Below are 69,658 nucleotides of genomic sequence, written 5' to 3'. Positions count from 1 at the left end.
AGGAACCAGCCCCGGGACCCTAAATGGTGCCTCATCCAGCTGGGAACCAGGAGAAAGTCCAGGTTGAGCATTAAGGCACCGGGCTAAGGCCGCCCCTGGAAGAACTGGAGGCCAGTGCGAGGGGGCGGGGCGGGGCTGGGCTGCTGAGCCTCCGGCTCTGCGGACGGACCTAAGTCAAAACGGTCGCCTGGCAACACGGGCGGCGCGGCGTTCGAACGGAAGCGAGGAACCAATCAGGATGTCCGGGGCAAACCATTTTCGTGACGGGGGTGGAGGGGAGAAGGCATGCTCACTTCCCCTTCCTCTGCGCACCAGGACCTTCGTTCCGGTGGGGGCCTTGCGACAGTCAGGCACCCCCCCGCTCGTCTCGGGTGCGGAGGACCGCTCCGAAGAGGTCCCTCTGCGGGTCATCGCGCGGGACTGGCCCCCCGAGCGGCGTTGGGCGTGGCCATTCCCGGCCCGGGTCCGAGCTGTCAGCCTCTCCGCGACCCGACCTGGAAGAGCCGGGACTCGCCAAGGGTGGGCTCCAGGTGAGGGCGCAGGTGGTCCGGGGCGCGAGCTCGGTCTGGGGGGCTCCGCTCACCGAAAGACTGCGTGGTGTGTCCTCCCCGCGTCATACCTGCGTGAGAGGGGCAACTGGTGGTCCTTTTTTCAGCCTCTTTGCAGCAGGGACCCGGCCCATGGGGTCCTGGCTGGGTCATCTCCCTTCTGTCCCTTCCCACACCACCTTTGGGTGCCTTTCCTGGGCGTCTGTCTTCTGCTGTGCGCCAGGGGTTGGACTTGGTTCTTCCGCCCACGAGGTTTTGAATTACAGCGCCGTTCCTCTCAGAGGCCCGCTCTGGGCGTCTCGGGCGGGACTGACATTGCTGCGCTAGAAGCGGCGTGGGCAACGGGTGCTCTGACCCCGGAGTCACTGTTGTACCCTTGGGAACCTGGGGGAAAGGATACAGGCAGCCCCCAACGGAAGCCATAGCCACCAAAGCCACTGGAGACTTTGGAGTTGGGGGTGGGGACAGGACTCTCCCTGGTGAGCTTCTGACCCAGACTGTGTCCTGCCTGCTGGCCACCCCCCCCTCAACCCCCACCCCCACCCTCAGCCCCCGCCCCCACCCTCAGCCCCCGCCCCTAGGTTGCTATTGTTGGTTTCCTTTCGCAGGTGGGGGAACTGAGATTCCCAGAAGATTAGCCCCTTGCCCCAAGTCACACAAGCAGACTGGGCGCCGCTGGAGTTGGCTCCCAGTCTGTCTGGCTTCGGCATTAGAATTCTAGGCACTCAGAATCATAGCGCCTGAGTCTTGGATTTCTTTAAGGGGAGTTCTCCTCTCTCCTCCTAACTCTCCTCCTGGCTCTGGGGACTCAGAAGAAAACAAGTCTTTCATTCATTCTTTCAACAAATATGTATTGACTTCCTATGCCCTGCCCTCCTCTTTGTCTATTTTGTAGCAGTGACCCCATTTGATGTCCTATATATTTCACTTTTTAGTGAGTTTTATTATCTTTCCTGACTGCCATGTGATGCAAGGAGGGGGTTTTAGGATGAGGTACGTGAGGTACTCGCCTCCAAAGCGAAACTGAGGGGGTTCCTCAAACCTCTGTAATCAAAGTAACTAAAGTTGACATTTATTGCTCTGTTTCTGACAGTTTTTGTTCTGATTTGGTGGGTGCCCAGGCCAGGACACCCCATCATTGTTAGCTATTGGTATGTTATTAGTCCCCTCCCCTGTGTACCCAAGGCATGTACACACACAGTAAGTGCTCAATCATTGGCAATCCAAGAATTTGGATTGTCCTGCTGGCTGAAGATAACTCGTATGGACTCTGTGCAACACAGTCCCTCCCATTTCTGCCACAATTACAAGCGCATCCCTGAGTCCCCCTGTCCTACTTGTAGGCAGAGTGATGTAGGTGTAGTTCTGCTGCAGTGTGGTGCGTCATAGGGAGAGACTGGACACAGACTACATTGCATCCATAGAGGCTGATGGGCTCTTTATGTACGGAGGTGGCACAACATATATTAGCAACAACATATACTATTAAGTGTATTAATAACATATTATAATTAATTTATTAATAACATATTATTAAGAACAACCTATATTATTGAGTAAAAAGAGCATGATGCAAACAGTACATATAGCATGTTGACATATGTGTAAAAAAAGAAAGAATACAGGGTGTCCCCCCAAAAAACAGTATACACACTTTAACAGCGGATAGCTCAGTTTCGAATATGGAATGTATTTAATAAACACTGCCTTTATAATTACTCAAAGTGTGTGTATACATTTTTGGGGGCCACCCTATATCTGTCCGCTGTTGCCTGTATCTGCCTAAAATCTCCCTGGAAGGACACAGGGTCTGGTTATAGTGGTGCCTGCAGGGAGGGGAACTGGGTGGCTGGGAACAGGAGTGGGAGGGAGCTTATTTGTACTTCCTTCCCTTTATAGCTCTTGAGTTGAGCCATGTGCATATATCACCTGGTTGAAACATTGTATCTCTATATCTATTCGATTATATATTTAATCAAAAGACCACGGCCCTGTTTGTGGTGTGTCACTGACTTGCTATGTGACTTTGGGCAAGTTTCTTTACATCTCTGGTCTAAGATAAGAAGCCATCATGGTGAGTTCAGGCCTGGAAGGGGGCAAGTCAGGCCAGGAAGTGGGCTTGGCTGTGGGTCTTCCCCAACCTTCCCCTTCCCCATCCTGTGTGCCAGGCCCTGCCGAAGGCTTTGCATGTGGTGTCTCTCATGTTGTCTCCCCTGCAAGCCCCTTTGTTCCCATTTTGCAACCTCAGGTACAAACGGAGGCTCAGAGGATTGAGTTGGCCTTCGCTGGGCCAAATAGTAGATTGCTGCCTTAGGTGACTGCCCCCGCATCCTTCCCACAGCCTGCTCACCTCTGCCTTCCTGAGGCTTGTGCAAGGCCGCCCTAGGCAGGACTGACTCTGGGCAAGGCTGACGCCAGGCAGGTCAGGGCACGAGCATCCAGGGAGACTCCAGAAATAGCGTGGGGCCTGGTGTGGCCCTGGGGGATGCCCAGCTAGCCGGGTGTCTCTGACCCTGACAGCTGGGCTGAAATTGAGCTGGGCTACCCTACTGGCCAGCCCCCTTCCTGCTGCTGGGAGCCCTCCTGATCCTCCTCTAAGGCAGGTGAGGGCCTCCCTGTCTCCACCCAAGTCTGGGCTTGGCTTCTGCTGATGAGGAGAGAAGCAGGTGGAAGGAAGGGGTGGGGGTGGGAGTGCAGAATGTCATGGAAATGATAAACATCAGTAACTATACCTCTGCCCCCTCAGCAAAGAATGAAAATCACTAATACCTCTTGAGCACTCACTGTGTGCTAAGTGCTTTATAAGTATGAACTAATTTAATTCCCTCAATAATGTAAGGTAGTTACCACTGTTATTATTTCCAACTTACAAAGCGAAACTGAGCACTAGAGAGATTTAGTAACTTGTACAAGGTCACCTAGAGCTGGAATTCAAAAGCATGAAGTTTGGCTCCAGACTCTATATTCTCTCTCTCTCTCTCTCTCTCTCTCTCTCTCTCTCTCTCTTTGTAAAATGTATTAAGGTAAAGTTGACCATTTTAACCATTTTTAAGTGTACAGTTCAGTGGCATTGAGCACCTTCACATTGTGCAAACATCACCACTATCCATCTCCAGAACTTTTTCATCTTCCCAAATGGAAATTCTATATTCATTAAACACTAACTCTCCATTCTCCTCCCTTCAAGTCCCTGGCAACCACATTCTAGTGTCTATGAATTTGACTACTGTAGGTACTCTGATCACTGGCATCACACAATATTTGTCTTTTTGTGTCTGTTTATTTAACTTAGCATGTCTTTAGGGTTTACTTAGGTTATAGCATGTAACAGAATTTCATTCCTTTTTAAGGCTAAATAATGTTCCATTGTATGTATATATAACATTTTGTTTAATCCATTAATAGTTACTTGGGTTGCTTCCACCTTTTGGCTGTTGTGACTAATGTGACTATGAAATGGTTGTACACATATGTGTTCAACTTCCTGATTTCAATTCCTTTAGGTATATACTGAGAAGTAGAATTGCTGGATCCTATGGTAGTTCTATTTAAAAATTTGTGCCTAACTGACATCTTTTTCCACATTGGCTGCACCATTTATATTCCCAATTGTGCACAAGGGTTCTAGTCTCTCCACATCCCCAATACTTGTTATTTTCAGTATATTTTTTTATGGTGGCCATCTTAATGGATGTGACATGGTATCTCATTGTGGTTTGGATTTACATTTTCCTAATGATTAGTGATATTGAGCACCTTGTCACATGCTTATTGTCTGTTTATTCACCTTCTTTGGAGAAATGTCTATTCAAGTGACTCTGCGTTCTTAGATGGACACCCTCTGACAGAGTGGTTACCATCCTGGACTGACGAAGGCCTCACCCAGGAGCACCTGGTTGGTGAATAGGTATCACAGTCACACGTTGGTGGCGTTTGCCACGCACAGGCCTCATGCTGGGAGAGGGCGCTGTGAGCAGTCCTGTCTTACAGTGGAGGAAATGGAGGCATGGGGAGCTGAATGGCTGGTCACTGGTGGAGCCGGGGTTTGACCCCGGGTAGGCTGGTCCCAGAGCCCATGCTACAGAGCTGGCCAGGGAGGTGGAGTGGAAAGGACACTGCTGGCAGCGGGCGCAGTGTGTGCAGAGGCTTGGACGTGGTGTCTGGAGGTTTGGAGACAGAACAGGGCTCAGTTAGAAGTGGCCAGAGCCCACCTTGAATGGGGGCGACTTGTGGCTGGAGGAGGAGTGGGACAGGTGGGGGACGGCCTGGGGCAGGTGGGGGAAGGCCTAGGGCAGGGCCAGGGGCTGGCAGGAAGCTTGGTGCTGAGGGGCCTTGGCCTTTGAGGTAGCCTGGTTCCGGTCCTGCCCCTGGTCAGTGTGGTCCCCTCTGGTGTTTGGTCCCTGGAGGAAGACAGCATGGAAGAGTGTGATGGAGTTCCCAGCCCAGTGGGGGAAAACATATTCCCAACAGTATACAAGGCTTCTAGTTTCTGTACATCACCAATACTAGTTATTTTCTGTTTTTGGCTCCACAGCCAAGCCCACTTCTGGGCCTGAATTGCCCTCTTAATACATTTTACAAATAGGAAACAGGACACAAGTGACAAATAAGTGAACATCTAAAATGACAGGGTGTAATGAATGCTTGGAAGGGAACAGACCAGGTGAGAGAGTTGGTGGGAGCCTCAGAGTGGTCAGGGAGTTCTCTCTGAGGAGGTGACATCTGAAGTGAGACCTGAAGGAGACGAGAGAAGAGGTTCCAGGCAGGAATGGATGGTACAAAGGCCCTGAGGCAGGAAAGAGCTTGGCGTGTTCAGGGACAGCTGGGAGGGCCTGAGGGCCCAGGGAGAGTTTGGACTTTATTTTCAGGTGATGGGGAGCCATAGCAGGTTTTAAGTAGAGCAGTGATGAGATCCAATCTCTGTTGGGAAAACATTGCTATTATTGTCCCTATTTTATAGTTGAGGAAACTGAGACCCAGAGCCATAGCCAGGAGGGTCCAGAGAGGGAGGCTGCAGATTCCTTAGGGGAGACCCTTGGTGAGTGGCCGAAGCCCAATCCTGGAGACCTGTTCTCCCTCCTCCCCCAAGACCCATATTTGGGTTCAAATCCTGGCTCTGCCAATTACCAGCTTTGTGACTTCAGGCAAGTGGTCCCACCTCCCTGTGCCTTAGTTTTCTCAACTGTGAAACAGGCACAATAGTAGTACCTATCACACGGGGTGGGTATGAGGATTAAATGAGTTAACATAGTAGAGTTTAGAAGTGTCAGGTACAAAGAAAGCTCTCAGAAAAATTCTTACTGATTTTATTCTGAAAAGTATTATTGTTGCTTTGCTTTCGCTACTCTTAGTGCCTAACTGAACCCTCCCCCACCTCATTGTTGCACCATGGAGGGCCAGGCAGGGACCCAGCAGGCTACTGTGGGGAATGATGGTCTTGTTCCATCATTCAGGCCCCAGGGCCTGGAGGGGGCGTCAGGGTTGACTCACTCTCAGTGTAGACAGCGGTTCCCTGAGTCACTTCCTATCTCCTCATGCCCTCCACTCCAATTCTGTCTTAGCCCTCTCCAGGCGCAGCCATGGACCTCTTCAGCCTTCCCAAGGTCTGGGCGGGGGAGGGAGACTTCCTTCTCTGGGCTTCAGGATCCCATGAAACTGGCCTAATCAAATGTGCCACCTGAAATGACTTAACAGGGCTTAGGCTGGCAGAGGAGACAATCAGCTCCCTCCCGGGATTCCTTCCTTCCAGCAGGGCTACTACCATCTCCTCAGAAAATGGGGATTAAATAGTTCCCGGTCTGGGGAGTGGGGAGATTGTCCAGAGATTTAAATAAGTACAGTGCCTGGCACTCAACAATTGTAGTTACCACTATTACTATTATTGCTGTTGTTACTAATGTTGGCAGCTTGCTCAAAGCTTCGACAGGCACTCTCAGACCCCAAGAACTCACACTGACGGGGCCTGGAAGGTGGGACCCCCCTCTCTGGAGGGTCAGAGAGGTTAAGCAACCGGATCAGGGACACACAGCTAGAAAGGGCTCGTCCAGAGGGAAAGTGCCCAGGTCGGACTCCTCCGGGTTACTTTGGGCAGCTGATTCAGCCTGTCTCAGCCTCAGAATTCTATTAGTCAAGTGGGGATAATAATAGAGCTCACCTCATAGGAGTTGTTGGGAAGGTTAACATGGGTTAATTGATAGCAGGAAAAGCACTTTCTCACGCCTGGCACAGTGACCATACGGTGGTCACTGTGGCCGTGGGGAGGAGGACTCCCGTGGACAGGGCCAGTGCAGCTCTGAGTGAGTGCCCGGCTCTCGGAGAGCTTCCTGGAGTGGGTCCCTGCGCCCCGCCCACTACCAGCGCGTCTGGACTCGGGTTCTGGCCGCTGCCTGGCGTTCGTTCACTCTTTTTTGGGTAATACCTGGGTCGACGGGTTCGCCAGCTCGCCGCCGGCCACCGGAAGTTGCGCAATGCTTGTTACCTGAGCCCCAGGTGGGCCGGGCAGAGGAGCGCAGGGTAGCGGCGCGGGTGCAGCCAGGTACGTGCCGGCCGGGGCCGGGGCCGTGGGCGCCTGGTCAGGGCCCGGGGCGCCCCGCACCCCTTACTCCTCGGGAAGGCGGGGACCGGGCAGGGGCTCACCTTCCGGCCTGGATGGATGCCGCAGAAATCGTGCCGTCAGGTCCCTCATTTAAGAGCCAGGCCAACCCGGGCTCAGAGAGGGGTGACCATCGGCCGGAGCCCACAGCGCGCGCGGGGCTCGCGGCCGCTTCCACGGCAGGGAGTTCCCAAGATTGCCCCGAAGTAGGGAAGGGTAGAAGCCAGACCTGGATCCGAGCTGCCCCTGCTCCCTCTCTCCTCCCGAGGCTCCTTCGGGGAAGCCGGTGGGAAGGGGGCAAGGTGGGGCTGAATGCCCCAGAGATGCCAACGAGAAGGGCTCAGGGACGCGCTTTGGGGGCGTTTGAGATCCGTGGGTGAGGCGTTGGGTGATGGAAGGAGGCTCAGAGCCTCAGAGAGGACCAGTCCCACCTGGGCACTGGGACCCTGGCTTCAACTCACAGGAGCCGCCGCACTTCCGTTTGCCCACCTGTGAAATGGGGCTGGCTTAGATGGCCCCCGGGTTAGCCTCTAGCCTGTGCCTGCGAGTTGAAGCCAGGGTCCCAGTGCCCAGGTGGGACTGGTCCTCTCCGCGGCTCTGAGCCTGTGCCTCCCTTGTTCGCGGCCCTTCTGAGCGCGTTAGAGACCCCTGCGAGGGGGGCGGAAGGGACAGGGGAGGAGGGAGGAAGGTCTGTGGGAAACAAGGAGCCCGGGTTATGGCGAGTCGCCTGTTTCCCGGATGCTGAGGAATGTCCTCGAGCTGTTTTGTCTCTCCATCCTCACGGTGACCTGAAGGTCTATTTTTAACCACATTTCACAGATAAGCAAACGGAGTCTCGAAGAGGCGCGGCTGCTTGCACACAGCGCGCAGCCGGCGGTGGCCAAGCCCAGGCAGGTGGCCAGCGGCCCCAAAGCCGGCCGCTCTTCGTATCTGTCCAGGGGAGGCCCCGGGGCCAGCAGGTCGGCCCGAGGGCGTAGGGACCCCAGCCGAGATGGGGGCGAGCGGGGCTTCTGCCCTGGCCCTGCCCATCTGAACCCCTTCGTCCCTGTTTCCCCGATTGTGGGATAGTGCCCGGAACCACCGTCTCCGGACGGGTTGGACTGGTTTGGGAGGCGGCAGGCCCGGGGGTGGGGCAGAGTCTAGCTACTTGGACAGGGCTCAGCAAGGCTGCCTTTCCTATCAGACCCTTCTCTCCTGAGGTCTCCTGGAGGTCGGCCCCAGGTGGGGCAGCCATTTCCCACCTACTCCATCCCTTCCACCTGGGGAGCAGCTCTGGCTCTGGGCCAACAGCCCCAAAGTTCTGTTCTCACCTTGTCATTGCAGCAAAGGTCCCAACCTGGGGCTGGGGGCCAGAGGGAAGGGGGTGGTGGTGGCAGGTGCATGTTTTGTTTGCCCCGTACATGCAGTGTTTTAAAAATTATTATTATTGACTATGCTAATATTTAAGAACCTAGAGTTTTCCTGCACTTCTGGATTTCCAGCTTCCTAGAATGTCCAACATGCACCGCCTTGGACCCACTGCCTGCAGCAGACTGGGTGTGCCCATTCACATTGGGCCCCCATAGACATTTCAAGTCAATAAAACTGTACTGAATACCTATTATGCGTCAAGAGTAATATCTTGAAACTTAGATGCAGTGAACAAAACAGATACCCCCGCCCTCGTGGAGCTGATATTTTAGAGGAATGGGAACAACGAAAAGTAAAACTACCATAGACATAATAGATACGTGAATTCAGCTTGCTATGACTTGGGTCTTGTTCAGCTGCTCTGGGACCTAGGTTGGTCACTTCTCTGCGTCTCATTTTCTCCATCTGTAAAATGAGGTGACAACGACCCATCCCCCTGGCTTGCTGGAGGATTACAGGAGAGGGCAGTGTCAAACGTCTAGCAAGCACACAGTAGAGATCCCTGCCTCCCCACCCCAATCTAGACTTTCCCTCCTGGAATTCTGGATGTGTAGGTGGCACTGCCCGATCCATTCTGTTAAGATGGAAATGCGGCAGTCTGCGCTGTCTATTGCATGACCACTAGTGACTACGGCGATTGAGCCCTAGAAACGTGGCTAGTGTGATTCAGGAACCGAGTGTAAGTTTTAATTTAAATGGAAAGCTAAGGCTGTGGCTGGTGGCTATTGAATTAGACAACACAACTCTACATGGCCTGAACCACCCGTCCTCTCGGTTATCACCTTGACAGAGTCCTCCTCCCCCAGTTAACAGATGAGAAAGTTCAGGACTTGGTCTACAGGTTTTCTTCTGGCCCATCTCCAGGGAGGCTGTGGGGGCACTCTGTGGCTCCAGCCCTTCCTTGGAAAAAGGGGCAGGGACGCCCGATACCTGGGACACCGGGCTCTGATGCCTCGGTGATTATGTGGATATTTGCCCCCAGGTGTGGGCACTCCTGCCTGTGGGTGTCTATGCTATGGCTGCTGGCAGATCAAGAGTGTGCTGGATGCCCCCAAGCAGGGCTGTGTGATCTTGGCCATTTCCAGCCACTCTTGGAGCAGCATAGCTTAGATCTGACGCGTCCCTGTGACAGGCAGTCATGGATCACTGTGGGCCTGGCATTGGAGTCCCGTACTGGAAGCTGATGGTGTCTGTACTCCACTGTGGCGGGGGTGGGGATTTTCTGCCCTCCTCCCCCACAAACTCTGCTGCTGTGCCTGGGGCCTGGCATGTCTAGGCGGGTGGATGGCACAGAGCAGCTTCCTGTCCGGGAAGGCAAGGGGTGGAAGTGGTATCAGGCTCCCTGTGGGCAGTCCAGGTTGGGTTTTAGCCCTTCCTCTTGGTCACCTAACCCCAAGGCTCCTGTGGCAGCACTTCCTTGCTTGGAGGCAAGGAGCAGAGCCACCAATTTGTTGAATTAGCTTCAGTTTCCCCATCTGCAAAATGGAGCTGGTAAGAGGATCCACTGCGGTTGAGCCGGCTGGTGCCCAGCTCAGGGCTCCGAGCCCACTTTACTTCCTCTGCCCTGTCTTTCCTACTCAGGCTGCGCCCGTCCTTTTCTTTGGCACCTTTTTTCTCTCTGCCTCCCCCTGGGCCGGGCTCTCGGAAGAGGGCGGGGGTGTGGGCGGAGCCTCAAACCCTACAGCTGGTGCTTTCTGAATTCTGATTGGCTTTCTGTGAACCAGGGGCGTGGCCTTCACTTTTAATGGGGAAGGCGTCTTCAGCCTCTTCCAGTCTGCCGAGCCTTTGTCTGAGCGTGCTCAGCCCTTCTCTTTCTTTCCTCCCCGCAGCCGTTGCCGGCGTCCAGCTGCCAATTTTCTGCCTGGATCGCAGTCTCCTCATTTCTCCTGTGTCCTCGTGCAGAAGGCCTTGGGGTATGTAACAGTCATGCCTGTGGACATGCTGTCTCCTGGAGCCCGGGACACACCCGCCCTACCTTTCCGCCTGAGGACCAAGGTCCCGGGCTACCTGCTACGACGGCCGGCAGACGGTGGAGCCCGGAAACCTAGTGCTGTGGAGCGCCTGGAGGCCGACAAGGCCAAGTACGTCAAGAGCCTGCATGTGGCCAACACCCGCCAGCAACCTGTGCAGCCCCTGCTGTCCAAGCAGCCGCTCTTCAGCCCTGGGACTCGCCGCACGGTGCTCACTCCTAGCCGCCGAGCCCTGCCTGGCCCCTGCCGCCGGCCCCACCTGGACCTGGACATCCTTAGCAGCCTTATCGACTTGTGTGATAGCCCGGTGTCCCCTGCCGAGGCTAGCCGCACCCCCGGACGGGCAGAGGGAGCCCACCAGGACCCTCCAGCCACCCCTCCACGCCCACCTCCCAGTACCGCTGCTGTCCGCCGAGTGGATGTCCGTCCCCTGCCGGCCTCACCTGCCCAGCCCTGCCCATCACCAGACACTGCCGCCTCCAGTCCAGCCCGGCCCCCGGGTTTGCAGCGCTCCAAGTCAGACCTGAGTGAGCGCTTCTCGCGGGCAGCGGCCGACCTGGAGCGATTTTTTAACTTCTGTGGCCTGGACCCAGAGGAGGCGCGGGGGTTGGGTGTGGCCCACCTGGCACGAGCCAGCTCAGACATAGTGTCTCTGGCGGGGCCCAGTGCTGGGCCAGGAAGCTCCGAGGGGGGCTGCTCCCGCCGCAGCTCGGCCACTGTTGAGGAGCGGGCCCGGGAGCGCGTCCCCTATGGCGTATCAGTGATTGAGCGCAACGCCCGGGTGATCAAGTGGCTGTACGGGCTGCGGCAAGCGCGGGAGACTCCAGCGGTGGAGGGATAGGTCTCCACTGGACTCGCCTTCGGCACAGGACAGATCTTAAAGAAGCAATTGGCCCCGCGACCTCTCCTTCACCCCTTCCCTGGGTTGGGGCAGACCAGAGACCGCTGCCTTTTGTGAACTTGGTATGGAGGCAAAGGCTCCGAGGCTGGGCCAGCATCCATCTGGCGAGGACTGACCCTGGAGACAGTGGCCTCTTGACCTTGGACCACTCCCTCCTCCTCACATGTCGGGATTTTGACACGAGTGCACCTCTGCTTGGTTCCTCTCACGGGCTTGGGGCACTCAGCCCTCCCCACTGGTGAGGGACCAAGGATCTCTACCAGGTCTGTCTACCCAGTGGCTCTGTTTCTTCCTTCCTTGGCCTCTATCCTTTGCTGACTTCCTCTTCCTCACTCAGTGGGCCCTGGTTCCTGGGAATTCAGCCCAGGGTGGGGGCAGGGAAGAGTGTTCTAACCACTGTTCTTCCCAGGCCTTGGCAGCCTGGCCTAGGTGGGTAGACTACAGGAGGGACTGGTAGGAGCCCTCCTGGCTCTGGCTTCCCTCCCTTTGGTTAATAAACACAAATGCTTGCTTTTTAAAGGTTGGGTCACCAGACTCTTCTGTGTTCACAAGGGGAAGGGATGGGAGAAGTCTTGGGGTGGGGCCTTCCAAACCTCATAATTGTTTACCCCAGCATCTAGTGGGGCATGAGGCCAGTGGTTGGCCGGGCATGAGGGAGCCTCAGGGAGGCTGGTGCACTTCCTTCACAGAAGCAGCAGCTGGGTCCGGGCACCAAGTGAGTTGGGATAGAGCTGGGACTGGGACGGGGGCCTTTCAGAAGGGGGACTGCAGGGGAAAGGCTAACATGGTCACGCACCCTCCCCATCACGTGTGTTCTGACTTCCCCCACTCCCTGCCTCGTTCCAAAGAGGGAAGGAAGCTCAGAGGGGGCAAACCCTGAACTTGAGGTCACATAGGCCATAGATTTGGGGGTTGGACGTGAGAGTTCTTAGAGGAAGAGGGACTTGGGTGGACAGCACAAAATGAATGGACTTACCTCCAGCTCTGAGTGGCCCTGGACAAGCACAGTCTTCTCTGAGTTGAGTGGGGAGGGGAAGGAAGCAGCTGGCACTGGGCTTTGAGGTCTCAGCTCCTTCCTGTCTCCCTCCAGGTTAGTTACCTGCTAGGAGACCACACTTTGGCTGGTGGAGCTGAGGACACAGAGGATGAAAGCGTGGGTGGCCTCTGCCAGCTTTTGGGTGGGAGAGGGGAGGGGCTGGGTGGTGCTTCCTTTCACTCGCCTGCCTTGGCTGCACTACTCAGAAACAGGAAGCGCTAATGGGGGCCTTAGTGACAGGTTTGATGTAGGTTTTATTTTAGGCATAAAGAGGAGATTTCCGTTGGGCTATTGACAAACATCCAGGTCAGCCCAGCTGTCTGTCTGTCTGTCTGTCTGTCTGACAGTCTACCAGCCCCTGGGGGATTAGGCTAGGCCCAGCAGTTCAAGGAAACAAGGGGACATTGGGGTATAGAAGAGGATGTTGTTAGAGCCCATGAGAATGAAGTCTATCCCTTCATGATACAGACGAAGAACTGAGGCACAGGGAAGGCGACCTGCCCACAGGTGCCCAGCAGGTTTGACAATGTAGGAGCTGGGCCTCCTGGTCCCTATGTTAAAGGAGTGATGGGAGCAGATGGATAATCTGGGCAGGCTCTGCAGAGGTGGTATCCTTTGAGGGGTCAAAGACCAGCTCCTCTGGGCAACCTGGTCAGAATTTTGTGCTAATTGTTGCCCTTTCTGTGACCTACCAGCCCTCAGAAACACAAGCAGGTGAGTGTGTTGGCTGCATTTTACATGTGAAGAAATTGAGGCTGGGAGGACCCTTGTTCCGGGAGGAGGCTTAAGTGCTGGGCTCAGACCCTTTACACTCGTCCTGTCACTAAATCCTCAAGATGGCCCTTCCAGGGTCACCTTAGAAGGCCATCTCTTGTCTTAGAGCAGGAGGGATGGTAGCTTGTGGGCTGCCTCAGACCAGGTCTGCACTCTGGCCTGTGGACACCCACCGTCAGTGGCACTCTGATTCTTTTGACACATGCCTCACTTCTTCCCCATCCTGGCAGCTTCCCCTTCTGGTCACTTTATTGAGCACCTACTGGGTGCCAAGCAGTGGGTAAGAGAGCATTGGCCCCCCTTTAATCTTGGGGTGAGAGGGCAGGGCAGCTAAGCAGAAAGCACACAGTCATACAATGTGGGGCAGGTATGTTTAGGGACTTTTGCCTGAAGACCAGAGCTGTTCCCAGGAGCTGGGCCTGGGGGCCTTGAAGGGCTTTGGGAGAGTCAGTTGGGAAGAGGGCAGGAGGGATTCTTGGGAAGTGTGGAAGGTGCCAGTCTGAGCCTTGACTTCTGCAGCAGAGGTTTCCTAGTTGTGGAGGGCTTCCCTCTGCCAGGAGTTTGGAGCCCACTGCCCTCTCATGTCGGGATCTGTGGAGCTGCAGCTGGGGCTTCCACCACTTCCCCCAACCAGCCCACCAGCCTCGCCAGCCTGCCTGCCTCAGGGTCTGCGGAAACAGCCCCTCCATTGTTCCGCCTCCAGTTGGAGTGTGAGGGGCAAGGAGCAGCAGCCGCTGCCTCTCAGCCCCTCTGAGGGCCTGCAGCTGCTGCCCAGGCCCCTGGGGCTGCCTGGCCCCCATCGCCGCTCCCCCAGGACAGACTGGCCCAGCTGCCTAGCCCCTAATTAGGCAGAGATGAGATCTGCCCCCTGATCTATTTCCCACCAGCTAATTATATACACGGGGGCTTGGGAGACTGGCAACTTGGCTGCTCACTTCTGTCATGAAGGTGTGCTGGGCCTCTGGGAAAGGCACCCAGCGCCACCTGCCAGACTTCAGTTTACCCTCCTGGCAAAGGATGGGGTGTCGCTAGAGGGCCTTGTGACTGTCCCTGGGGAAATGGTTCTGGTTCTGCTACTGAGGCGTCGAGGGGACCAGGGGAAGGAGACCCGCATCCTGCCTGACATCAGGGGGAGTATGGAGGCACTGGAGGATTAGGCTACAGGATCCCAGGTAAGGTGGGGACATGGTAACAGCTGTCACATAGACATACACACAGGAGGGCTTAGGGTTGTGTGGGTCCATCCAGGCCCAAGACAGAAGACCCCATTCAGGGTTTTAAAAGTTTAATATTATTTTTCAGATAACATGTTCATATATTTCCTCCAACATTTTATTAAGAAAAGTTTCAAGCTAAAAGAAAATTTGTGCCCTGGCTGGTTTGGCTTAGTGGTTAGAGTGTTGGCCCTCAGACTGAAAGGTCCCGGGTTTGATGCCCGGTCAAGGACACGTGCCTCGGTGTATGTGTCTCTTTCACATTGATGTTCCTCTCTCTCTCTCTCTCTTTCTCCCTCTCCTCCATTCTCTTTAAAAAAAAAAAAAATGGAAAAAAATATCCTCAGGTGAGGATTTAAAAAGAAAATTTGCAAGAATTATACAGTGAACACATATGTCTACCTACTCGGTGCTCAGTTCTTGATATTTTGCTAGATTTGCTTTTATCAGGCATCTATCACTCTATCCATCTAGTAAGACAGCTTATCTTTTTGAAGCTTTTCAAAGTAAGTTACAAACACTAGTATGTTTCCCCTTAAAGGCACTTCAGTATGCGTATCATTAGCTATAGTTCTAAAGTATTTGTTTACAGTTCTTTTATCTTTATTGGGAGAGGTAAAATTCACGTACAGTGAAATGCACAGATCTTAGAGGTACCCCTTGCTTAGTTCAGGTAAAAACATACTGTACCCCAATCCCCAATCAGGATACAGAGCAATGCTACCAATGTGGAAAGTTCCCTCGTGTTCCTTCCCTGCTAACCTCTGTCCCCACCTCTTGGGTATAGCAACATGTCTGTATAAATTGAATCGTACTAATAACAATCATTCTCTTGCCCTGTCCTTCTCACTCCCAGCCCACCTCCTCCAAGCAACCACATTCAACTCTTAACAATTTCTTCTGGTACTGTCCTCCACATTTCCAGGTAACATGCCTTTCCTTTTTTTTTTTTTTTTTTAATTAATTTTAGGCAAGTGTTGACCTCCTTTCTGGTCTGCTGGTCTGATGTCTTCATATATGGCTTCCGCAGCCTGACTGGCTGGCTGGCCATGACTTTGGGCAAAGGACTTAACCTTCTTGTGCCTCAGTTTCCCCTTTTGTAAAATGAGAGTAATAAGAATATTTGAGATGCTGGATTGTTGTGAGGATTCAACATGTAAAGTGTCAAGAATAATGAACATTACCCAGGGAGTGGTCAGAACTGTTTCTTTTTATCATTACTATTGTCAAGGACGATGGAACTGCTCTCACCCTCCTCTCCTTTGAATCTGTAGTTGTCACAATTTTCCATTAGATGAATACTGAGTGTTTTTATATTATAACCATGTAAGAACGCTTTCCTGTTAAGCCAGAGCACATGTTATGGTTGCATTCCTTTCTTGTGAAACTCTCTGTGGCTGTTGTTTTTTCCTGGAGTTACTACTACCTGCTTTGCTTCTCTTCCCTTAGTTTCCTCTTAACCCGTCCTAATTCTCAGACACCCTCAGTTTACACATAGGAGATAAATGATGATTCCAGTTTCTTTCCTGTAACCCTTCCAGGGCTTTTTGACAACCTTCACTTTTTAATAAAAACAGTGGAACCAATTTTAAAAACAGAATCTCAAGCACAGGGACCATTTGTAAGGTAAGTGTGTGTGAGCACCACTGTGTGTTCCTGCCCACATGGGTCCTAAGAGGGCTGAACACTGAAGCTGTGGCCCTGCTGCCCGGCCTCCCCATTTTCCCAGGGGAAGCCCTCAGCACCTCACCGGTCTGCTCACTGGTGCCATCCTATGGCTCATTCACTGCCCTTTGCTTTATTCATCTGTTCATTCAACAAAAGCCGGCCGGATCCTTCTCCATGCTCTGTGCGGTGCCGGCCAGTGCTAGGGACACAGAGCTTGGGCAACGTCCACCCCCCGACTTCCAGGTTGGCATTTACATTGACACGTGAGCAGGCAGGAGAATGGTCGGAACAGGGATGTGTGTGGGGCTGGGTGATGGCTGGTGTGTGTGTATGTGACCTGTAAGGGGTGTGTGAGTGTCTGTGTGGGTGCCGGCAGATTTTCAATGGGAGGCCATCTGTGTACATTTATGTGCATAGGCATATGTGTACAGGTGTTGTCGTCTGCATAGTGTGTATTCACAAGGCATATGTAATAGTTTGTGCTGCTTAAAAAACTACCCTAAACCCAGTGGCCTAAGGTCATTTATTATTCTCTGAATTGGTAATCTAGGCTCAGCTGGGTGGTTCTTCTGGTCTTACCTGGGCTCACTCATGTAGTTGTAGTCCGTGGGGGCTGGGTGGTCTCGGAGGGCCTTCCCCCCATGCCTGGCAGTTGGCAGGCTGTTTGCTGCGGTGCCTCAGTTCCCCTCCAGGAGGCTAGCTTGGGCTCATTCACATGGTAATCTCAGAGTTCCATGTCCAGCAAGAGAGGACCAGCTTCATTGCCTTTCGTGGTGATTACAAACGTCCCAGACAACATGACGTGGCCAGGTCAGCTCCAAGGGATGGAGAAGTGGTCTCCCTCTCTCAGTCATATTGTATAAGGGCAAGGAGTCCAGGCATAGAGGAATGAGTACAGCCAGTTTCCGGTTGACAACAGCCTATGTGTGCCAGTAAAAGTATGGGGGGAAATTCCCAGTTTGAGCGTCAGAAAAACCTGGATTTCCTGGTGCTACCCACTTACTTATGTCTGACCTCAAGTCAAGGTGCCCCGGCTCTCTGAGCTTTGTAACCTGGACACAATAGAATGAAATGAGGTCTTTATGAAGTGCCTATGCAATTCAACTGTTCATTAATGCAATGTGTATTTCTTAGGGCCTACCCTGTGACAAGCACTAGCCGCACCCTGAGGATATGGCAGTGAACAAAATGAGCCAAACACCTGCCCTTGGGAAGCTCAGTCTAGGTTCCGGACAGACACGAACCGATCCCAATAGTTTCGTGGCCAGGTCCTGGGAGGAAGGAAGGACTGCTGACCTGGCCAGGGAGGTCTGGCGGCCTGAGCTGAGATGTGAAGGATAAGTGGGAGTCAACCAGGAGAAGAGGGAGTAGGAGTGGGAAAAGATACCAGATCGAAAAAGCATGTGCAAAGTCTCTGTGGTGGGAGCAGGAAATTCTAGGCACAGAGACTTGGAGCTTAAGAGCCAGGCCGTATGGGGTTATGAGAGTCTATGAACAATTCAAAGGCCTGTCTTGCCAGGCAGCCTGAAGTAAAACCCCGAGGTCTAACTGCTCGAGGAGGCCCTCATGACCTGGATTCCTGTTACTCCTCCCCCCGCCTCCCCCTTTACCTACGCTGCACAGCCACGCTGCTTCCTTGATGTTCCAGGAACACACCAGACACATTCCTACCTCAGGCCCTTTGCACTGGCTGTTTCCATTGCCAGTACCTATCCTGCCCCACATACCCACATGACTCATTCTCTCACTCCATTCAGGTCTCTGCCCACACGTCACCTCCTTAAAGAGAGCTTCCTGACCCACCCTCTCACTGCCCTCTCCAGCGAAACCATCAGCATCCAACAGTCACTAATTCCCTACCCTGGTTTATTAATTATTTTTTTGCTAGAGAAGTACACATCACCCCCTAACTTACAGCAAACAGAGGCCACATGATTCTGCTTCCTGTCGATGTCTCTTACTAGCAATGCAGCTCAGGAGACAGGGACTTCCTATGCTTCAGGCTGTGCCCCATTCCCTGGGGGAGCAGTAGGTATTCCATAACATTGGTTGGATGAAGGAATGAGTGAAAACCAGTGAGTGTATGGCATGCTGGGAGGAACTGGCTCCTGGAAATGCGCAAGTCTGGGTTCAAGCCCCTCTGTGACGTAAATCAATTGTTTGCCTTTCTGTTCCTTGGTTCCCTAGCTGTGCTGCGAGGCATCTGTGGTCTCTAGGTTGGTTCTGGTTTTGAAAGGAAGTCTCTAGGGCAGTGGGACAGGACCTGTGGGGGAAGAAGAGAGCTGGCTCGCTCTCCCTGGCCCTCCTGGGGATGAAAATAGCTGAGACCAGGCCCTAGGTCGGCCCCTTACCCTCACTGTGGCATCCAGCTGGAGCCAGAGGGCTCTATCTGGAGCCTGCCAGCCTGGCGCGGGGCTGGGATTGAGGCTGCCTGACAGCTGGGCCCTGTAGACCTGGGAGTTCTTAAGGGCAAACTGGGCCTCTTGGGTATCCCCAACCTCCCTCTCCTCCTATCCCTCCTCCCTGGCCATATAAATCCCTTAATCCCCTGCATGCCTGCAGCCTTTGCAGTTTGCAAAGCTCTTTCTCAGTCCGTGTCTAATTTCACCCTGCAGGGTAGCTCCTTTACCGGTGGGGACACTGAGGCTCAGAGACAGCTGCCTCATTGGAGGTTACACGGCTAGGTCGGAGTGCAGTCACTATTGGTACCCAGGTCTGGCCCAGCCCTTCTCTGCCAGTGTGTGTGTGTGTGTGTGTGTGTGTGTGTGTGTGTGTGTGTAGGGTGGCATGACCTCAGTTGAGCCTCACTACCAGTGCCCTCCCTTCACCACTGGTCCCCTGGATGTCTGGTTCCTGACAGAGTGTGGCGGTTAATAGCACCTAGAGCCAGGCTGCCTGGGTTCAAATCCCACCTTTGCTACTTCCTCACTTGGTGGCGTGTTGGGTCCCCATCGTGCTCTCACCTCAGTGTCTGCCAATAGGACAAATCACTGAATCCTGGACATTATCAGGTCTAACCTTAGCATGGGCCAAGTTTTAAACATTTAATTAGTTGCCTTCTGTGTGCCCAGCACAGAGCAAAGTGCTTCTAGGGGCGTTCAATCCTGGGAGTGGGTGCATTGTGAAGTGGGTACCAACAGAGACTCAGAAAGGTGAAGCACATGCCTGAGGCCACACCACAGGGAGGGAGATGAGCGTGGGGGGCGGAGACTCCAGCACTCACCCCTCTGGGCTCCTTGAGACCCTTGGCGTTTATTCAGGCAGGAGCCTCACTCCCTGTCTGTGTTTTTCTTGGCAAAATGGGGCGGGGCAGTGGTAAATGCAGAGGGCCTGTCCCAGCCAACGGCCACCCTCCAGGAATGTGGGCTCAGTGGGGCCAAAGTTTCAAGTTTTCATGAAAATCAAGATCTCAAAAACGTGCCCTGGCCGGTGTGGCTCAGTTGGTTGGGCATGACAAGAGGTCACTGGCTCAATTCCTGCTCAGTGCACATGCCTGGGTTGTGGCTCTATCCTCGGTGAGGAGCATGTGGGAGGCAGCCAATTGATGGATGTTTCTCTATCATTGATGTTTCTCTCTCTCTCCCTTCTCTCTCTAAAGTCAATAAAAACATATTTAAAGAAATCTCAAAAACATGTAGTAGGTTATTCTCTCACTGTTTAAATGTGGGAAAGTAACTGTTTAAGTGTAAAATATCCCCATTCAGAGGGTATACTATTATTTATTACACGATTGTTTGCAACAGCAAACAGCTGTAAATGTCCATCCGGGAGAAGTGGTTACAAGAACTGGGGCCCAGCCAAGCAGTGGAATGCCATGCAGCCATGGAGAAGACGCCCTGTGTGCGCTGGATGTGGAATACCTGGCGACACGCCGGGGTCAGTGAGCAAAGCAAGGTGTGGAATGGCATGAGCGGGGTGCTGTGTTTGCGGAAACCAGAATATGTGTCCACACACTCTTGTACTGGCATAGACCTTCCTAGGAGAGTCACACAGGGTACTGTACACCCTGGGTGCCTGGGAGGGAACTGGCTGGCTGGAGCCAGGGGTGGGAGGGGTTTCACTTTTCACTCTTCGTACCTTTTGAATTTTGAACCATGTGAATGTATTATCTATGCAGAAAAAAAAAAAGTGAAATAAAATAGACAACAAGAAATCTCAGACAGACAGATAGACACCAGGCCAGCTGGCCCAGTCAGCTCCCTCCCCTGCCCCCACCCTCGGGCAACCACGGACCACATTCTAGGCTCTGCCCAACTTGGTTTTGTGGCTCCACCCTCTACGGTAATATTTTGGTTTCCACACGTACAGCACCCACAGGAAACCCCAGCCAATGGGCATCAGGTTGCAGGCTGGGCCTCCTGCCAAGGTTGGTGGTAGGCATGCCACAGCTCCAGGAATGGTGTGTCTAAATGCCTGAGTGATGACGCAGCCCCATGGAAGGCTGACACTGCCCACAGTCTCCCAGGCCCTGCTGGGCTGGGGTTTGTCTTGCAACCTCCAGGCGGGTGTATGGGCACTTCAAAGCAGCCATCCCCTCAACGAGCTCTGAACCTTCGGACACTGAATCCACCCATCCATTCATCCATCCATCCACCCATCCACCCATCCACCCATCCACCTATCCACCCATCCACCCTTCCACCCATCCACCCATCCACCCATCCACCCATCCACCCATCCACCCATCCATCCATCCATCCATCCATCCATCCATCCACCCACCCATCCACCCACCCACCCACCCATCTACCCATCCACCCCCATCCATCCATCCATCCATCCATCCATCCATCCATCCATCCACCCATCCATTCATCTACCCATCCACCCATCCACCCAACCAATATTCATTAAGACCTGCTATGTGCCAATTCTCTTCTAGGCACTGAAGGTACAGCAGATAACAAAACAAATAGAATAGCCTGCTCTTGTGGAATTGACATTCAGGTGGAGAGATAGACAATACCTACCAGAGACTGGAAATGCTGTGGAGAGAAATGAAGCAAGGAAGAGAGGTGGGGTACTCTAGGTTTCCCCCTTTCTTATTGAGGTATAACTGATAAACAATAAAATTGACCCATTTTAGTTATACCATTTAGTGAGTTTTCAAAGTTGTATATATCTGTGTATCCACCACTTCAGACAAGGTATAGCCTATTCCGATCAACCTGTAAAGTTCCTTCAGGCCCCCTGGCAACCATTCCCTGCCTCCTACCCACTTTCCATCTAAAAACTGCTGGTCAAGCCCTAGCCGGTTTGGCTCAGTGGATAGACCATTGGCCTGCGGACTAAAGAGTCTTGGGTTTGATTCCAGTCAAGGGCACATGCCCAGGTTGTGGGCTCCATCTCCAATGTGGGGTGTGCAGGAGGCAGCCGATCAATGATTTCTCTCTCATCATTGATGTTTCTATCTCTTTCTCCCTCTCCCTTCCTCTCTGAAATCAATCAATATATAAAAAAACAAAAACAAAAAAACTGCTGGTCAGTTTTCCTTCACTGTCGATTGGATTTGTCTTCTTCTGAGGTTGATGCAAGTGGAATCTTGCTTCTTTCCTTCAGCATAACACCTTTACGATTCATCCATGTTGTGTGTTTGTTCATTTTTATTGCTGAGTAGTATTCCATGTTAGGGATGTTCCATTCTCGTTTATTCACCAGCCTGTTGAAGGACATCTGGGTTGTTTCCACTTTGGGGATGTTATAAATAAAGCTACCGTGAACATTTGTGTATAACTCCTGGTGTGCGCATGTCTTCATTGCTCTCGGGTAAGTGCCCAGGAGTGGAATGGCTGGGCCTAGTGGTAACCTAGCTGGAAGTGGAGATCGTGCTGCTGTGAAATAGGGCAGTCAAGGCACTTTCACTGACCAGGGCACACTTCAGCAGAGGCTGGAGGAGGCGAGGGGCCTCGTAGAGTGTTGGTCTGCAGGGTGAACTGAGATAAGGGGCGGTGCCTGGTGTGTGTGAGAGCAGTGTGGAGATCAGTGTGGTGGGAGTGGAGTGAGTGAGGGGGGAGGGCCAGGAGGTGGGGTCAGTGCTGGACAGTGTAGGCCATGGTGAGGACACTGGCTTTTACACTGAGAGCCCAAGGAGGGTTCTGAGCGGAAGTGGGACAGGATCAGACTTGTATTTTAATACCTCCCCCCCACCCCGGCCTATCCCAGGCTGCCAATGGAGAATGGGCTGCAGAGCAGCAAGGGAGGGAGCTGGAAAGTCAGCGAGGAGGCTACTGCAACAGTCCTGGCAGGAGCAGCAAGGGTGGATGGGGTGCAGGGGGCGGAGGGGGAGGAGTGTCAGTTTCTGGATCTGCTCTGAAGGTGGAGTCTACAAGGGAAGTCTTGCTGTGGGAGGCGAGGGACACAGGGACCTGAGGTGGCTTCTCGGAGTGGAGAGTGACCTCCAGCGAACTGCCAGCGGGGAAATGGGTCCCTCAGACTGGCAGCCGCCAGGAGCCGAACGTTGCTGACTGCCCGCTTGGCCCTGCACCTCCGCAGAGGAGCACAGCCCAGGCCACAGCTTGATCTCAGCCGGGTAAGGCCCTGAGCGGAGAACCCGGAGAGGCCGCGCCCAGACTTCTGATCTATAGAAACTGTAAGGGTGTTGCTTTCCGTCACCAAGTTTGTGATAATTTTTTACTCTGCGGTAGATGACTAGTTCGGGCATCCTAGAATGCTACAATGCCAGAGCTAAGAGCCATTAGCAGCCATTGAGTCCAACCTCCTCATGTGCAGATGGGAACTACAGCCCAGAGAGCAGACGGGACATGAACCTGCTTCCTGCAGGGAAGTGACGTCAGGCAGAAGCTGCCCCGCCCTGGAGGCTCTGCCAGGCCGGGCCTCTCATCTCCTCGGAGGCTGCGGTACCAGTCGCTCTGCTAACTCTTCCTCTGTGGGGGCACTGCCCGCCCCCCTCCCCTCAGAGCTGGTTTCTGGCCACCCACTGAATACCCTCATCTCCTGGGGAGCAAGCTCGGGCAGGCTCCCCATCTGGCTCCTCAGGTGGTCAGGAGGTAGAGCCCTCACCCCCTCAGCAGAACATGGCCCAAGGGTGCAGGAGCCAGATCTGATGGAGTCTGGGAACTCAGTGGGGAGGCCAGAGGGATCCTGGCTCGCATCCCAGCCCGGCCATCGTCAGCGGCAGGACCCTGGTGTGGGGACTTCCCCTGCTGAGCTGGTGTCCACATCTGTGAGACGGGAGCAGAGGTGCGTGCCTTCCGGCCGCAGAGGAGCTCAGGCACATGAAACTCTGGACAGAAGCTCCCTCAATGTGCAAATGCGTGTCTCCAACCTCGTCCTTTCTGGGGGCCTTCTATTCCCCCATCTACTAAATGGTTTTGTGCCCTAGATCTGTTTTGCAGACCCTAACAATCGACCATTTTAGGGTTCAAATTCTAGCTCCGTTTCCTGCTAGCCGTGTGACCTCGGATAAATCACTTCAGCTCTCTGAGCCTCAGTTTTCTCACTTGCAAAACAGGGCTACTGGTCATACCTACCATTACACGGGAGATGCAGGTCAGATACCCAGCTGAGTGCCTCCAAAAATGTCAGCCAGCTCTATCACCATCATGATCGTCGTTGGAGCGTGTGAGTTCCGTCATGCCCACTGCAAAGGGCAGCAGGGCAGAGCCTCCCAGGGTGAGAGAAGTTTGGTTTCCTTGGAGACAAATGTTTGCGGGCTGGGAACATTTTTGTGCCTATACACATTTCTGGGAAAACAACATGCGTTCTTTTCCCTCAACTCTCTGGCCCTGCACCCACCTAAACCCCTGCCCCGAGCAGCACTGGGCTTGTAAGCAGTAAAGCTGCAGGCAGGTTTTGGAAAACAAAAATGTGCATTTATTTCTGTTGCCAGGTCTAGGAACGACTTCCTGTTTTTCTCTACAGGATGGCAATAGCTCGTGCAAATGGCCGGAGGTGGGAAGGTGAGTCAGACACGAACGGGGTGGGCATCACTGCCATGTCCCCACTGGCCATGCCTGCTTATCGCACGCTGTCCTCTGCCCATAGCTGATCCCCTGGTGTTGACAGACACCCGACGGCAGGCGGGGCAGGCAAGAGTCTTCCCGGGGAATTTGAAACTTGAGGGCACAGAGGCAGGAGGAGGCTGGAGATGCACCGTCCCCGGCCAGTGCCCTGGAGAGGACAGCCGCAGGCTCCGCCCCTGAGCCCCCAGAGGCCCCCGAGAGGGACTCATGCTGAGGGTTTGCTCTTCTCCCATCCCAGGAGCCGCTTCCTATAAAACCACCGATGGGCTCCTTGGTTGGAAATGTTCTGGTGTCTGCCACCCCACACCCCCTGGTCGATGTGATGATGGGGAGGACACAGCATCGCTGGGGGTTGAGGGTAGCCTGTGGGATGGAGCGGTGACCCCCCTGGTCTGTGTAGATAACTGTGGGGTGCTTCTGTGCAGAAAGAGCATTGGACTTGAATCTGGTTCTCTATGACCTGTCGGCTGTGTGACCTTGAGCAAGTTCCTGAGCCTCTCTGTGTGGTCTAATGGAATGGGACCAGGGGCTCCTCAATGAGCATATGGGGAAACTGAGGACCAGAGAGGAAGGGCTTTACTTAAAGCCACACAGCAGGTTTAAGGCAGACTCTGGAGAGCGCCAGGTCCTCCAAATCCCAGCCCCGAGGGGGCAGTTCTTGGAGCAGGAAGCTCATCTCTAATTAGCAGCAGGTCCAGTTGCCTCAGATGAGACCCAGGCCCCCAAGGACTTCATGGACCACAAATTCCTTTCCCAACCAATTGTGGCATTTGGCCCAGTAATAACGTCGAAGTCACTTTTGGGGGCTGAGCAAACTGAGCCCAGAGAGGGCCAGGGACTTGTCCAAGGTCACACTACGATGTCGTGGCAGAACTGGATTCTGAGCCAGATCTGAAAAGCCTGTGCTTTTTGCTCTAAGTCAGGGCTTCTTAAGCCTGTATCTGGGGATGAGTCAGGGATGGTGGCTCATGAATTTTGCATAAGAAATTTAAAATTGTTTGCTTTCATTCTGATGATACCACGAAAAAGGCACTCAAACATATCATGAATCATCTGCAGGACCCAAGGTGAACCTTTCCTGAGCTTGTCTTTGAACTTGGGATCACACTGGCACCAAAGAATAACATTTATGAGAACTAACTATGGGCCAGGCACTGTGCTTTGCTCTTTTTGTGTATTATTCATCAACCCTCACAACAATGCTATAAGGGGATAGGAGGTGCTGTTACTCTCCCATTTCACAGATCAAGAAGTTGAGGCACGGAGAGATTGAGCAACTTGCAACAACCCCCGCAGCGAGTAAGGGGTGAGGCCAGAATTTGAACCCAGGCTGATTCCAGAGCCCGTGATCTTGATCACTATGCTTTATCACGGTAACATCTCCGGGCAGTGAGAAAAGGGCAGGGGTGGCTGACATGTAAAGTTAAATTCCTGCTAAGTAAGGGCCAACCGATGCAGAGGTGGAGGGTGGGAAGCGACGGTCACTGTGGGTGAAACAGAACCAAATGGCGGGAGGAAAAGCCATCAGAACACAGACACAGAGTTGGGAGGGAGTGTGCCAAACCCAGAAGGAATGGCAGCGCAGCTGAACGTCCCATAGTCACACTGCTAGTGACTCTCCAGGTTCCGCAGAGCCACATCGTGGTTATCACTCAATTAAAGTTGTTACATTGATGCTATGGCACCATGCTTTGGTAGTGAGGGCCATGGGCTTCAGAGTCATGATTTCTGAGTTCAAATTCATCTTCCTTCGTGCCTAGTCCTCAGACTATGGGTAAGTCACCCAATCCCTCTTAGCCTCCATTTTTCTCAACTCTCAAATGGAATTAGAACAGCACCTGAAAGACTGCTACTTGCCTTTGCAATTTCCTTCTCTCCTTTCACTTTTTTGGGAGCGAATCCTCATTTCATTCCTGGGTGATGATGGACCCAGGCAAACAACACACACCCTCAGCCTCTCTTGTAGCTGCTGGTGGCCAGGGAATGGAAGGGGTTAGGTGAGGTCTCTGGGAAATATCCTTGGAAGATGCTGATGCGGCTGGGAGGAAAGCCAACGTCCCCGTCTTTCTTTTTTTAAAATATTTTTATTGATTTCAGAGAGAAAGGGAGAGGGAGAGAGAGAGATAGAAACATCAATGATGAGATCAGCTGCCTCCTGCGCGCTCCACACGAAGGATCGAGCCTGCAACTCAGGCACATGCCCTGACCGGAGATTGAACTGTGACCTCCTGGTACACAGGTCGACGCTCAACCACTGAGCCACGCTGGCCGGGCTATTTTTCTTCCTACATGGGACTCACTCCTTGGGGTTGGAGCCCCAGCGGCTATCTTGGAACTAGAAGTGACCTTGACGATGAAGCCAGGCAGGAAGATGAAGCAACGTGAAGCCAGAGGGAACCTTGACATTGATGACCCCATGGAGATCGCATCAGGCCTGGTCTGCACTGATCTTCGCAGAATTAAAAAGCCCCCACAAAACGTTTAATCTTAGAACAGTTTTAGGTGTACAGAATTATTGCCAAGATAGTACAGAAAGTTCCTATATGCCCCAAACCCAGTTTCTCATATTATTAACATCTTAGGTTGGTGTGGTACATTTATCACAATTAATGAACCAATATTGTCATGCTATTATTAACGAGGAAGTCCGTACTTCATTCAGATTTCCTGTTTCCCGTGACTGTCCCTTTTCTGGTTCTGGAATTCCATCCAGGACACCACGTTACTCTTATCTCCTTGGGCTCCTCTCGGCTGGGACCGTCTCAGACGTTTCTGGCTTTGGATGACCTTGGTAAGTATTTGTAAAATGTCCTTCCGCTGGGCTTTGTCTGGCGATTTTCTTACGATCCTATCAGCACACTGTGCTTTGGGGAGACGGCTACACAGGTAAAGTGGCATTCTTCTCCCGTCCCACGAAGGGCAGATGCTATCGGCACGACTTATCGGGATGGATGTAAACTTCCATCCCTATCAGTTTCTCCACCATAAATCCCCCCCCACCCCCCCCACCCCCCCCCCCCCGCTTTCCATGCTGTGTCTTAGGAATAAGGCTGTTGTGCACAGTCCACGCTGAAGGACTGGGAGTTTTGTTCCCTTCTTAAGGATGGAGTATCTACATAAATTATTTGGAATTCTTCTGCACGGGAGGTCAATCTTTTCCTTTATCTTATCTCATTTATTTATTAATATCAGTGTGAACACATGGATATTTATCTTATTCTTTGGGTTATAATCCAGTACAACTTAATCCCCCCCCCCCCCCACCTCCTCAAATCGTTCCACCTTTGGTCATTGGGAGCTCTTTCCGATTGGCTCCCCAGATTTCTTAACACAAGAGGAAAACCGAGGTAGTTATTTTGCAACTAAGGTCTTAAATTCCTCCCATTCCGATGTGCTCAGCCCTTTGCAACGCGACGTTGCAGCTTCTCTCATTAGACCTGAGTCTCTTTCCCCATCCCTGGAATGTGGGCTGGGCCATTTGACTCGCTTTGGCCAAAAGACCGAAGCTCGAAAAGGCCGGTGTGTGGGGCTCGCGGCACGTAGCGCCCTGAGACCACGACGTGAGCCGGCGCAGGTCTGCCTGCCAGAGGATGCCACGTGTGGCCCCGTTGCCTCACCCACCACTGCCTAAAACCGGACCACCGCCCTGTGCGTAAGGCTCTGACTGTAACTGGTTGCAGGGGGATGATGGGCCGAGGGACAAGCCCTCCCCACTAAGCCCAGTCCAACTTCTCACCCACAGAGTCCTGAGCAAATCAATGGTTAGTTTAAGCCGCTAAGTTGTGAGGTAGTTTGTGATGTAGCAAAAAAAAACGACCTGCTGCCCAAACCACTACCTCCTTTTTGCAAGTCTGTGATTTGAGTTTTCTGTTACACGAAGTCTAACCTCATCCTAAAGGGACAAAAATTAGTAATTTTGTTTCAGGTTTTAATTGTTTGGGAAATACAGGCTTAAGGACCGGAGACCTCATTTTATGAGTGTCTACACATCAGTACTAGTTTCTGCCGGTACCCTCTGGCCTGCGACCACGAGGAACACACCTGTAGCTGAGCAGGCTGGATCCATCCCTCACTGCAGGGATGGGCTGACACCTTAGGAAACCCTGGGGTCTCAGTGAGAGGGCGTGAGAAAGGGCGTTCTGTGGGGTTTGGGCTTGTGTTAGGTGCCTCCGCGTTCACAGAAGTGGGGTTTTCCTCTAGATTGGATGCTGGGAGGCAGTGGGAGTAAGCACATGGTTGGGGTCTTGATAAGCCTCTCCATGGAGAAGGCAGAGCCAGGCTAAGCTGTTAGGTGGTGAAGTAGCAGCAGCCACTGTATGAGCCAGGACGGGGTGAGGAGGTGGGGGGAGGCGTTTGGTTATTTAAAAAAGTTCTTTATTGTTTAGAGTATTACATGAGTCTCCTTTCCCCCCATTGACCTCTCCCCAGCCACCCCCCACCCCCCCAGCACATGCTCTCACCCCCCTACTGTCTGGGTCCATTGGTTAAGCTCATATGCATGCATACAAGTCCTTTGGTTGATCTCTTCCCCCCCCCCCCCCCCCTCCCCTGCCTTCCCTCTGAGGTTGGACGGTCTGCCCGATGCTTCCATGACTTTGGCTCCATTGTGTTCACCAGTTTGGGTATTTTTGTGGCTTGGAAGCCTTCACGGCTTACGTTCAGACATCCTTACAGAGTGATCTCGTTTTCGTCTCGAGTCATGAGTCACAGAGTGCCTTGTTTGATGTGGGTGCTCTGTAAAATGTTCGTGCTCACAGGACATCAGCTGGTACCTGTGCCGGGCCACTCCTAGCAACACCCAGGCCCAGCTGGCCACCCTCCAGGCCAGCTCCCGAGCGGCAGCGCTGCCTTCCTTTCTCAGTTGAGGTCTTGTTGCAGAAGGGGACACGAGGCCCAGAGAGGGTGTGGAGCCGGCTTCCGGTCACACAGCTACTGAGTGGCTGTGCACCATAAGCCCCGTCCGCTGTCCTTCCGGCCTGTGGGCGGCTGGGGGCGCGTTCTGGGTCTTGTGCACGTGCATGTGAGTGTCCTGAGGCAGGTGCCAGCACGGGGAGGTGTGGATCTGTCTCTGGGTTGGGGTGTGCAGTGCAGACTGTAGAAAAGGGAACCCCACGCCCTTGTCCTCCCTGGGCCTCAGCCTCACTGCTGGGATCGCACGGGCTCTGTCCTTACAGGGCTGGGCCTGGGGAGGGCCGAGGGGCCAGGCAGCCTCTACGTGCAGTCGATGCTATGTCCGAGGAAATTCGGGCACGAAGAGAAAATAGTGACTTGTGTCTTGCCCAACGTCTAATGTAGTAACTTTCGAAAAACACACGGCTCCACTGAAGTAAAACTGACGCACAGTAGATGGCACATGTCTGAGGGGAACCATTTGGTGAGATTTAACAGGTACACGGCCCTGAAACCCTCGCCTCCGTCCCGGTAATGAACATGGTCATCACCCAGGAGGGTGTCCACCGTGTAATCCAGGGAAGGCGCGGTCTCAGGACTGGGCCCTGGGAGCTTTCGTCCGCCTGTGATTTTCAGAAAAGACCAGACTGGCTGTCCAGTACATGTCACCACATCGTGGCTCAGTGGCCAAGCCCAGGACAGACCGCGGCAGACACCTGTGCCGCCCCTGCTGACGCCTGAAACCCCTCACAGCCACACCCGTGTGCCACGCAGGCTTCTAAGCTGCAGGCGACAGAGTCCCAACGCAAAGTTGCTTGAGCAAAACGGAGCTCCTATCGGCTCAAGGAGCTGGAAAGTCCACAGTGAACCAGGTCCAGCGCAGCTTGACTCCGGACTGCTTTTCTCCAGTCCGCGCCCACGGGCAGGCTCTCCTCCGGGAGACAGGATGGCAGCGGCATGTGCGGGGGGCTGGGCAGGCAGGGAGCGGGCAGCCCCCCGGCATCACTCTTTACTCTGGGGTCAGTGGCAGGGGCAGCCTTGGGAGGAACTGTAAGCATGAGAACAGCCTGATTAGATCTGGGTTCTGAGATGGTCACGCCAGCCATGGTGCAGAGCCAGAGAGATAATTAAAAAAAAAAAATCTTGCTTGAAAAAAATAATTTATTTTTAAAAACTATCCCAACAGAGTTAGCACGAGGCAGCGTTCTGGGCTCCTTTTTAAGGGTCTCATGTCTTCCCACAAGTCCCTGGGAAAAATGCGTGTCGGTTAAGATTTTAACGCCCAAACAACAGCGGCTTAAATAAGAGAAACGTTAGCTTCTCTTTTGTGAACGGTGGTCGAGGGCTGGGGAGCAGCTAAGCGATGGGGAGAAATAGGAGCTCCTTCTGTTGTCCTGCCGCACCTGCCCAGTCCCCGGCTCACCTCTGGTCCAGGCTGCTGGCGCTCCAACCGTCACGCCTGCACCCCACATACAGGAACGGGGAAGAAAGGGGCCCGCCTCCTGGTCTGGCCAGCGTTCCCATTTCCCTGACATGACATTTCTTCTTGCAGATCATTGCCCAGAACCTGGTCACATGCCATACCTCAATATCAAGGGAGTCTGGGAAATGTGATCTTTATATGGCCACATGGCCACCCCAAATGGTGTGTGTACGTGTGTGTGTGTGTATGTGTGTGTGTGTATGTGTGTGTATGTGTGTGTATGTGTGTGTGTGTGTATGTGTGTGTATGTATGTGTGTGTGTGTGTATGTGTGTGTGTGTGTGTGTGTGTGTGTTCAAAAGAGGCTGGACATTCTTTGACACTCTTTCCATCCAGAGGTGGGGTCCATGACCACAAAACCCCTGCATCTGGCTGGGGCTCTGTGAGTGCTTTGACCATACAATAGGGTGGAAGTGTTGCTTTCCACGGATTTTCCAGGCCAGGCCATGGCAGGCCATGCAGCTTCTGCCTGTTTGGCGTGGAGCCAGGACCAGCTTCTTGGGTGTGTGACCTATTTAGTTGCACATGGCCTGTGCCAAAGGGGTTATTCACTTGTTTTAGTGCTCTGCTGCGGTCTTGACATTTTTAATGATTCTATCATTGAACTTGTGCTTTGTGAGAGAATCTGATGGGACCGTGGAGACGTGCCTCTGTGGAGGGATGTGTACACTAGTTTCCTGCCACCCTATTAGCATCTGCACTTCCGATGCCGGCTTCCATTACCCTTACCTTGCACGGAGGGCCCCATGCTCAGAAGGGCTCCTGTCTTGTCTGCCTGCTGTCACCATGTTGAAATTCTTAATTTTATCCTTGAACTCGTGTATGGGAAGTGAAGTCCAATGGGGCTCATGCAGATGGGCAGAAGAGATACACACGGGATGGATGTCCACCGTTCACACGTAGTATTCACAATGTCCCCTGAGCATAGGCTCGTGGGAGCCCACAGAGCCTGGACATTCAGAGAGACTCGACGTGCGTACAAGGGAAGCCTGCGATGGCTACTGGGGCACAACCCAAAGAGGCTATGCTTTTTGTTCGAACTAGCAGTTCCTTTGGCCAGAGAAAGAAAGGCAGTGGGATTCTAAGAAACACAGACAACCACGGAAACTTACCACATCCTTTCTTATTCATGTTACTTTCCTGTGTTAGCCAACCACTTACACTAAAAACGATGACATAGAAAGGGAAACATAGGGCATCCCATTGTTCCCTTTCCTTTCAGTCTTCCTTACTCACCAGTAGGTAGGAAGTAGAGAGTGTTGATAGAATGTGTGCATATCCGGAAGTGAAATAAAAGCAACTCAATTCGTTTGGTGCAGCATTTCCATGTTCTGGTGAGAATGAAATAGACACACACATGCATGAGTTATGAAACGCCACTGGTGTCATTTCAGTGATTCTACATATGAGTTCAATGCTCTTACATTTGCATTTAACACCATCATTGCATTATATAAAGATGAATGGTAAAACCCATGCACATAATTTGCATGAAAAGTTTTTCTTTACTTAGAACAACATTTAGCAGTAAATAAAGCAACACCATGACTGGTTGAGAGAGGGAGACTAGACGAAGGGAAAAAGCTTTCTGTTTCAGTACCACCAATGGCACTTTCTTCCTACTTTTTAAACAAAGGGCCCCACATTTTCAACTTGCTCTGGGCCCTGAAAATTATGTTGCTGGCCCTGTTGGGAATGCTTGCAGCCAGGAGGCGTCCTTTCAGAACCCAGTCGTCAGGTTGTGAGGAAGCCCAAGCCGTATGGAGAGGGCATGTGTAGGTGCTCCAGGCAACAGTCTACCCCAGCCCAGCCTGGGAGTCAGCCCAGCCCAGCCCAGGCACAGGAATAACGCCTCCAGAGGATCCCTTCCCAACGCCCCCAGCTTCCTAACACCTCCCTCCATCAGGTCCTCCAGCTGAGCCCAGCCCTCACGGAGTAGAGACAAGCTATCCCCTCAGTGCCCTGATTTCCTGACCTACAGAATCCACGAGCAAAATAAAATATGTTGTTGTTTTTCGCTATAGGGTTAACCCTACCCCTAAGATGGGATAGTTTGATATGCAGAAATAAGTGTACTATAGTTTATTAATTTGGGTTGATCCTCATCTTCTGTTAATACAAATGAAGTTGCGATAAATAACTCTGTGCAGGTATTATATATATTAAAGGCAGATTCCTAGAATGAGGATTACTGTGTGAAAGGGTAAATTCATATTAATTTCTTTTTTAGCTAATGCCAAATTTCTCTGTAAACTTTATTTTTCTTCAAATAGCTTTCTTTGTGTTTACAATATATTTATATTTGTACTAGTGGCCCGGTGCATGAAATTCATGCACATTAAAAGGGAATTAATGAGAGGAAATATTTTAATATTGTTATTTGCCCTTTCTCTATAATAGAAGTGTCAGAGATGAAAGAAAATTAGTAAAATGCATATGAAAATAATATATAAATTTATTAATAAATAAACAATCACAACATGATATAAAAACAACAAAGACATGATGTAAAAACAACACTGATACAAACAATGACTGATAAATTGATGAAACTTATTCTAATATCTCCTTGTATACCACATTAAGAGTGAAAACACTTTCAGAGTGCTTGACTAATTTCCCTTGTGATGAAGTATTTACAACTTAAACTTTAACATCACACGCTCTTCGAACTCAAGAGAAAGCAACATACAACTGACCATGTGCAAAAACGGGTTCAGGTAGGAATATTCCTCCTCTGTCTAGAGCTTGTCCTTGTGATTTATTAGTAGTCATCGAAAATGCTGGCATCACAGGAAACTGTCTTTGAATTAATTTAAATGGGAGGCCAATGTCAGATGGGGACAAATCAAAGTTGGAATCAGAACAACCTCTCCTTCTGCAGATCCTGTTAATACTTCAGTTTCAATAATGTTAATCAGGTTTGTTAATACTTCAGCTCTGGAGGGATCTCTGAGCCCTGGAGTGCGGCAGCGATAGGGAGCTCTGGGCCCCGGGTTTGAAGGTCGGCCACTCCCCAGATTGCAGGAGACTCAGAGTTCTGCTGCTCCCCAGCTGGGGCCCAGAGCTCCCTTCTGCCTCCACGCCCTGGCAGGGGCCCAGGGCCCAGTCATTTGGTCGTCCTTCACTGCTCCCCCTGTCAGCCTGGTCGCCCCACATAGCCTCCTGTTCAGTCGTTCGGTTGGTCATTTAGGTCATGATGGCCCCTGGCTTTTTATATACTAGGGTAATTCTTGCTTCCCACATACAGAGAAACATACATAGAGAAAAGTGCACAAATAAATGCACAACTTGCTGAATTCTTGCAAACAGAACTCGTGTGTGTAACCCTCATGTGTGTCAAGAAACAAACACTCCTAGCACCTCATGAGCTGCTCTAGTCCCCCTTCCCAGGGAATACTCACTTCCATGGTGTGAATGTATCATTGCTTATCCACTTTTCTCTTGACATTTCCAGTTAGGGGCTAATGTGTGCTATAGCCCTTGGCTGCTGTATAGTCCGCAGGACCCATTGCACAGATATCAGGCTCGGAGCATCCTCCTTTACCTTTCTGTGTATTATCGTTCTCAAAGTAGGTTCCTGTGGAACCCTGGAGTCCTTTTCCAAGTAACAGGAAATGAATAAATGCATGGCTTGGCTTCTCTCCATTTAAAAATTTCCCTAAAAATTTTAGGGTCCACTCCCAGTTATCTGCTACCAAGTTTCAGCAATGACAAATGTCCAGGAAACAGGAAATAATGGAAAAACCCGGAAATGCCACAGGCTGCACTGAAAACAGCAGTGGTCATCATTTTTGGAGAGGTCTTCCATGTTGGACTAGGCCTTTCATGACGGTGGACAGAGGTTCTCTAAAGCCTTGCCAAAATAGGTATCGAGATTCCTGTTTCATTGGCACTGAAAACCCAGGCTCTGAAGGGAAAATAACTTGTGCAAGTTTACACACTCACATTGGAGGAGGAGAAAGTTTACACACTCATTGGAGGAGGAGAAAGTTTACACACTCATTGGAGGAGGAGAAAGTTTACACACTCATTGGAGGAGGAGAAAGTTTACACACTCATTGGAGGAGGAGAAAGTTTACACACTCACATTGGAGGAGGAGAAAGTTTACACACTCATTGGAGGAGGAGAAAGCCTGTGGGTTCTGAGCGACTCCCGGGCACTGGCTTCCTGCTGTGAAGGCTGCATCTTCTTGTGTCCTCCTCTCAGCCTGGCACCCAAGGCCCTGCCCACCCAGCCCCCACCAAAGCTGTGGCCGCTCTGTCCCAATGCGCTGACGCTTTCCCCTGGGCCAGCGCCTGGGCCTTTGCATGTGCTATTCCCTCTGCGTGGAATCCTCTTTTTCCTGTTCACTCAATTCTTCCCATCTTGCAATTCCTTCTCACTTTTCCCACTAAGGTGACATCCTTGCTCCACGGCACGGTATATTTCCCCTAGCACTGTCATTGTACATTTTGTTCTTCGCTTATTTTTTTTTAAAGTTTTTATTGATTTTAGAGAGAGAGGAGGGAGAGGGAGAAAGAGACATCGATGAGAGAGAGAAACATCCATCAACTGCCTCCTGCACTCCTCTTACTGGGGTTCAAGCCTGCATCCCAAGCATGTGCCCCAGCTGGGAATTGAACTGGCGACCTCTGCGTGTATGGACTGAGTGTCCACCAGCTGAGCCACACCAGCCAGGGCTATTGTTTGGTTACTTTCTATTGAATTTCTGTCTCCTCCCACCCAGTCCTGGCCACATCTCCAGTGCCTAGCACAGTGGCTGGCACAGGGTAGGTACCCTATAAATGTCTGCTGAGGAGAGGGACCATCATACCAGTATTTGAATCTCATGGCAGCCCTGTGAAGCAAGCAGGGTTGGGATGCCCACTCCCGTTTTATGGAGGAGAAGAGTGAGGCCCGGAGAGGGAAGGGGCCGGTCCAGTCTTCTGATTTGTGGACACAGTCAGACCTGGTGATGATGGTCCTGACACTTCTCCCAGACACCAAGGGACAGGCGGAGGCTGAGGGACGGGGCCTCCCAGCCAGGGGGCTTCCAGCCTTCCCAGATCAGAATCAATCAGCATGGCCTGTCCCTGTCCCTCCCTCGCCCAGGGCACAGGGGAAGGCCAAGGAGGTCGGCAAGGGAGAAAACGAAGTCCTGCTCAGAAGAGGATGGGGCGGGGGGGCGCGCCCTGTGGCATGTGCTGGAGAGCCAGAGGTCAGAGCAGGAGGGGAGGTGCTGTCCCTGCCCAGGACGGTCAGTGGGGACAGCGGGCCTCTATCTTCCTGTGTGAGTTCCAAGCATTGGCCGGCCAGCTTGAACTCAGCCATTGCCTATGTATTTATTATTCCTTTAACCTCAGTCATGGGGAACATACAGTCAGGGTGAAGCATGCTCTGGAGGAGGTGACATGGGACCAAAGCCACCTCCACAACCCCTCCTTTTTGTGATTTTGGACAAGTGACTACACTTCCCCGGGCCTCAGTTTCCCCATCTATAAAAGGAGGGGAGGATACTGGCCCCTATCCCACTAGGTTGTTATGGGGCTTCTATGGATCTTCGGAGGGAAGTTCTTGCTGAGGTGCCTGCGTAGAGAAACATGCGAAGATAACGTCACAGAGAGCTTGCTCTGTGCAGGCCCTCCCCTGGGTCCTCTTACCACTTACTAAGCCCACCCGGGGATTTTGGAGGCTCTGGTGTTAATCTTGTGAGGGGCACACGTGGGACCTGGACCCAGATTTCTGCAGTAAATGTTACTTACAGAGAACAGCCACTGCATGCTGGACCCTGCATCCCGTGCCTTAAAGGTCAGGTAGAAATGGACAGATCTTCTAGGACAACTGATGGCCATTTGGGACTTTTTCTTCAGAAGGAATGCCTCAAGCCCAAAGCCTGTGAAGCCCAGTTCAAGAAGTTCCATGGAAGAGGAATAGTTAACTCACTGTGTTTTGAGGTCTTTTAGCTACGGCAGCTTAGCCTGTATCCTAAGTCACTGTGTGACCTTAGGCAAGGCACTTGACTTCTTTGAGCCTCCGTTTCCACATCTGTAAAATGGGGTAATGATAGAACCTACTACGATTCAGGGATGGTGACTGTAGAACTAGCTTGGAGAAGGCATACAGTCAATGCCCAGTGTCTCTGCCCAGCTCCTCTGGCTGACCCCGTGTAGGGGACACGCTGAACTGCCCATTCTCTTCTGATCTCCTCAGTGGCACTTAGCTCGGGGCAGTGGACCCAGATTTATACAATCACAGGAGGTGGGTGACTTTCAGACGTCCCTCGCCTACATTTCACAGCTTGGAACCCTGAGGTCTCAAGCGGGGCCGGAGTTTGCTCCCGCTCCACAGCGACTCAGGCAGAGTGGTGGCTGCATCCAGGCCTTGGCAGGTATGGGGGTGGGGAGGCGATCTCTGATGTAGGTGCTCGGAGGGCACATTCTCCCACCACTTTCCCCCTCACTCCCTCTGTTGCAGCCACTCTGGCCTCCCTGTGGCTCCTCATGATCACCCCAGGGCCTTTGCACTTGCTCTTCCTCTAGTCCTGAGAGTCTAGTGGGCCGATTCTTCCCACAGCTCTTCCCCCGGCTGCCTCTTCCTCACCTTATCAGTCCTCAATTTAAGTGTCGTCTCTTCAGAGAGGCTTTCCCTGATCGCCCCAAGGTGGGCCCTCTGTAATCTTTTACCTCTGCCTCCTGTTTATTTTCTTCATTTGCAATATAGTAGTTTGTTAATTTAGTTTTTAAATTAAAAATAGTTGGTTTTGGCGTCGGTCCCTCGAGCCTGTTAAGCTCTGTGAGTATAGAACTGTGGACGTTTATCTTGCTTGCTGCTCTATCCCCATCACCTATCCAGGCCTTGACCCAGGTGGATCCTCAATACGTTGCTGCTATGTGAATAAATGAATGTGTGCACAAGTGGATGTACATTGAACTTGCCTGACTTCCCTGTGAACTAGATCCCAGTCTCCGTATAGTGCACACACAGACGGGAGGCTCAGACAATTCTCACCAGGCAGGGCAGGAATGTGTTAGAAACTAAAGGCCTTTGGACGTCCCTACCCTCAGGCCACAAGAGAACATCAGCGGTGTATTCCCGCATTAGTCGAACACAAGAAAGTAACATATTTAAGCTGGACCTGGCTTGGACCAGACTCCGTTCTCTGAAGGGCGGCTCCATCAAACTATGCTGTCGCCGGTGTGACCAAGGCAACACTGATAGCTTTCTGAAACCTTTTTAAATAGGAGAGGTTAAGGCTCACACAGACGTCGAGGGCTGGGCAATCTGGAAAAAGGGGTCAAATCCCCCAAGCGTCAATCTACCCTTATGCTGGCTGCTCCCATCCTCCCTGCAAAGGGCCGCCTTCTACCTCACCCATGGCTGTCGTCTCTGGGGTGTGCACAGTGAACTCTCCCCCAGCCTTGGCTGGGAACATGCAGAGATCTCAGGAACATTGTGCTCTGTCTGTCTGTCTCCACCAGGACCTACCAGGTGCCAGTGGGAAAGACAGACAGGTCTTGGAGAGCTTTCCAGAAAGTTCCTTCAGCCCTTGATATCGGTGGAGGGGACACCACTCCAGCTTTTTTATGTTCAGTGCCAAGATGCCTCCAGAGGGCTCTGGACGAGGGAGGCAGCTTGTGGATGCCTGTGCACCATAGGTGGTGATTGGCTGTGCTGCCTTAGATGAAATCCTTTCCCTCTCTGAGCTCTAATCTCTTCATCACGAAAATGAGAACACTGGTCTGATGTAGGGAGCGGTGACAAGGGTTCTTCATAGGAGCCTGCAGATGCAGGTATCCCAGAAGCCAGTTCCTATGAGCAGTGGCTCCTGGAGACCCGGCCAGGGCCAAGGCCACACCAGCCTTGCCCACCACAGGCTTTGTGCTGCCCGGAGTCCTTCAGCTGGTCTTGTGTGCAGCCATCATGAGCTCTTAGAGTTCTGCAGGTATTCTATCCTACTGCACAGATGGAAACGGAGGCTCAGAGAGGGCCAGGGTCTGACATTGCCTGAGCAGGACACAGCTGTGTCCTTGATAATCTGGGGCAACCTGGGGATGAGCTGGAGCCTGGGGCCAGGCCTTGGAGTCAGGGAGGGGAGGCAGAGATGGAGAGAAAAGAGCTGGGCGTCAGAGATGGATGGAGAAAAAGTGATCACTGGTCTTGCCTTCCCAGCATCGCTGCTTCCTGAAACAATGTCTGTTTCCCCACTGCTGGTCCACATGCCGCGTGACTTAGGAGGGACAGACCCCACCCCTGGTTCCAGGCAAGATCATGTGACCCAGGTCTGGTCAATTAGAATCACAGTGGTAAGTGCAGGAATGGGCACAGGACCAGTCCTGGCGGGAGAGAATCATGCCCTCGCTGGGACAGGGGAGCTCTGTCTCAGAGATGCGAGCTGGGAGGACATGAGCCTAGCTGGTGGGGCCCTCTTGTCAGGACCGAACATGACTGGGAATGAAGTCAATGTGGCAGATAGCAGAGCCGGGAGATGAAGAGGGACATCATTTGAGCACCTGGATCTAACCACACCTGAATCCACTTCTAGGCTTGTTATGTGAGCCAATCCATTGCTTGGGATAAGGTTTCTATGCCTTGTACTGGAGAGTCCTGGCTTGGAGCAGGAAGGAAGGTGAGAGGGAAGGGTGAATATTTAGAAACAAGTGTCTGGCCCTAGCCGGTCTGGCTCAATGGATAGAGTGTCAGCCTGCAGACTGAAGGGTTCCAGGTTCGACTGCGGTCAAGGGCACGTGCCTGGGTTGTGTGCTCATTCCCCAGTGGGGGGCGTGCAGGAGGCAGAAGATCAAAGAATGATTCTCTCTCCTCATTGATGTTTCTATCTCTCTCTCCCCCTCTCCTTTCCTCTCTGGAATCAATAAAAATATATTTAAAAAACAAAACAACAAACAAACAAACAAAAAAGAAGTGTCTGAGGGTAACCAAACCAGCTTTTTGACTTTTTAGAGAACAGGGGTGCAGACAGGAATTTGGGCTTCACCCCACACAGAGGAGTCTGTCCCGGAGGCTCCCAGCTCTCCCCTCCCCACCTCTCCAGCACAGAGCAGTATAACAGTAAGTGCTGTGGATACAGCAATACACACTCACCTGATCTGGGTCCAGCACAAGGGATGACATACATTCGGGGCAATTTCTCACCCCATGCACCTCTTTGGGAACTAATATTTATTAGGCACCTGCTTCACACAAGGCTCTGTTCAGAAGTTGACATACATGGTCTCATCTCCTCCTTGCCCCAGCCCAGAGAGGAGTGAGTGTCATCACCTCCATTTCACAGACAAGATAACTGAGGCCACGAGAGGCTGAGCCACAGGCCTCAAGTCCAAAGCACCGGAGCAGGTCTGTCCGACTCCAAGCCCTGCCCACGGCACCACACTGCACACAGTGGGCCTCGTTGGGACTGAAGAGGGTGGCACAGTGATGGGGGAGTGGCAGAGCGGCCGTGGCTCCTTTCTGACCTTGTCCTCTGAAAGAAGCTCATGAGGGGTCCCTGGTCTCCCAGACCCCCAGCGGTAACATCATGTTGGATGGGGCAGGAGGAGAGGGCTGGGGGTTCCGGCTTAGACCTGGGGGGATCCGGACCTGCAGATTGCTGTCCTGCCCAAGGCACTGTGGACAGTCCCTGGCCATGCCTGTACTTGAGCCAGGCTGAGCTGGGCTTACAGGGAGTGCTGAGGGCGGCCCGAGGCAGAGAGCGGGCTTCCTGGGGCCAGAAGGAGCCTTGGCGGTCACTGACCCATAGCAGACAGGGAACTCCGGGATGGTGTATGTCTGTTTTAATCCAACATTTCTTTCCAGTTGTTTTAGGGGCTATTTGAGACCTTCACTGTGGCTTTTGCAGCCAGAAAGGATGAGTCGCTGGGGGTGGGAGATGGCGCCCTGGGGCTCCTCCTCATGACACTCGAGGACTAGCTTTTTCCAGAGGCATCCACCGCACCGAGATGCTCTGGGAGAAATAGAGCCCATTTTCATAAGGGAATTTGGAGAAAGCTGCCCACTCCAGCCCCTTCACGGGTGGTCACAACGTACAGGACTACATTAAAGGCTCTGACACGTCCAGCAGCTAAGAATGCGTGCTGACATTGATATAACCTACGCTTTCCTCTCTCACTTGACCACAGGTACGTTGAGAGGGAAGTCTGCGTTATTCTCTGTGGAACATATTCTGGAACCTGCTGGGGGTGAAGGAATCTCTGTTAGATCTCCTGGAGCCCTTGAGAGACCAGGGTTGAGTTCCAGATGTTGGGGCCCGGGAGTGGTGGACAGTGTGGGGTGGAAATAATGATTCCTGTTATGGGTAGATGCAGGCCTTTCAGCCTTGGACAGTTCAAGGACATCTCAAGGCTGAGAAGGCTTGGAACAGGCGAGGGCCTTCTCACCAGCCCTGGGGATAGAATCTGGGTCTCCTCCATCTGAGCAGTTTCCTGCCTGCAGACACCTCCCCACCTGCCTGAAATTTCATCACCAGCCAGGTATTCCTTTGAGGAGCCAAGTTGTCTGTTCTCAGCTCATTCAGGGTATTGTGACCCTCACGTTGGCAGGGGCCCCTGCAGAAGACTGGAGAAAAGAGGGGTCCTGCAGAGACAGGAACCCCCAAACGCCCCCCCCCCCCATGTCACAGCTTGAGGACTACAGGGAGGCAAGGTGGCTGACTCTTGGGGACGCGTGGGGCCAGGAGGGCTGGCTCAGGAGATCCAGGTGTCCAGGCCCTGTTACCGTGTCCTGTGTTTGGGTCCAGCTTGCCCAGGGCACAGTAAGTCCTGCCTCCTCCTGTGGGCCCAGCCTTCGGCGAGGCTGCTGTTAGGTGCCGACGGGACGCACCAGCATGCGAGTGGCACGCAGCGAGTAGCTGGGGCCCTGGAAGTAGTGCCAGCGGATGCCGTTGAGCTTGCGCAGGTGGCGGCCAGCTGCGTAGTAGATGCCGTTCAGGTTTGAGAGGCCACAGGCGTCAAACCACCACCCTGGGGGAGGGGAGGAAGAGGCTTTGGGAGCTGGGAGCCCACCAGTGGGGTGAGGGCAGCCCGCTACCTCAAAGGCTAAGCAGGCCTTTGCCTCCTCCAGGAAGCCAGCTCCCGGGAGACGGGGCTGGTGGGAGCGGCCATGGGGGTGAGAGGGAGACTCCCGGACCCTCGGCCCAGCCTGGGACCCCTGGAGCGTGGCATCGGGCTCCAGTTGCCCCTCTCGGCCCCTCCATCCCTTCACCTTGTCCCTAATCCCTCTGTGTCCCTGTCTCTCTCCCTCGCCTCCTCTCTCACTCCCGCACAAGCCCCATCTCCCTCTCTCTGTGGGGTTCAGTGCTCTCTGTCACCTGAGTCTCTAACACCCTGGGGTTGTCTCTTTCTCTCTCTGATGGTCTCTGTGCTTGTCTGTCACTCTGTGGGTCTCTCTCAAACCGGGCTCCGCTCTCTGATGGTCACTGTCTCTGCCTTTCTGGGTCTGTCTGTCGCTCACACACCATGTTCCTTTCTCTTGCCCTGATCTGCATTTCTCTCTCCATCTCTCCTTTGTACTTCTGCCCCCGCGTAGCTCTCTGTCCCCACCACCCTGTCTCTATGCCGGTTCCGGAGTTTCTCTCCGTCTCCACCTGTCCCTGGCTCTGTGTCTCAGGGGGTCTCCCATCTCCCACTGTGGGTGGATGGGCGTCACCGAACCCCGCACCCACCTCCGGACAGCATCTGGGCGCACTTGCAGAGGCAGTTGTCGTTGTCTGCGTCTCGGGTGCTGAAGTTGGTGCCCTCCAGGGCCAGGCTGCTCTGGGGCCCCGCCGAGCCACTGTACCCGCTCAGAGAAAGCCTGGAAGCCACCCGGAGGTGGGGGGGGGGCGGGGAGAAGGGCGCAGGGTCAGGTGGGGGCTGGTTGAGGAAGGGGCTTTGATCTGGTTGTTCTGGGGGCGAAGAGCCCCAGCCTGGAGTGCTTGGGCCACCTCCCTCCTGGATTGCACTCCCTGCCTGCTGCCTCTCAGGGACCGCGCACCCACCGTGCGCCAGGCCTCCCTCGTCTCGGTGAACCTGAGTCTTACACAGGAGTAGCACGATCATGACAATAATAATAGTGAGGGAAATGGCTAACGTTGTAATAAAAACATCTACCATGTGCCAGGCATTGTTCAAAAACACTCTACATGGTTTAACTCATCTCGTTCAATCCTCACAACACCCAAGTATTTCCATTTTACAGACGAGGAAACCAAGACCCCAAGAACCAAAGGAGCCGGCCTAAGGTTTCAGAATGAATGAGGGTGGGAGCCAGACCCCAGCCCATTGGGCCTGGCCTGGAGCTATGTGCATTTTCCTCCCCCGCTGACCATGTGCAACCCCACCCGTCATACCTCCTCACATCCACCCCCCTCCTCCAGGAGGCCGTCCCTGACCACACCAGTCCACCTGGACCTGTCCCGGTGAACCCCTATCCCTATGGCTTCCACCTCCGCAGCCAGCTGGGAGGGTTTCTATTTCTCTGCCAGGCTGTGAGTCTCACTCAGCTCTGCCGCTTGCCAGTTGCATGAGCTTGGGCAGACTGCTTCGCCCCTGAGCTTCAGTTTCCTCATCTGTTCAGGTGGTAATGATAGTGTGTTAACGGTACCGACATCGGTCAGCTATTGTGATTCGATGACTTCAGGGTGTGATGGTGCAGAGCGGCGCTGGCACGTGATAAATGCTCAGCAAGGTAATGCTGCTTGCTATTTGTCCCTGTGCTCCTGGCCCTTGGCACAGCGCTGGCACAGGCTGCTGGCCTGGTTGGAGTGTTGGGTTCTTGTAGCAGGGAAGGGGCTGCACTGGCCACTGAGATGAGGATCCGTTTGGGAGCAATAAAGAAGGCCCTCCAGGTGATGGCAAGGGGACACCCGACGCGGCCAGGGCAGCTCAGGGACTCTGGCTCTTCAGGGCAGAGCCTGGAGCTTTCCCAGTGGGCCCAGAAGGAATGCGGGGCCAGGGCATGGCCTGGCTAAGTCCCTGCACCTCCCACCCATGGGCTCTGTCTCTGGCGAGGCAGGCACATGGCCCTCAGGGTCCAGATCACTGTGGCCAGCCATGAGGCTCTGTGCCCTTAAACATGCCACCTGGGGCTCAATCGACTGGCGCTGCAAACTGGCCCTGGCAAGAGGCCTGGCTGGCCAGGGGCTTCCAGGCTGGGGACAAGCAGGCTGATCCACCTGCTAATATGGTCCTGGCGTTTCCTTGTGGCCACTGAGGTCTCCTCTTGAGGGCTCGGTGATGTCAGCTCAAAGCCAGGCGCTGGGCACAGGCTACAGTTTGGGGTCCTACTCAGTCTGGGGCTGTGTGGAATCAGCACTGGCCTGGCCTCTCTCCTGTCCCCAAGTCCTCAGCTCAGCTCTGCCTCGCTTCCTCTCCCCTTTGGGAGCCAGCCTAGGGATCTGTGATCTCGGGGGGACCCCCAGTCATGGACCAGGAAACCCCACTTGACCTGCTGTTCAGATGCACTTTGAATATGTTCATAGCTCAGTCCTGAGGAACCCAAACAAACACACGAGTCTGGGGATTCCCAAGTTAGAAATATCAGGTGTGTCTCCCATGTGTCTGTGGATCTGCGTACCAGGCTATGTGTCTGTAGTGTGATACCATCTTCCAGTCTAGCGTGTGTATGTGTATCTGTGTTGAGTTTGTGCTAGAATATCTATTGTGGGTCCAGGGTGTGCTTGGGAATCTGCCTTTGTGCCTGGGGTTGTGCATGTTTACCCGTGAGGGCTTCTGTGAGGGACATTTGCACGTGTGTCTGGGTGTGTCTGTGCCTGTTTGTGTAGCTATACATTTGTGTGATATTGTGCTCTACATGTACCCCAGGGGTGTGGCAAGCCCTGCACGTGTGAATGCCTGTTTGTCTTGTAATCAGGCCTGGGTGGGCGAGTGCCTCTGGGAGGCATGTGCCCAGTGTCTGTGTGTGCGCGCCTGGTGTCTTGTCTGTGCCTCCCCCCTCCCCTCCTCATGGGCCACTTTCTCTTTAGGGTTATGCCTGTACCGCAGCTGGACTCCAGAAGCCCCCATTATTGTGACGGACAAATAAGGGTGCCCCTCCTGCCCCTGATGCCCATGCCCAGCTGCTGGCTGTAACGCATTGCTGCCTCTGGGCTTTCCTATGGGCATCCTCCCAACCTTACCAGCTGGCTGACCTAGTCTGGCGGTGGCACAGGGACCAGCGCCTGCCTTGTCGCTTTCCTCCTGGCCCTCCTTTGGCAGTTTCGGGCCCCACTGTGCTTTCCAGGCTCTCCACCCCAGTCTCCTGAGTGTTTCCTGAATGAGTGGGGACTCTCCCTGGTCATCTCAGCCGCCTTTGAGAGAGCCTTGCTCAGGCTTCAGGTGTCTGTGGCCAACTGAATGTCAACTCTCTCTCTGTCTTTTTCAGAACATTCCCACTGCCTGGGATGTCCTTCCTATTCTCTCTTGGAGAATGCCCACCCTCTACCGGCATCACCTCAGTGCCTCAGTTTCCACATCACTAAAAGAGGTACAACAATGCTTACCTCAGAGTGTTGTGGAGGTTAAATAGAGTAATGTGCCTGGAACATGGTAGGTGCTCAATAAATGCTCATTCCTTTCCCTAAACAGAGCCAAGAACCAGGCTGAAGGAGGGAGGCCTTGGTGATTTTATGATATGCTCGTATTCAAGCCCATGCTGTTGTTAAAAAGCAGAGGTGCAGAGAAGCCAGAACCTTGACTCATCCAAGTTCTCAAAGTGAGCTGGAGCAGAGGCAGAATGAGCCCAGGTCCCCGATCCCCAGCCCAGGGACCTTTCCGTCTCCTCCCATAGCACAGGATACGCTGGGAAGTCTAAGCCTCTGCAAAGTGACTGCCTTAGGGTGATTGACCTTGGAAGGCCCTTCCTGCTCCCGAAATGACAGCATCAGCAACACTGTCTCCACCCCACCCAGTGGCTGGGATGTGCTGAGTGCTAACCAGCCGCCTCCAGATCCCGTGATGTGCGCCCAAATGGGGGACAGATGGTAGGAACAGGAAACGCCCAGGGACTGACCCTTGGTGCAGACTCTGTAGCCACTAGCCCAGCATCCTCAGCCCACCCACCAGCCTGGGCCCTGAGCCCACCTGTACAGCTGCCCCTCGCTGCCCAGCTGGAAACGCTCATATTGGGCATAGGCCTCGTTGCCTTCCCAGTCTTGCAGCTCCACACGCAGAGAGTAGGCTGCCCTGCTGGTGAGATGGTGCACCAACTCGTTGCCCAGCCAGTGCTCCCCAGCTGGATCACCAAAGCCCTAGGAAGAGAGAAGGTCAGGGTGGGCTGTATGCCAAGGAGGGAGGCTATGCCTCAGGCTGAGAGGCTGGTCTGGGCCAGGGCCTGGGGTCACTTATCCAAAACCACTTGGCCTAATGATCAAGTTCATAAAGTCCAGTGTGGGCAGAACTGGGGAGGGGGGAGTTCTCCAACTTCCAGAGCCAAAAACCTAAAACTTTTGCAACTATAAAAGTCTGTTAAAGCAATTGAATCACGTTCTATGAAGTTTAAGAACAGGCCAAACTAATCTGTGTTAATAGAAGTCAGAATAACAACTTCCTTTGGGGGAGTACTGATTGGGGGGAGCTTCTGGGGTGCTGGAAGTGTCCTACATCTATATCTGAATGGTGGTCACATGGACGAGCACCTATGTAAAAATGCACTGACTTTTTACACTTAAGGTTTGTGCACTTAGTGCATCTCTGTTAAATCTCAATTTAAAAATTGAAGATTTTAATCAACTGCAAAAATGATAGAGCAAACTTTGTTCAGTGACATGGAAGCAACTAAACAATTCAAGCAACATAGACGTGTAAAGAAAAGGGAGTCACGGGTGTTCTAGGGTGACGAGAAATCAAAGTCCTCGGCCAGAACAATAATTCAGCACCACGGACAGGGCGCACCTTAGCCCCACTCCCCACTTTATCTTGCTGTGCTGCTGATTCGTATAATGGTTACTGCCCAGCACTCTTTTCTGTACTTCTGGATCTGAGCACCCTCTATATCTTTGCTACTTTAATGACTGTTTCAAATAAAAAAGACTCAAGAACACTCATAGCTCAATGTGGTATTTAAGTATTCATCAAATGGACAGCAAGCAGGCACAAAAACATAATATTGTTGTATTTCCTTGTGGGTATCTTTGTCCATTTCTTTTGCTTTTGAGAACTATAAGAGCTTTTCAGCCAGCTTGCCAGAAATCCTTTATTCATAATTTAATTTAAAAAAATTGGAAGACAATTGATCTCTACTTCTTATCTTGTAAAAATACACACGGTTTTTGAGCCAGCAATTCCACATTACAGATTCTCTCCTGCAGATGTGGTCACCTATGCGCACTAAGACAAGGAAATTCACTTAAGCAGTGCAGCCAGGAGTGGGAGAGAGAGATTACTGTTTTGATGTTCCCTTTCTTTGTAGTCTTACATTTTTTTTAGCACTGTATATATGTCATCTTTTCTAAAATTTAAAACAAAAAGAAGTTGAAGTTTCGTTATTTGATATATGTCAGAACTTGCTAAAAGAAAGTCTAAATTTAGAGCATAGACTCCCTGAAAGTGAATGTGCACTGGGAAAGTTCGTTTGAAGGTGGTTGGTTTTGGGTGGGCTGATTTTTTTTTTTAGGAAGGGTTAAGGACAAATCACCCCCCTGTCCACAACCCACCTCCCACCCCAGGTTTCAGGGCTGAAAAGCCCCTCCTCAGGGCGGCAATGTTACCTGTTTATAATCGTTCCAGTTCCGCTGAAAATTCACGCTGCCATTTGCACGGCGCTGAATGAGGGTCCACCCCCCTCCATTGGCTTCCATGTCACAGAAAACCTGAGGGAATTGGTGGGGAGAGGGGGTTGGGAGTCCGTGGAGGCAGCCAGAAGCCAGGTCTGTGGGCCAGCTCAAGCCTGATCTGGCCAACAGAACCTCACATAACAACAGGGGAGCCTGGGGGTCACGGGCATCAGAATGACCCAGGTTCAACTTCCCCACCCATTGTCATTATTTTTCTAGAGGGCAAGTGATGCCCTCTCAGGGCCTTTCTTTCCTCGTTTGTAAATTGGGCTGTTAATACCTTAATCTCCTGGCATCTCCGTTTCTCATCTGCAAACTGTGGTTGTTATGAGAATTAAATGAGATGAATCATCTAAAGAACAGAGCCTAGCATGCACTAGGAACTACATAAATGCAGGCTTTTCACTCGCTATTGTTGCTGGGTTGCTGTAAGGATTAAATGCTGGTAAGTGTAAAGTGCTTGGCATACAGGATAGACTCAAGAAATGCTATTCCATTCAGTGGACAGATGTTTTCTGAACACTTCCTATGGGCCAGACTCCATTCAAAGCACTGGATGCCAATATGGGTAAGACAAAAAGAGTTCTTTCTCTCAAAACGCTCACCATCTATGACAATCACATCTTTCAGTCTAACCTTTGTTCACATATTATTTTTTCCAGTTCATTACATGTTCATTGTTCAGTGAAGACAAACTTGGTGCCTGGCCCTGGGTCAGAAAAGTCAGAGACAGATCAGATGTACATTGACCCTCAGTTGGTCAATTGACTTGGTTTGGAGGAGGTTAGGATAGTACAGGCAGACTATTGATGACAAACATGTGGGCGGCTACAAGGAGAGCCCTCAAAAGGGAGCCACTGGAAAACCCTGGAAGGCTGCCCAGAGGAGGTGGCATTGGAACAGGGCCTTGGCTGATAATGTGCCTGAGTCTGGCATTTTCAGTGGAAGGAGCAGCAGGAGTAGAGGCTCTGAGATGGGAAAAGCCTGCTCAGTGAGAGAAGACAGGGGCATCGTTGTGAGGATAACAGAGGGTGCAGGAAGGAAAACTGAGGCCCAGAGAGGGGAAGGGATTGGCTCAAAGCAAGTGAATCTAAGGTAAAGCTGAGGTTTGAGCACAGATCTTTTGCCTCCCAGGCCAGCTCTTCCCTCTTCCCAAATTTCAGCCATTCACACCTTCCCAAATTCCACCAGAGCTCAATTTATTTAATTTCATATAGAATGTATACTTTAAAAGGACTTCTTTTATCAATACCATAAGTGGAAAACTAGTAACACGTGCCTTTGTTCAGATTCGTTTAAAGTAAACATAATGAAAAAATTGTGTTACGAAATACTAGCTAGAAACGGAGAGCCTGATCTCTCTCTGTTAAGAGGTGGCTCTGGCAGGTGTGTTAAAGACAATCTGGAAACAAACTGAGCCATTCTCCTTGAGATGTTCAGAAGGGCTGAAAGGAAACGGAAAAGGGAAGTATGAAGTGTGAAGACTGGCAAATTGTTCCTCATACCCTTCCACTACTGGGCCTGGCCCCAAGCCCTCCCTCCTGACCTCCACACTTTCCCTTGACACCCCCTCTCCCCCCGTCCCATCTGATAACTGGACCTCAAAGCTCAGGGCAACCTTGGGAGCCACTCTTTGAAGACAGTCCCTAACTTCCCAGTGGAGCAGAGAGCCCCCACTCCTGCCTTCACCTGACTATATGCCAACTAGAAATAAACGTCTTTGTGTTAAGATCCTGGAATTTCAGGGGTTGTTTGTTACCTCAGCTAGCATTACCTTAACCAACACAGAACTATTTCCTGTGATTCCGACTTAAAAGCGCCTCTGGGGAAGATGCAGGGGAAGGGTGCGCTTCCAACTTGGGGAACTTCTGTGTTAACCCCTTCTTTTCTAGAAGGAGGGGCCACCCCACCTTCCTTGGAATCTAAGATGTTGGACAGGCCTGAAGTTGATGAGGGAGGAGGATGTGTCTGCGAAGCCCTTGGCTCAGTTCCTCTGATAGCCTCAGCCCCCAGGGAGCCCCCTCACCTTTCTGGGCTCTGTCATATTGGCCACATGGATGGTGTAGACGCCACTGGCATTGGCCCCGAAGCTCTGGATCTCTGCACAGTCCTGGAACACCCGCTCAGCTGCAACTGGATGAAGGAAAAACAACTGCAGGTGAGCTAAGAAGAGAGAGGAGGCCAGGTGGGCGCTCCTGCCTGCTCGGTGCCAGGTTCCTGGTTGGGAGGTGCTGGGGACAGGGAGATGCATCAGACCTGGGAAGGCTTCCTAGAGGAAGTGTCAGTGAGCTGGGACCTGGGTAAGGAGCAGGGGTTGCCCAAGTGGCACAGGAGAGGGTGTTCCAGACAAAGGGAATGGCAGATGCCAAGGCTCCAAGGTGGGAACAGTCCTGGTGTGTGCAGGGAACAGGGCGCAGTGAGGGAACTGAGTGAGGCCGGGAGGGGGAATGACTCACACTATGTGAACTGGTCTGAGGCCAGAGAAAGCTCTGGTTGTCTGATCAACCTGAGAGGAGCAGGGCAAGGCTGGCTCAGGAAGGAAGGACACAAGAGGAGGGATTTGTCCTTGGAGCTCCCTTGGGTGGGAGGCTCAGAGTCCCCTCCACAGGCCACCCCTCCCCCTGGATATCCCTGCAGCCTGGAGGTGGGCCCCCCATTATGTCCCCACTGTGAGCTGACCACCAGTCTTAGGAGCCCATGTTTCTTTCCTCGGGAAAATATTAGTGACCGAATCCCACTGGCACCCTGGGGGCCTCAAGCCTGATCTGAAAAAAAAAAAAAAAAAAGTGACTGTTGACCAATGGAAAGGGATTAAAACTCCCCTCTCTGCCTCCTTTTAGAGGGGTCCAATTATAGTCCTTCAGAATCCAATCTCTATGTAGGTGGTTATCCAAGGATGGGCTAAAATTCCAGATAGACAGGTATCCTCACCAATGAGGAACCAGGAGGCTACCAGGGGGCAGGACTTCCTGTTTTGGCCTCATACTTGAACCTGGATCCCAGGTCCTGGAGCTGGGGCACCTGTTAGAAAGAAGCAGTTTTTCCTAGACCACAAATGAAATGACTAAGGCCTCATCTCCATCAGGCATAGACATTCCCTGGGCAGAGTCTGCCCGACTTAGATGGAGCCCTGGTGCCATCCTCTGTCCCCCAATAGCTGCCAGCCACAGTGCCTGGCATCCCACACTGTAGCTGGATTCCTTGTGCTGTCAGGCTTTCAGCTCCCCCATGGCGACCCAGAGGCAGTAGGCACCCTTTCCTGCGTCTTTCTCACCAAGCCACCCTCCACTCCGTGGCTCTAATCAAGCTTCCTAACCAGTCCTAGCTGCTCAAGCTGCCCTCAGGTTAAAGTTCCCTTTCCTTAGCACAGCCTTTTAGGCCTTTCGTGGTCTGCAAAGTTCAGAAACACGACTAGCAGAGCATCTGGCACATAGTAGGCACTCGACAAACATGCATGTTCTTCTCCTTCCCCCAGAGACACACAGACGGGGTGTGGGGTGGGGTGGGCATTTTTACAAGAGACACAGGCCACGACTATCTTGTTCACTGCTGTATGCCCAGCACCCAGCACTGGGCCTGGCGCCCAGGAAGTGTTTGTTGACTGAATGATTGAACTGGCACCAGGAGGGCTTTGGCCACCCCGGTGGGCCCGTCAGAAGGAGCCGGTGGGGACTGAGGAGCAGGCCCATGCATTGTTCTCCTTCGCGGAAGTCAGGGCCAGAGGTGCCACCTTACTTCTCTTTGGGCCTCGTTGGCTCATGGGCAAGGGTGTTAGGATGAGAGAAGCCTTTGGGGGAACATTGAGTCTCACCTCCCTGTTCTATAGGTGGGGAGACGGGGACCCAGGGAGGGGTGGAGAGAGCCCAGCAAGTGGGAATCCTGAAACCCAAAAGTGTTCATCTAAGCTGGTGGTGCCCTTGTTATTATCGTCATTTCCATTAAACAGATGGGGAAACTGAGGACAAGAGAGGGACGGGGCATGCCCAGGGAGAAGAGTCTGGACTGGTTCCTGTTGGGACTTGTCACCAGTGTTATTATTTGTTGCTGTTATTTCTATTTCACAGGTGGTGGGAGAGGGGTGCGGCCTCTCCCTTGGTGGCTTCGAGGCTGAGGCTCGGGAATGAACAGGGAGGGTAAGCAGGATGTGTCCCCCACCTACCCGCCCCTCTACCCCCCAACCCACCGGGCGTACCCTGCTCTCGCGAGCCCTGGGCCACCGTGCGCAGCAGGCGCTTCATGGACTCCAGCAGTCGGTCCTGCTGCCTCTGCAGGAGGCTGGAGTTGCTTCTGGCCGCGCGCAGGCTGCGCGCGAGGCCGGCGAGGGCGCCGTTCTGGCGGCTCAGCAGGCTCCCCAGCCGCTCCTTCTCCTGGCGGAGGCTGGCCAGCTGCGCTTGCTGCTGCGTCTCCAGGGCTCGCAGCCGGGTCTCCAGCGCGCTGCGGGCGGGGCGGGGCGGGGCGCACAGGGGTGAGCGCGCCTTCCCCACCTGGCAGCCACACTCGGACCCTTTCCCCTGGGTCCCCGGTGACTCAGCAGCACAGACCCGCGCTGAGGCTCAGAGAGGCAGAGCGTCCAGCCAGAGTTGCAAAGCTCAGAGGCCCGTGGCCCAGAAGGAGAAACGGAGGAAAGAGAGACTCAGTCCTGTAAGATAGATTTGGGTCCAGCAGAAGGAAGAGGTGGGGCTGGGAGGAACATGCCAGCAACCAGTGGCCACGATCAAATCCCAATCTGCTCGCCTTTGGTCCGGCAGCCCCCTCTCACAGGACCATCCAGGGAGCAGGTGCCATCGGGGGATTGGTTGTAACAGAACGAAATAGCCTAAGTGCCCAGCAGCCGAGGCTGGCTGAGTCTGTTCTGGCTGGTGTTCCTGGAAATATTCTGGAGCCGCGAGGAGGAGGAGGCAGAATCACTGGCACAGGGTTGGCAAGACGCCCAGGACTTGGTGAGGAACGTCCCGGGCACACCAATGCCTCTAGTCTAACCCCACATGTGGGAGAATAAAAAAGAGAGAAAGAAGAAAAGCATTAATGGAAATGTAGAGGGATGCAGGTGAACTTACAGGAAAAGGCGCAGAAAAACACGCGGAAGGACGCAGTGGTGCCTGCCTGCGTTGCAGAAAAAGAGGAAGAATCCACCAAGTGCCGTGACTTCTGCAGAGCGGGCTTGAGCGGATGGAGATGGGGGGGAGGAAGAGGAGCTGGGTGGAGGGGGCCGACTTTCCCTTTCATTTTACACAGGTCTCTACTGTCTGATGACATAAGCACGAGGCGTTTTTGTAATGAGTTGGGGGGAAAAAGTTTTTTAAGAGAAAAAGGCTTTTGACTGAGCCCTTTCACGTTTGGCATTTTATCGCATAGAAGTGAGACATGGAATGCTGTTCATCGCATCACTGGCTCAACTGCCAAACATTGGAAACAACCTCAATATCCATGAATTGGGGACGTGGAAATAAATGCAGGGACAGGAGAAGAGAATGAGCAAGGGTGTCATGCACGCATAGAACCATTCCTAGGGCAAAATTCATACATATTTATATCCACGCATTAACTATTCATACAGATCTATAAGAAACCTTCTTAGAGCAGCTTCTAGAATGTCAGCTCTACCAGGACCGGGATTTTTGTCTATTTGTTCACTTCTCTAACCCCTGGGTCTATAAACAGTGCCTGACACATGGTAAGAGCTAAAAAAAAAAAAAAAAATTCCTTCCCCTCCCCGCCCCCCAAATATTGTTGGTTGAAGGACGGAAGGACACACAGAAAACTAGGAACAGCGGCTTCCTCTGCTGCCGGTGGGTGGGCGGGTGGCTGAGGGGAAGGGAAAGGAGGGAGAGATTTTCTTATATGTGAGGTTATGCTGACCCATTCTCCAGGCTAACCCACCAAGCCCAGCCAGGGCAGAGGGAATTCCCCCTGGATCCCTAATTATGTTGCAGGAGGAGAGGGAATTGGGGCACACTCCGATTCTAGAATTTTAGCCATCTCCAAGGGCCAAGAGCTAACTGATGCCATCCCTCTGCACGGATTTCTAGGCACCTGGTGCCAATTCAGAGTGATGGGAGGGTTATAAGAATAGGAAGGTGACAAGCTATCATTAACTGCACCCAGATCAGAGGGGGCTGGGCGGTCCTCGTGGCCTTATCTTGACCCATCACACGAGCCGCAATAACACCTCGCCCTGTCCACAGGCCTGTGCCACCCTGACCTTGGCAGTATTTTTTCTACTCAGCTCGAAACTGAGATGAAATCAGCCTTGGATGTCTGCCTTAGCTATACCCCATGACTCTTTTCTCTTTGTAGTCTGAAGGGTGTTCCCCTCACACGTATTTGCTGATAAATGCAGACACTCTCTACCGTGCAGACAGGAAATTGGTAACTAACTGTGCTTGCTTCTGGGAGGGGAAATTGGTGAATGAGATCAGATTTATTATTATTTCTTTTTACAAATAAATAAATCAAATTAAAATTTACAGGGTAAATTGTATGGTACATAAATTGTAGCTCAATAAAGCTGTTAAAAATTTACAAAATATATAAATGTAGAAAGGAAGAAAAGAAGGAAGGAAGGAAGGAAGGAAGGAAGAAAGAAAGGAAGGAAGGAAGGAAGGAAGGAAGGAAGGAAGGAAGGAAGAAAGGAGAAAGAAAGAATCAGGGTGCCCTGAGCTTCAGGAAAATGCCTGTCCCCACCCAGGCCCTGTACCTGCCTGGCCCCCAGCTCCAGCCTCAGCCCAGCCCCGTGTCTACCTTCCCTCCAGGGTCAGTCTGGTTTCCAATCCTAATTTTAGTCCTTGTCACTGCCCTGGCCTAGCCCCAGCTCTAGCTCCAGCCTAGCCCCCAAACGATGCCTCACTCTAGTCCTAATCTAGACCTCTAGCTCTGTCCCTGCCCCTGTCCCAGGCACTAGCCCACATCCAGCTTCCAACCCTGGCCCTGGCTCCAGCCCAGCCCTGGCGCCTGGCTTGGGCCCCAGCCCCTCTCCTGGCCTGGTGCCAGTGCCCACCTGTTGTAGTCCTGTAGCCGGTGGAGCTCAAGGCCCTGTAGAAACAGCTGCTTCTCCAGCTTGTTGGTGGACAGTGAGGTCTCCTGCATCTGGATCTCCATTCTTGATGTCTGGTTCAGTACCTGCCTCGGCCAGCAGGAGGGGCAGGGGCTGTGTAAGGCCTGCAGGAGGCCTTCCCAGCAACTGCCCACCTGCCCACGGGCTCTGCCATCCCAGAAACTTGCTGACCTGTTTTCACCCTCCCAGTAGTTAGTTCCTGTGGTTGTTCATTCATTCATTCATCCATTCACTCACTCACAGGCCCTCACTGAGCTTATGATCTTCATCCTAAATTTGCTCTTCCCATCACTGCCCATGGCAGCTGCATTCCCCCTGCTCAGGCTTGACCCCCACATCTAATCCCTCAGCGAGTCCCATCAGCTCCATCTTCCACATGGCTCCCTGACCACCCCCTCCCTGTCCATGGACCCTACTCTTGCCTGGTCTTCGTCATCTCTCAGCCTGTGTCCCGTGCCAGCTTATTCACGGGGCTCCCTGCTCCTGTCCTTGTCCCCGACAGTCCATTCTCTGCTCACCATCTTCCTGCGGCTCCCACGTCATGAGTGGACAAGCCCAGCCGCACCATCTGGAGAGGGCCTGTGATGCCATAGGCCCCTGTCACCTCTCTGACCCTGGCCCACCACCTGCTCCCTCGCCACTCCAGCCGCACCAGCCTTCTGATGTTCCTGGAGCTTGTCAGCCTGGTCCCATCTCTGGGCCTTTGCACCTGCTGTTTTCCTTGTCTGGACTGCTCCCCCAGGAAAGGCTCCCATCCTACCTTCTCAGTGGTGCTTTCCTGGCCTCACAATATAAACCTGCAACTCACCCTCCCGCCTCTGCCACCACACCCCGCCATCGCTCTCACCCATGCTGCTCTCCTTAGCACTATCACCATCTCACACACATACGTTGTTTATCCTGTTTATGTTCTTGAACCTCCTTAGAAAGGAAGCTCCATGAGGGTAGGAACGCATACCTGTTTTATTCAGTGCTATACACTAGTACCGGGCCCCTCCAGCCGTGCCTGGCACATAGTAGGGGTTCAACAAACGCGTGCCCATTTGTCAGTCGCCTTTTCATCCATTTCCGTACTCGCCCTCCCATTTATACAGCTGTCTCCTCTCCCGTCAGTGGCCCCCTGAGGTCTAACGAATTGCTTATTTCCCATCTCCCCCGGAGCACTGTGAGCCCCCTGAGGGCAGGGGAGTGTGCTGTCCCCCTTCTGTGCCCGGCACAGACCTGAGCATTGGAGTGACAGAGGCCAAGGACCCAAAGCCAGTGCCCCCCTTCGGACTCGTGGCCTGGTGGGAGACAATTTTGTGACAGGGGCATCAGGAAGGGCCCCAGGAGGATGCAGGCCCAGAGGAGGCCCTGACATTACCCAGGAACAGAGGTCAAGGCAAGATGACCCGGGCTGTGAGCCAGCCTGGCCTGCCGCAGGCCCCCGATGCCACCCGCTCACCCCCTGGTACCTGAGCCTCCATGTCAGTCAGCCGGTGGGCCTGGGCGGTGGTCTGGTTCAGGAGGCTGGTGCCCAGCTCCAGCACGGCGGCCGTCTGGTTCTGCACCACGTGCTGTCGCGCCTGCGCCAGTTGCGACCTCAAGTTCATCTGGATGTACCTTTCTAGCTGTGGGGAGACCGTGGGCCGGGTCATGGGCAGGAGCGGGGGGGAAGGCTCCTGCCCCTTCCTATGTCTCCACGAAGGACATAGAACAACCAGGAGAGACCTCCCTGCCATGCCAGGCCACCATTACCTCCTGCCTGGACTATTCCAGCAGCTTTCTCCCTGGCTTCTCTGCCTCCACTCTTGTCCCTCTCTGCCTAGTCCATCCTCCACTCAGCAGCCAGAGGGATCCCGTTAAACTAAGTCAGATCACATTCTTCCTCTGCTCAAACCTCCCCAGGGTTCCTGCCTTACTCACAGGGAATGCCGAAGTTTGCTATGCCTGCAGCTTGCTGTATGACCCGGCCTCCCGCCGCCACTCTGATTTCTCTTTAGTTCTCTCTTCCTCCCTCACTCCAGAGGCACTGGCCTATATGACATCCCTCCAACACAGGAAGCATGTGCCTACCTCACGGCCTTTGCACATGCTGTTCCCTCTGCATGGAGAAGCCTCCCCCCACCATCCCCATCACATGGCTCACTCCCTCATGTCATTTCAGGTCTCTTCTTATCACGTACCAATTCCTGACTTTATATTACACTAGAGGCCTGATGCACGGAATTTGTGCATGGGTACGGTCCCTAGGCTGGGCTGGCAGTCAGGGCCAATCTGTGGGGTGACCAGCGGGGTGATTGGGGCCCCCCATTGGCACCTGACTGGTGAGGTGATCGGGGCAGGGGGGCACTAGCACCCACCTTGGCTGGCCTGGGGTGGAGTGTCTGCCTCCTGGTGGTCAGTGCGTGTCATAGCAACCAGTCGTTCCACCATTCGGTCGATGTGCATATTAGGCTTTTATTATATGGGATATTTCTCTGTCTATTGCCTGTTTTACCTTGGAATGCTAATTCCACAAAGCCAGAAATTAGGTCCTGCTCACCACTTTATCTCCATGTCTAGCAGAATATTTAACGCATGCTGGGTGCTCAATAAATAAGTGTTCAATGAATTGATAGAAAAGGGGGAGCGTAAGGGTCAGAGCATAGCCCCCAAAGTCATGCCCATTACCCAGCTTCCTAGGGGAGAGCCAGCAGCAGAGAGTGGGGACACATCTTTCCTCGTATAAGAGTTTGCAGGTCCATCTGCCACACTGGACTTTTCGTTTTCCTGTCCCTCGCCATCTGCCAAACAGGGCGGATCCGGCCTGTCTGTCTCCAAGGGTTCTCCCAGCTCGCAAGTTCAGGGACCCCACAAGGTGATGCTCATTTCCCTGACAGGACTGCCTTTTCCCCAAGAGCAGGAGGCGCGGGTCTGGCAGCGGCACCAGGATCAAGTTGCGAAGGTGCACAGTGTGTTCCAGGGCTCAGTGCCCCTCCTGCACTCCCTCCCCACCCTGCACACAGGCTGGCCTCTTCCCACCCCTACCCCCCCCCACCTCCCCCGCACACACACTGCCAGCTTCTGTCCTCGCGCTCCCCCTCAGTCTTCCAGGAGGTCCCACAGGGCGCCTGGGAAGCCTGGCTCTCCCTAAGGAGAGGGGGTAACCTTGGCGGGGGGCCCAGGCTCTGGCTGCTTCCTCCTTCATCTTCTCTCCCCTCTGCCATCTCAATTGTCGGCTCCCGTCCCGTCCCGCGTGCTTTGGATGGAGCATCTTCTATTGTAGTGCAAGGTCAAATCCAGAAGAGGGTGCATCTGGGCGCACTGGTATTGATTAAAACAGTGGTTCTCAAAGTGTGGTCCTTGACACAGCACCCCCAGGGAGCTTGTTAGCAATGCACCTTTCTAGGTCTCACCCCAGACCTACTGAATCAGAAACTCTGGGGTGACACCAGCCCTCCCGGTGAGTCTGACACTCAAGTGTGAGGACCCTGAGTGCCGAGGTCACAAAGTGACCTCAAGCCCCTGTCCCCTTGGCACCCCCTTCTTTCCCTGCACCCTCAGCCCCAGCCCACGGTCCCCTGCAGCACACGAACATGCCTCAACAGCTCCCATGTGAGAGGTAGAGGAGCCTGGCTGGTGTGGCTCAGTCGGTTGGGCATCGCCCTGGGCACTGAAAGGTCACCGGTTGGATTCCCTGGGCACATGCCCTGGTTGTGGGCTCCATCCTGGCAGGGGGTGTGCAGGAGGCAGCTGATCAGATCAGTGTTCCTCTCTTTCTCTCCCTCTCCCTTTGTTTCTCTCTAAAAATCAATAAAAATAAAAAGTAAAAAAAAAAAAAATCTTGGACGCCCCAGACCCCTTCAACTACGCCTCCAATTTCTCTGGTCTCCTCAATAATATAACTTCTTGAACAAATTGTCTCCATTTCTCACCTCCATCCTAACCCTCACCTTAAAAAATTTAACATTATTATGGTATACTTCACACATACAAAAAAAAAAAGCATAAAGAATAATACAATAAAAGCTGTGTATTTTCCACGCTCAAGAAAAAATATAACTTATTCTGTTGAATCCTGTGCACCACCCCACCCCCACCCCCAGGACTCCTAGGCCCTGAGCTTCTGCCCCACACTCTCGAGCAGCAAGTTCATTCCTGCCCTCAGACGTCCGCAGGCATCCCCCAAGCCTCTCGCTGCAGATGGACAAACCGAGGCCCAGAAGACTTGCCCACGGTCACTACTTGGTGGGCTGGGTTCCAAGACTCCTTGCTCAGGGGCTTCCTCGGGTCTACAGAGCTGGGTGGGACCTCGGGGTAGCTTGGGGTCATCTTGAGTGACAGGAACTCCCTCATTGGTCTCTCACTTGTCCTTTGGCTGCAAGTGGCTGAGTGGGGCAAAGGCTACCGGCAGCTGGGGCTCATTATCTAATTTGCCACATCCACTCACCAGCGCAAGCTCTGGGATGGGTAATCCAGGCCAGATGGGCCCAGCATGGCCAAGGTGGGACTCTGGAGACTGATGTCCGCCTATGTGTGGGGGTTGGGTTTATACCAGGAGCCAGCTGAAAGGGTGGGGGAGGGATCCCAATGAAGGCACCCGCAGGTGATGGGGTCTGCCGCAGCTTCCTCCCACCCCACCATTAGACCTACCCCTTCTCCCTCACCCTCATGCTGGCACATTTTTAGGGCTAAGATGGGGAAAGAGGGCCTGGACTCCCAGCATCCCTCCGGCCTGCAAAGAGGCTGATCTTTGGCCCTTGGGCTACCCGCTACCCGCTGGCCCTGGGTTTGAGCTCTGGCTCTGCTCCTCTCCAGCGGTGGGCCTCTGGTCATTTAGGGCTCGGCTTCTCTGAGCTCACTTACCAACCTGGGACATGGGGACAGGACACCCTGCTCCTCGCTGAGGAGAGGGCGCTTGGAAAGGGCCTTGGGAGAAAGGAAAGGAGTCCTGACCGGCAGGGGCTGGGGGAGGAAGACCGGTGCTTCGGGAAGAGAACGGGTGAGTGTCTGTGGCTGAGTCTTGGTAGCCAAGGAAACCTTCTCACACCCCTTCTCCTCCCGCAGTATTTAAATAAAGAAGACTTCCACCGGCGAACAGATAAACCACCTGGGTCCGTCCATCCAATGGACCCTGCTCAGCAGCATAAAGGAAGCCTCGCAGGAACCTGAGTGGCTCTCCGATGTATTTTGCTGAGTGAACAAAGCCTGCATACTCTAAAGGCTACACGCTGTTTGGTTTGGTTTATTTATCTGACTCTCTGGAAAAGTCAGAATCCGAGGTTGCAGGGGCTCAGGCCTGGGGGCAAGGACTGACTACAAAGGGCGATAAGAACTTTTTGGAGTGTGCAATGTCTGTATCATGACTGTGGTGTTACATGACTACACACATTTGTCAAAACTCATAGAACAGCCCTAGCCGGTTTGGCTCAGTAGATAGAGTGTTGACCTGCAGACCAAAGGGTCCCGGGTTCGATTCCCGTCAAGAGCACGTACCTTGGTTGCAGGCTTCTTCCTGGCCTGGGCCCTGGTTGGGGTGTGTGCAAGAGGCAACCAATCGATATTTCTCTCTGTCTTTCCCTCTCTCTTCCACTCTCTCTAAAAATCAATGGAAAAATATCCTCGGGTGAGGATTAAAAACAAAACAAAAAAACACACCTCATAGAACTATATGTTAAAAGGGTGAATTTCATTGAATGTGGAATAAAATAAAATAAAAAAAACACACCCACCAAGACAAAGTTCTTTCAAACATCCCATATGTATCATAATCACAAATACGTTTCCTCAAAGTAATCCCCATCCTGAGTTTCACTCATGTATTCTGCCAGGAGTTATTTCTTGAGTACCTACTATGCGCTAGGCGCTTTCCTAGGCGCTATGGAATCAGGACTGAACAAAATCGGCAAGTTACCTGATTCCAGTGCACTGCCACTAAACCCATCAGTTAAATTCCAATAGTGACGCGTGCTATGAAGAGAATAAGATGGAGTAATGATTGGGCTCGAGGGCACGGTTAGCCAGAGTGGCAGGGAAACGCTCACCTGAGCTGAGAGGATGAGACGGGCCAGCTGTGGAAAGTCAGGAGGGAAAGACAAGTGCAAAGGCCTGAGGTGGGAGGGTGACTGGTGTATATGAGTGTGACTCCTCACCCTGAGTCATGGCACTGCTTGGTGCCTCAGTTTCTCCATCCATTAATGGGTGAACAATCTTGCTTCACAGTCTTGTTGTGAGAAAGAAAGGGGATAATTCTCTCAAGGCACGTAGGGCAGTGTCCAGCGCACAGTAAGTACATGCTGGTTGTCTTCCTTTATCCTACGCCCTCTCTGGGAGGCAGGGAATGTTTTCAGTTCCGCTTTTTAGAGGAACCAAATGATGCAGGTGGTGGCTGCCCCAGAACCCCACAGCTGGTCCGTGGTACCACTGGGGCCTGGCCACTTGACCTCAGCTCAGTCCTCCTCAGATCCCACAGGGGTTCCCGGGGTCCGTTCCAGGCACTGCAGAGCCGGCTCTGTGGTGAAGCAAACGCTCAGAGGCCAGAGGTGCGGGCTCAGGGGACAGACCTAGGGGCTGTTTTCTCACATTTCCTGCCCACGGAGAGACGAGGGAGAGGGTCTGTGTACATCCAGCCCGCCGAGCTCTGGGGCTGGAAGGAAAGAGCCAGAAACACATGCCCTGCCCCATGGGATGGCCGGGCCAGCCACTTGAACAAATAAACCCGTTTGGGGGGGGTGGGGGGGGGGCGGAGGGGAGAAGCCGTGCTCGGGGCCTCTGTGGCCCTGCGCCAGGCCACCCCTAGGCTGAGGGCATCTGTGCCAGCCTTTCTAGGCTCCCCTCTCGGGAAAACAGCCTTCTTCCTCCAAGGCATAGATGCTGTTCTCTCCACCCCACCCCCAGCCCCAAGCAGAAAGCGGCCAGGGGAAGGTTAGGAAATCAAACCCCAAGAGATTTGGTTCAGCAACCGAGATTCATTTCTTGTTTGGATAACCCAGGGCTGAAAATGCCAAGAATTTACGGGCAGCCTGGGGAGGCCGGGGTAGCTGGAAGTCCCGGCAGTGAGGGAGGGTCCAGGCTGCGCCAGGACCCCACACTGCATTCCCGCCCCACTTGCTTTTGACCCATGTCCAGTCAGGCAGGGCCCAGTGGCCGCCAGGCGAGGGGCCGAGTTATTCTGAGGTTTGACGTCAGGGAACGGAGCAAACAGCAGAGGCGAGGGGCAGCGCCAGGTCAGAGGCTCCTGCGTAGCCGCCAGCCTCCCCCTTGAGGGGTGGGCGCTGGCCATTGGGCCGGGGTGTCCTCCAGGGTGGACAGCGCATGTGGACGCCTGGGGAGGCAGAGGTGGTGGGGACAGATGGCCTAGTGGTTAGGGGAGAATCTGAGAGAATGACCGGGAGAGACTTAGGGAGACACCAGCCAGACAAGAGAGAGAACTGGAGAGTGACAGACACACACAGAAACCACAGGGCCGCCCGAGAGCCCCAGGAGAGACCGCGAGAGGCGGAGTCACACGGAGGTGCAGAGAGGCGGACAGCGACGCAGGCAGAGGGCCAGCTGCTGCCAGGACAGGGAGGAAGTGGAGGGACTTCAGTGTCCGGGTTCAGAGTCTGCCAGGCAGGGGCCCCAGAGACCTGAAAGAAGGCGTGCTGCCCTCTGGTGCTGAGGGGGGCCAGGTGCCTGGGGCCCTGTGTGGCCCCAGTTTTCCTCACTCTCCTCCTCTGCAGAAGGAGCCTGTGGGAGCACGGGCCAGGTCAGAGGGGCACCTCCTGCTGAGGGGCTGGGAGCTGGGGGATGGCAGGAATAGTGTGTGCCTTTGTTGGGAGCATGCTGAGGGCAGGCACTTTCCAGCTCCGCTGCTCATGGCCCCACATCACATGCCTCACAGGTGTGGCACCGAGTGAGGGCCCGCACCGGGTCACAGAGCTAGTCTGTGGTGACCCCAGGAGGCCATGTGACTAACCACGGCACCGCTCGGCTCAGCTAGGGGAGCCTGCCTGCCAGCTAGCCTTGTGCCCACCCCCTCAACATCCCTGGCTGCTGCCAGGAGCTGCTGTGCAGCCCACCAAGAGTCTTGATGGATATGAGTCCCTGGGGCAGAAGAGAGAGGTGGAAGGAAGGTAAGAAGAGTAGAAGGAGGGGAAGGGAGAGGGGCTCAGGGGAGCAGAGCAAGAAACAGGGAGGAGAGGGAGCAAGGGCAGGGCGCCCCCACCCTATGCACATCTGAGCATAGGGCAGAAGGACACCAGCCAGTTGCATGCTGGGAGAAGAGTGGGAACCCGGGATTTGGGATTCTGAGGCAGAAGGGGGCATCCAGCTGGCTCTCAGATCCTGCTGCCCCCACCTCCCGACACCCTCCGGCCAGGAGAAAGGACTGCAGCATGGAGGTTGGTGTTTGCCCCTGCATGACTCTGGCAAGCCCCTTCTCTTGGTTGGCCTCAGTTTCCTTATCTGTCCAGGGGAGGAGCTGGGGGCATGGCTGGGCCGGCATTGGCCATTGGGAGCTTGCAACAGCACCCCTGCCCCCACCGAGATGAACAGAATCTTGCTGGGTGCTGGATCTGGGGGGCAGGCTATCTCCCGTCACCCCAGGTCACCCCGATGGCCATGGTGATGCTGCTGCAGCTGCTGCTAGATAAGGCTATTTTGAAACTCAGTTTTTTCTCTTCTGGGCTGTTCTAGAAGAAGCCAAAAGTGGCATTGGAGTTTCAAAGACTCTGGACGGAGAGACTACACAAGAGAAGAGACAGGTAGCAGCGTTCCTGACTGGGGCCGGGGAGAGTAGGAGGGAGAGAAATGACTGCTCAAATGCTGCCTATCACTGAGCCAGGGGGCATATGTCTCCACCGGGGGAGGAAGGCCCAGGACTCACGTTGCTGTTTCCAGGGAGAGCGCCTAATGGAAACAGGCAGCAGGTATTGAGTTTACTATGTACCTGGCACCGGCCCAAGGGCTCACTGTGCCTCGTCTCATTAAATCCTCATGGAGGGAGGCGCCGTCACTCTACTTTATAGGAAAGGAAACCAAGGCTCAGAGAGGTGAAGCAACTTGCCCCGGGTCACACAGCAAAGAAGAGGCAGAACTGGTTTCAAATTCCAACAGTTGGGCTCCAGCATTGGGGCTCCCACCTTCTAGGCTCGGAAGCTACCCACGGAAGTGCAGGACCCAGTGGGGAGCGACTGCCAGGGGTGTTTGGGAGAATGGGTCTGACCTTGTGGCAGGCTCCTCAGGCACAGAGTGACTTGGCAGTGACCTGAACACTGAAAGGCATGAGGGAAGCACTCAACCCAAGGGGTCTGTTACCTAGGAGATGACATGGCCAACACGTGCATGAACCCCACCAAAGACCAGCATGATTGGGGACCCCTCGAGAACACCAGTGTAGACCAGTGACATTCCCAACCCTGAGGCTATCTGCCACCCTGGGACTGACCTGACCACGACTGAGCTCCCCCAGCCGGGGGTACAGAGTTCACAATGAGATTATGTTAGTTAAGTCATAGCCCCTCGGTCCTCTGCGTTCTGGGCAGGAGGGCTACGTGAAGCAGGGACAGCAGCCGGCAGCAGGCTGAGATGGCGCGGGAGTGACCTCGCGGTCCTCCCCGCCACCCCCCGATGTACTGTGGTTTTCTCCGTTTTGCAGATGGGGAAACAGGGACTCGCTCATCCATAGCCACGTGGCAGGCAAGTGCCGGGGTCAGGCTGTGAACTCAGGTCTGCCTGACTCCTACATCAGTGACCGCTGGCCCACGTGTTCTATGGGGACTCCTGGATTATCCAACTAGGTGGATGGACTCCGGGAGAGAACGTTCCACGGTGAGCTGAAGGAATGAGCTGGGTGACCTTCTGACCCAAAAGTCTTCAGTTTAAACCTGTCCTTTGGCTGAGTCAGTGTTGCCTAAGCACCAGGCATCCAGAGGAGTCAAAGAGAATGAGTGGGTGAGACTTGGGGTAGAGAGGCCAGGTGGGAGTTGATGAGGCCTGAGCCAGGGCAGCGGCCAGGTAGACGGGAGGATGGATGCTGACGAGAGAAGCTGAAGCAGCAGGATGGATGGGACATGCTGCCTGGCGGGTGATGGTGGGGGGAGGGGATATTGGGAGCGGGGGTGGAAGGTGAAGGACAGCCCCAGGGTGCAGAGGCCTGCTGGCTGGGTGATGACACCTTAAACAGAGAGAGCAGTGGGCCGGGCGGGAAGAGCTGAGTGTCAGACAACGTTGGAGCTGAGACACTGGGGTCTCAGAGGGGAGATGTCTGGGGTGGGGGGATAGCAGGGCTATGGATTTGGGGCACAGGGACCTATCAGATGCCCATTTGGTGTCATGGAGGAGCAGGTTGGAGACAGTGAGCAGGAGTGGTGGGAGCAGCCCTGAGGGCAGTGCCACTGAGTGTGAGAGGAAACCAAGAGATGAGATGAAGTCCTCGGCAACACCACCATGTCAGGATCATGGGGGGAGAAGCAGGAGCAACCCGAGAGACTGGAGGAACGTCGTGCACTCAGGAGACATGTACTGAGCACCTACTATGTGCCAGGCACCGTTCCAGGCCCTGGGAACACAGAAGTGAACAAAACAATGGTCCCTGCCCTCTGGCAGCTCACAGACCAAAAGCAATGCTCTTAAGAACAGGTGGTAGAAAGTGCTAAGAGGAAAACCAAAGCCGGGTGAAGGGATAGAAGGAGGGTGACTATTTTACACAGGACGGACAAGGAGGGCCTTTCCGAGGAGGTGACATTTAACCAAAGACCTGAGGGAGCTCAGGGGTGAGACATGAGCTCAGGGGTATCCGGGGGAGGGGTGTTGCAGGAACTAAGGATATTTGCTCTGATGCTGAAGAGATGGGAGCCCTGGGAAGGGTTTGGGCAGAGGAGGGGCAGGATCTGACTTAGGTTTGAATAGGACCCCGCTGCCTGCTGTGTGCAGAAGGGACTGTGGGGCCAGGTGGAGACAGGGAGCCCGGGATGGTGGCTGTGGGGACCGTGTGGGTAGGAAGGAGATGGAGGTGGCTGTCCAGGGTGGGCCCATGGAGGTAGGGAAAGTGGTTGGAACAGCAGGCCTTGTAGATGAGGGTTTGCTGATGGAGACAGCTTCTGGAAGGATGTGCTGGGCAGCGGGACTAGATTTGCCAGGAGGTCAAGTATGATGAAGACTGAGCCGTGGCCATTGGATGTGGGAAGTGGGGTGTGGGAGGCGACCTTACGGGAAAGAGGGAGTTGGGCATTGAGACAGCAGAGGCAGAGCATGTGGCTTCTGAGAGCCAGGCCAGAAGTCAGAGGGGCCGTGGGGTGAAGAGGCTTGCTTCCCCTCTTCCTTCTCTTTCTCTTCCTTCTGAAACATGGAAGATACCTGGATGCGATTAAACCTGAAGGGGGAGGACAGCAGGGCGGGAGAAGTGGATGGCGACACAGGAAGGATGGCTGATTTGAGGAGTTGAGGGGCTGCAGAGGATGGGCTCACAGCCTAGAACGGAGAAGCGGCCTCGGCCCCTGGAGAAAGGCTCTGGGGACTGGAGGGTGCACAGGTGAACCTGCAGGCGTGGGGCAGGCTGCGGAGGGGCATCTCTCTCCGGGGCCCCATTGCTTGTGGCAGGAGGTCCATGGTCTGGTGAGAGGATGGGTGGGGTTCAGGATGGAGGCCTAAGGAAGGTGAGGTTTGGAGTAACTTATGGGACTGGAAACAGGTGTCTGAAGACACCAATTTCAGGGCAGCATGGAGCGTCCACCAGGTTGGCTCCAGAGTGTGAAGCCAAGAGCTCCCTGGAGGGGGACCTGAGGGTGGGATGGTGGAGGCTGGAGGTGTTGCAGGGCAGGTTGTGGGAGGACAGAGGACTATGGGAAGATGCTGAGTGAGGGCTGAGGAGACGGATGGTCTGGGCAGGAGTGAAGCAGGAGGTTAAGTGCGCGTGTGCATGAAGGTGTGTGAATGTGTGCATGACGCCCGTTGGTTAGACAGGTGCAGGGCAGCCTCTCCCTTGAGGATGGATCCACTCAGGGTGTGCGAAAGGCAATCCTTTGGAAAACAGGAGAAAATACCAGAACTTCAATTTACGTGATTTCATATGTCATCTTTCTTAAAAGATTATTTTAGTGATTTTTGAGAGAGAGGAAAGGAGAGGGAGGGAGAGGGAAACATTGATGTGAGTGAGACATTGATTGACTGCCTCCTGCACGACCCCTACTGGGAACTGAACGGCAACCTTTTGGTGCATGGGACGATGCCTAACCTACTGAGCCACACCGGCCAGGGTCCTATGTCATCTTTTTAATGTGCATTTTCATTTGTGCTCATTTTCACTTGATGTGCATTTTCATTTGTGTCATACCTTGTACATATGATCTTCATGTGGGCACACATGCATAACGACTTAGTAAATATGCACATATTAGGGAGTGAACATTGCTGCTTGGACACATGATTGGAACAATTTGGAAACCATGGGCAAGAAGGGACCGCTCCTGGGAGAGGCACCTCGGGGAACAGTCTTGTCTCCTTTGCTCTCACCTTAGTCTATAAGCTGCTGTCTGCTGCTTAATACATTCAAAAGCTCCAGGAATCGGTTCACCCCTCTCCTCTCCCTGCTATCGTTCAGACGGTCTCCTGTCTCCGGTGCCTGGGTCCCGTTCGCTCCCTCGGTAACTCCTACTTAGAGGGCTGGCCAGGCCCATCTCGGAACCTGCAGGATGCCGTTCCTGCACCTACACCGGCCGCAGGGCCAAGCCTACCTCGTTCACCTCAGTGACCTAGGGCCGGCACGCAGTAGGTGCTCAGAGTGCTTGCTGAAAGAACGAGGGCAGGGGCTCCTAGTGGCGCTGGCCTTGGGCACAATGGCAGTGGTGTCCTCAGCTCCTTGTCTCTGCCACCCCCTATATCCAGTTCATCAGCAGAGCCCATTGGCTCCCTTTTCAGGACAGACCAGCATCTGGCCGTCGACATGAATGGCATCAGCGCCCGCTCCCAGCCCCCTCCTGCTTCAGGCCCCCGTCGCCTCTTGCCTGGTGGCTGCAGCAGCCTCCTCCTCGGGCTTCCATCCTCCACCCTGTCCCCTATGGACCGTTCTGTTCAAACCGTTTCAGGTGTGTCTTTTCCTGCTCAGAATCCTGCAATGGCTCCCAGGGTGCTCGGAGCAAGAGGCAAAGTCCTCCCAGAGGCCCCCAAGGCCCCACGTGGGCTGCCCTCCCCTCCCCTCCCAGGTCTCGTCCCTCACCCTTCGTCCCCCTCCTCCTCTGCTCCAGCCACACTGGCCATCCTGCTGCTCCCAGGCTCCCGGCTGCCTTCCCACCGCCCAGCCTATGCGCTCGCTGGTCCCTCTGCAGTGAAGGCCCTCCTCCCAGGTCCCTGCAGGGGCCGCTCCCTCACTCCCCTTGTTCTCTGGGTTCAAATGTTACCTTCTCTTGACTTCTCTGACCTCAAATAGCCACCCCGGTCACTTCTTGCCTTTCCCCTCTTCCGTTTTGCGTCACCATCTGACCGGGTAGATTGTCACTGTTCATCTCTTTATGCCTCTGACCCCACTAGTCCAGAGGGGACATGCTGTTTATTTTGCTGTTGAGTCCCCAGCACTTGGAAGGGCCTGGCCCGTGGTAGCTTTTATCAGGTGAGTGAGTGAGTGGCGGTTAGGGAGTCAGGTTTCCAGTTCTGAGCCTGCCCAGTCTTGCTGTGTGGCCTTAGGCTTATCCCTGCCCCTCTCTGAGCCTCATTATCTCAGTCCATGCCATTCAGAGACAAGGGTCCCATCAGCCTGGCCCTCTGTGCCCAGGGAAGGCCTCTGGGGTGGATGCTGCAGCTGCCAATTGCTGCCTCCCCCACCCCCCCTGCAGGCCCAGCCCGTACCTTCTGCAGCCGCTGCGTGTTGTTCTCCAGCATCTTCTCCAGGTGTTGCATCCGCTTGGTAGGCCAGGCCACGAGGTTCAGCGAGTCCCTCTGGAGGCTGTTGGAGCCCCTGAAGGTCCCAGCCTCTGGAGCGCAGGCCTCCGGCTCGGGCAGCAGGAAGGTGTAGCTGCACTGGCCATGCTGGACGCGGTGCGCCAGGCGGCGCTCTCTCACCTCCTGCCCCCGCCGCTGGGCCACAGTCACGGTGGCCACAGCGAGGAGGAGGCCCCCCAGCAGCATGGCCGGCCAGGAGAGCATCCGGAGATGCGGTGATGGTGAGGGGGGTCTGGCCGGAGCCCGCAGGCCCCGCTCCGTGCCCGGGGTGTCCCCGCTGTGGCCAGCAGCGGACAGGTCTGCCCTAGAACCGCTGCAGCTGCAAACCCCTGTTTGGCCAAGCTCCACCCAGACAGCTATTTATACTTGTTCCAGATGCCACAGCTGCTCAGCTCCTCCCACCGCCCTGCTCGCTCCCAGCTCTCCCTCACCTCTATTCTTCCCCTTTCCCTTCCTTCCTCTCACGGGCCCTCTAGCTACCCTGCCTGTGCACTAGCCTTGCTGTGCGTAGGGGCCTCAGAGCCCTTATTACCCCGTGGGGACCCGGCCTCCCTGGGAGAGCGCAGGGAAGAAAACAACCCACAGACGTGTGCACACACACGCACAGACTCACACGCTCACCCCAAGGCCGCCTGCTGCAGAAAACCAACCCAACCCAACTATCTCTTCCTGTCTCTGTCTCTGTCTCTCTTGCCAGCCTCCTCCCACGAAGGCTGGAATCTCAGATTTCAGCACCCCATGCCTCCGCGTTCTCCCCCACCCCCAGCACGTTCCTGCTCTAGTTCCTGTGAGCATTTGGCACACGAGGGAAATAACCCGGATAGAGCAAAAGGAGGGGCAGAGGCGTGCGGCTGGGGAGGAGGCAGCCAGTCCAACCTGTTTCAGGAGACAGAACGTCCTTGGGAGGCCAGGGAAGTGCATGCTTCACCACGGAGCTGCTCCCTCGGGGCGCCAGGGACGGTGTGCCCTGAGGTGGCCCTGGCTCAGTTCCTGTGACAGCGGGGAGAGGCTGTCTGTCCTGGGGCAGAGGGAGAGGCTGTCTGTCCTGGGGCAGAGGGAGAGGCTGTCTGTCCTGGGGCAGGCGACTCTGAGGGAGGTAGAGGGTCGGGAGAAGAGCTTGGGGGGCAGCCCTGGAGTCAGAGGCGGCTGGCTCTAAACCCGCTCCCCAGCTGCCGGCCCTGAGACCTGGGGTGGGCAGCGTCCCCTCTCTGGGCTTCCATATCCCCACCATCAGCTGAGCAAACCCGTCTCCTGCACGAGGAATGCGAGTGAGCCCTCAGCATGGGGACTGAGGGACTGGATGTACTTGTTTATCTGTCTACTGCTTCAAATCCTGGCTCCACCACTTACCCGCTGTTCAACTTTGGGCAAGTCACTTGACTTCTCTGTTTTTCCTCTTGATAAACCGAGGGAAATACCACCCATTTCTCAGGGGGTGGAAATGAGCCAGTTAGAACAGTGCTGGCACTGGGTGAGCAGAAATGATTATTGAAAGTTATTGTCAGTGTCTCCCCTCC

At 53.7% G+C, this 69,658-nt stretch overlaps 2 protein-coding genes across 6 annotated transcripts; one reads left to right on the top strand and one right to left on the bottom strand.

Moving 5' to 3' along the window:
- Window positions 1–345: 345 nt before the first annotated feature.
- Window positions 346–11,934, top strand: FAM110A (family with sequence similarity 110 member A). 5 transcript variants are annotated; one of them, XM_054724417.1, is made up of 2 exons: window positions 346–530; window positions 10,380–11,934. In XM_054724417.1, the coding sequence occupies exon 2, from the start codon at window positions 10,477–10,479 to the stop codon at window positions 11,359–11,361; it is 885 nt and encodes a 294-aa protein (XP_054580392.1). In that variant the 5' UTR covers window positions 346–530; window positions 10,380–10,476; the 3' UTR covers window positions 11,362–11,934. The 5 variants fall into 5 exon arrangements, 3 of the variants coding, with proteins under 3 accessions (XP_054580392.1, XP_008159892.1, XP_054580393.1); XR_008557786.1 differs by lacking the exons at window positions 346–530; window positions 10,380–11,934 and adding exons at window positions 6,972–7,083; window positions 8,588–8,732; XR_008557785.1 differs by lacking the exons at window positions 346–530; window positions 10,380–11,934 and adding exons at window positions 6,972–7,083; window positions 7,960–8,732.
- A 28,608-nt stretch (window positions 11,935–40,542) lies between these two features.
- On the bottom strand, window positions 40,543–68,781 carry ANGPT4 (angiopoietin 4). The gene is made up of 9 exons (XM_008141247.3): window positions 68,049–68,781; window positions 55,721–55,876; window positions 54,210–54,331; window positions 51,405–51,646; window positions 49,239–49,345; window positions 47,147–47,248; window positions 45,522–45,688; window positions 42,125–42,255; window positions 40,543–41,423 (listed from the first exon to the last, which is right to left on the bottom strand). The coding sequence occupies exons 1-9, from the start codon at window positions 68,343–68,345 to the stop codon at window positions 41,263–41,265; spliced, it is 1,485 nt and encodes a 494-aa protein (XP_008139469.2). The 5' UTR covers window positions 68,346–68,781; the 3' UTR covers window positions 40,543–41,262.
- Window positions 68,782–69,658: the final 877 nt, after the last annotated feature.

This window comes from Eptesicus fuscus, chromosome 12 (assembly GCF_027574615.1).
Source record: "Eptesicus fuscus isolate TK198812 chromosome 12, DD_ASM_mEF_20220401, whole genome shotgun sequence".
NCBI classification, from domain to species: Eukaryota; Metazoa; Chordata; class Mammalia; order Chiroptera; family Vespertilionidae; genus Eptesicus; species Eptesicus fuscus.
The sequence above is the reverse complement of the archived record's forward strand: the minus strand, read 5'-3'. Positions and strand labels throughout refer to the sequence as shown.

Coding starts and splice junctions, on each gene's coding strand:
- FAM110A (XM_054724417.1), top strand. CDS start 10,477: ATGCCTGTGGACATGCTGTCTCCTGGAGCCCGGGACACACCCGCCCTA.
- ANGPT4 (XM_008141247.3), bottom strand. CDS start 68,345: ATGCTCTCCTGGCCGGCCATGCTGCTGGGGGGCCTCCTCCTCGCTGTG. Junction 55,877..68,048: donor ACACGCAGCGGCTGCAGAAG/GTACGGGCTGGG, acceptor GTCTCCCCACAG/CTAGAAAGGTACATCCAGAT. Junction 54,332..55,720: donor TGACTGACATGGAGGCTCAG/GTACCAGGGGGT, acceptor TGGCCGAGGCAG/GTACTGAACCAGACATCAAG.